Source organism: Rosa chinensis, chromosome 4 (assembly GCF_002994745.2).
Source record: "Rosa chinensis cultivar Old Blush chromosome 4, RchiOBHm-V2, whole genome shotgun sequence".
Classification (NCBI taxonomy): domain Eukaryota; kingdom Viridiplantae; phylum Streptophyta; class Magnoliopsida; order Rosales; family Rosaceae; genus Rosa; species Rosa chinensis.
In genome coordinates this window covers 61,971,147-62,032,094 of record NC_037091.1, presented here as the reverse complement: position 1 = coordinate 62,032,094, position 60,948 = coordinate 61,971,147, and the positions used below count along the sequence as shown (strand labels likewise).

The 60,948-nt window shown below is 38.2% G+C and overlaps 3 protein-coding genes across 3 annotated transcripts; 2 read left to right on the top strand and 1 right to left on the bottom strand.

Annotated features, from left to right (window-relative positions):
• Positions 1–10,512: 10,512 nt before the first annotated feature.
• Positions 10,513–13,979, top strand: LOC112197778 (cyclic dof factor 3). The gene is made up of 2 exons (XM_024338606.2): positions 10,513–11,043; positions 12,316–13,979. Exons 1-2 carry the CDS (start codon positions 10,783–10,785, stop codon positions 13,648–13,650), a joined length of 1,596 nt encoding a protein of 531 aa, XP_024194374.1. The 5' UTR covers positions 10,513–10,782; the 3' UTR covers positions 13,651–13,979.
• An 18,262-nt stretch (positions 13,980–32,241) lies between these two features.
• Positions 32,242–33,798, top strand: LOC112201173 (probable calcium-binding protein CML46). The gene is made up of 2 exons (XM_024342205.2): positions 32,242–33,177; positions 33,780–33,798. The coding sequence occupies exon 1, from the start codon at positions 32,516–32,518 to the stop codon at positions 33,050–33,052; it is 537 nt and encodes a 178-aa protein (XP_024197973.1). The 5' UTR covers positions 32,242–32,515; the 3' UTR covers positions 33,053–33,177; positions 33,780–33,798.
• A 4,004-nt stretch (positions 33,799–37,802) lies between these two features.
• On the bottom strand, positions 37,803–39,854 carry LOC112200879 (transcription factor MYB54). The gene is made up of 3 exons (XM_024341887.2): positions 39,092–39,854; positions 38,585–39,001; positions 37,803–38,299 (listed from the first exon to the last, which is right to left on the bottom strand). Exons 1-3 carry the CDS (start codon positions 39,639–39,641, stop codon positions 38,049–38,051), a joined length of 1,218 nt encoding a protein of 405 aa, XP_024197655.1. The 5' UTR covers positions 39,642–39,854; the 3' UTR covers positions 37,803–38,048.
• Between the last annotated feature and the right edge of the window lie 21,094 nt (positions 39,855–60,948).

The following is a 60,948-nucleotide window of genomic DNA, read 5'->3' as shown; positions in this document are numbered from 1 at the left end:
GATCATTTACCACTAAGAACGAGAATTAGACCCCTAGAAGAGCTAATCTCTATATGTTAGTGATTTAACTTGATTGCTATAAAGGATGGTGATAGACTCATAATTTCATACATTTTTATATCCTTAAATGTAGGATTCTAGGCTTAGTTCTTGTCATTTTTGAGTCATTTACTTTGTGTTTGTGTTTTGTAGGTGAAATTGGAGAAAAAAAAGATTTGGAGCTTAAATCAAACGCGGGATTGAAAGGATGATTGCCATCCTGATCGTCCAGAATTGTCTCTGTTGTACTTCAACTTCACGGATTAAACTGTACCTTCTCAGAAGGAATTAGCATGTGAGCCTTATACCACTGGAAAGATACGGATGTTAGCTTTCTGAGGAATTTTACGGAAGTGGATTCGCATTCTTGTGGAGCGAGTTATGATGATTTTAGCGAACCTAGTTCGGGAAGGCAGATTCTAACGGATTTTCAGAATCTGACTTGTGAGGCCCAAGTCCGTTATTCTTAGCACTTGAATGGAACAAGGCTGAACGAGTTTGACATATTTGGAGTAATTTCTTGCATTGACTTTAATAACTGCGTTTCTTTGGAGAGAAGAAAGCAATTCCGAGTTGGACTAGAAGACCTAAGAAGCCCAAGTCAAGTAAGAATTGAGAGGAACATAGAAGGCAGAAAACCTAGAACGTCTAGAGACAACAAGAGGGAGCATATTCTGCAGAGAACAAGGAGAAGAGAAGCTCTCACCATCGCTGGACCCGAGTTCCTCAATTCTTCCATTGTTTGTTTCATGTTTTTTTTTTTATTCTAGTCATGTTTTCATAGTCATGGATTGCTAAACTTCTAAGCTAGGGCTGAGATGAAGCCCCTAGTATGACTATTCTAATTGTTTAGTTGGTTTGCTATTGAATTTCTGGATTTCTATGTTAAACTCTTGATCACCGTTTCAATAGAACTTTTATTCAAAATCTTTGCTCAGGATCAATAAGACCTAGGTTTTGTTTATGAGTTATTTGGTTGGAGAACATGATGCTTGATCAATGAGTAGATGTTTTCTAGGGTGCCAAAAGATAATTCAATCTTGTGATTAAAGAGTTGTGAATTGAGAATACAAGTGCTTGATCATAGTCGATATTCTTGTTTGCATGATTTCTAGTTCTTTGTGCTTTATGGAGTTTAACATGTTTGCTTGAACCTGATCATTAGGTGGAGTAAATTATAGTTTGGCTACTTGAGTTCTATACAGGATCAATAAATTGGAATTCATAGATTAGAAGAACTGTGGCATATGTCTGGGATCAATAAGGCTTATGTACGGAAATCTTTAGCATGAAATCTAGGTGTTCAATTGTAATCAACTAGAGAATAGGATAGAAGTATTAGGTGGTGGATTCAATGCTTTAGCATCTTCATAATCTGTTCGTAAACTCTAAAGAATCTCATTGCTCATTCCTGTCTTTAATTTTAATTTTCCTTTCTTTAATTTTCTGTTTAAAACTCAATCACATCATAAAAATCAGTTTGTTTCACTTAAGTATAGAACATTTGTCATAACAAAATTGTCTCAATCAGTCCTTGAGGGCATGACCTCGTGCTTGCACTAATTATACTACAATTGATTCGTGCCCTTGCGAGTACTAAATTAAAATTGACAACAGATGGTTAATACCTTAGAAACATTATAGCATTTGACCCCTTGAAAGATTTGGCAAGAGGCATTGAAATTGACAATGTTCATTGGATATGTGTTATTTTGATCAAAGGTGCCAAGAATGAAACCTAGCATCCATACTTTCTTGAATTGTCAAAACTCTTTCACGTACTTTCTAAGTCATTAAAGCTTTTACTTGATTTATTTTGTTAAATTTCAAAACACCAAAATCAAACACAGTACTAATACGCACTATTGTTTCATTGTTGCTATGCTTATTACTAATAATATCAGAGACCATTGGATATTTATGTTCTGTTGCTGGCAAAAGAAAATGATGTATGTAGTATATCTTCAATTTCAAGGACGAATGGTTTCATAGACAGTTCATTAGTTAGGAGAAAGATCTTCCCTTCGAGAAAATAATCCTCTGTTCCGGGTAACTTGTGTTAGACATGTAAGAAGTGAATGAAAGGTGGACAGTTGATGTAGTGATATTGATAGAATCAAAGGGATTCAAAGAAGTACTGTTTAAACATACATTATTCCTGGATGAGATATGCAGCCGGAGAATATAGATGTAGCGCTGGTTTGGTTTTCTTTTGAATCAAAGGGAAATTCGTGTGCTGTTAACTGGTAAAAGGTGGTTCCAAATACTCTGTATCAAGGTTAACTTTTACAACTTGGTTGATTACCAAGTTAACAACTTAAGATATGGCGCTAATAGCTGTCTTGTGCAGAAGACATGTAGAAAGTAGAAACTAGAGACTAATCTTCTTTGGCTGCATGCAAGAGTGTGTATATATACTAATTCCACAAAACTGGAAGCAGAACGATTGTCGAGTGCAGCCGCGTCATCAGTATTTATCTTGTAATAACTAGGCCATAACTCCTAGTTGAAACTGTTAGGATTGTGATCAAATATATATGTTGAATATTGTTGCTTTTCTGCTATTAGCTTAATAAGGTCAGTTAACAATCAGTTTCTTTGTGGCCAGTTCTCTTACACGTGTACCTCATCTGTTCTTTTCAGCTAGTATAAATATGTACTCAGCTTTCATTTTGTAATCAACCTGATACGCAATACAATTTCTCTCTCATTTATTCTGTATTTTCTGGGCTTCTCTATTAGAGCTTTCATGGTATTAGAGCCAGGTTACCCACGTGTGCATGCCAAACGGCCACACGGGCTCCACGTCACCCAAAAAGTTGTCCACGTGTATGGCTTGAAAATTCGCCACACGTGCGGGGGCGTGTTGAGAATATATACATCCCACATGGGAAAAATGGGACCTTGCCTATGGGTTTATAAGGGTTTGGGCCACTCCATCCATTGCCAATTGGTTTTGGATGTGAACACCAGATTACTTTATCACTTTTCAGCTAATATAAATATGTACTCAGCTTTCATTTTGTAATCAACCTGATACGCAATACAATTTCTCTCTCATTTACTCTGTATTTTCTGGGCTTCTCTATTAGAGCTTTCAGAAACATGATGGCTAGCTATCAGCCTATCACTATGGTTCAAACCTGAAACTAAACGAAGCAATCTACCCACTGTTTTTCGCTGGACATGTTAATGAAGATGGTGTACTAGCCTCTCTTTCCATTTCATTTACTTTATTTCAAACCAGATTAAAATTTATGCTAACTTTTCTACCTCTAATAGAAACTGCGAGGAAAACATGGATACTGTTCGTTGCACAAAGGATGATCAAAAGATTAGCTTATAATTTGACAAAAGTACGTATGTTTCACGTTACATCTGAAACTTCTATCAAGGACTGGTTTACCTACACCAACAAATTCAAATTGATCTGAAAGTGTCTCTCAATTAGCCTACGCAACTACGCACAGCTGTTCTAGTGTAAACTAGTGTTACACGACTTAGTAACAGTACCAATCCCACCAACTTTAGTATATAGTATAATATGGCATGTACTTAATCAAGAGAAGTCAGTTTGTCCACTTATCTCTTTTTGTTTACAATCAAAGTGAAAGAAAAGAAATTCCCAGCCACAACTTCCATTATTAACTTAAAATCAACCTTTTGATTGTGCAGGTGAAGTTTGAAGTCTGAACTCAATCGTCCGTTACCACAAGTACTCTTTTGCAGAAAGCTAGCTGGATGCTTCTGTTCCAAGCAAATTAATTAAAGAGTACAGAGCTTTAGGGTTAGGTTTATATGCTATGGTTCAAGGTCGGCCAACCTGACAAGTTAAGAGCATTTGAGTATATAAGGTTAATAATTGGGAGTCTTTCTTTGTTTCTTTGGGAGTCTTTCTTTGTTTCTTTGTCGTGCCAACCTGATCAGTCACTAGCTCTCATGCTAGTTCCACTCGACTGATCTTCTTCCACTACTTGTAAGCCAGTTTTTTCTCCAAGCACTAATATTCCACTTTTTGATAAATTAGTTATACGGATTCTGCATCTGCGTGAAAATAGTGACCACAGATTGTAACTTTACCATGCAATTTTCCATTATTTAAGTTCAACAGCAGGTAACACAGTCTGATTTGACTTCCTCACTCGGTGTGTATTACAGCTGGTTCGAATATTGGAAACCGCAAAATATGGATATATATTTTTGAGATAAAGAGCACATAAATTAAAGGAAAAATATCACAAATGGTGTATGAATTTTAGGCGATTCTACACTTTGGTGTACCAACTTTCATAACTATCAGAATGGTGTATCAAGTTTGCTCAAATCTTTCATTTTGGTGTACGCCGTTAAATTTTCTGTTATCTTTACAAAAAAAAAAAAAAAAACTGACAAAGCTAAAGGAAAGATAACTGAATTTTTTTTTTTTGCCAAAGATAACGGAAAATTAAACGGCTTACACCAAAATGAAAGATTTGAGCAAACTTGATACACCATTCTAATAGTTATGAAAGTTGGTACACCAAAATGTAGAATCGCCTAAAGTTCATACACCATTTGTGAAGATATCCCTAAATTAAAATGACCCTGGTTCGTGGGCAAAGAATAGTACAAGGAAAACTACTCTATTTTAACACTAATGCTCAAGTTAGTCTATGCTAACAAAAACACCTCGCCTCGTAGGAAATCTATTCTACTTAACTCCAAACGCCAAGCACGCTATTGTGATATGTTGAAACCAAGTATTTCTACAAAGGCTCCTAGAGGAGCTTCAACTAGTATAGACAAGACAAACCCGATCAAGCTAAAAATGACTGAGGTTTGTCACCTAACTAACGACTCAAGAAATAAAAAGCCTAGACCAGGCCGAAGCCCACTAAAACAATCCCCTGTAAAACAAGGGGTTTATTGACAAATAAAAACAAGCAAAAAACTAATTAAGAGCAGCAGCCCAAGAGAGGCCCATCCTAGACGCAAACCAAAAGCTGGCCCAGCCCTGCCTCGTTGTACAGCATCATCAGACCCAACGACCGCCGCCTCCGTCTCACAAAACAGAGCACCATCAAATCCAAACCGACCTCGACACCATCTCCAGAGGGCTTGCCGCAACAATCCTCCCAAAAACCGCACCCCGATTCGTCGCCTCCGCGGTACCAAACACAACCGCCACTGCCTGGTGACCACCCTACGCCAACACACAGTCGCTGCCGTCTGGTGAAACCATCCCACGCCGCCTAGTGCCGTCCCATGAAACCAATCATGACCATACCACCTCAAACATTGCACTGAGACCAGACCCGAGCCCAACACCACCATTGATCCGCCTCCAAGCAAAAAACCACCCCAGGCCCGAAAGCAAGCCCAACCACCACCCGTCCGGCAGAAGCTTCCATAGCATCAGCACAACCAAGATAGACAACGACGCCGGGCCGCTGCCGAACGAGCGACACTAGAAGAAGAAAAGGAGACATGAACGGCTATAAGAGAGAGAGCTAGGGTTTTCTCTATTTATTGTGAAACATTAACATTCTTGGGGTAATTATATGGATATATATTATTTTGACTAAAACAAATGAATATCTGGGAAATTCGTTTCCTCAACAATCAATTCTTACATCTTTTTTCTGTCTCTTCTTGTCGTTCAAAAATTGTGTTTGATCTAACATGTAATTTTAATTTTTTTTTTACTTTTATATAGACTGTGTGATTTTACATTTCAATATAGTTTCAAATGCCACTATCACACTATGTTATGTAATATATGAAACAAACATGGATTACCAGGAAAATTATATAATGTGTTAACGTATGACATGCATACAATTGCCTTAAAAGTTGTAAAATGAGTCCTCAAAATAGTAATATTAGTCTTCAAAGTGGTAACATGAGTCATTAAAGTGGTAAATTTTCTTAGTTACCACATGAGTCCTCAAAATAATAATATTAGTCCTCAAAGTGGTAACATGAGTCCTTAGAGTGGTAAATTTTCTTAGTTTACCATATGAGTCCTCAAAATAGTAATATTAGTCCTCAAAGTGGTAACATGAGTCCCTAAAGTGGTAAAAATAATTGATGTATGAGAAATGTTAACATATCATATCTTTACCCGGATTACCATACCACCATAGCTCATCTACGTATACTTTGTGAATTGTGTGAGATGCAAAGTTTCTAAGACAATGAAGTTTGTGAAAAGTATATTATTATAAGGAGCAAAATGAAGCTTCAATCTTTTGTTTAGAATTAAAGAACTTCAACAAACTCGCTGATATATACTATATAGTATAAACAATACTAGTGTTAAATATATTAAGATTATCAAAACTAGTAAAATGGTAAAACAAAAGGAATCAATTAGTTTCGTTTCCATGTGCATAAATTGAGTTGGCTATTCTTACCAACATTAGTCATTCTTACCTTGTTCATTTTCCCAACTTTATGTGTGAAGATTGATCGTCCATTGTAATCAATCTCATCTCATGTAAATTTAATGTTACATTTGAAACTTGTGTCAATATTATGACTGATGTGCATATACCGAAACTGATCTTAAAGTCTCTCTAGATCCATCGATCAATTAGCTGAGCTGACTTTTTGAGCAGTTATGTAATTGCTTGTACTCGATTGATTGAGAGAAGTCAGTTCTATCTAAGTCCTTAATTTGCCCGCAATCAAAGTAAATGAAAAGAATCCGTAGCCATAACTTCTATTACCATTTTGTAAAATCAAAATCAACCTTATATTTTTTTGAAAAGGATCAACCTTATATTATGTAGGTAAAGTTTGAAGTTTTGATTCTGTACCCTACAGTCATCCATTAGACCATTACCACAAGTCTTGCAGATCTGGATGCTTCTGTTTCCAAGCAAATTAAAGCTTGAACTTTTGGGTTAGCTAGATTCAAAACCACATATGCTATGGTTCAAGGTCGGCCAACCTGACAAGTTATAGCATTTGTATATATATAAGGTCTTAAATTTGAAGTCTTTCTTAATTTGTTTCTTTCACAAAAGTAAGACCATTGTACTTCATCAGTCACTTTCATGCATGAACACCGCAGTTCCACTTTGAATCATCTTCTTCCAATTTTTTTTTATTATTGTTTTTTTTTTTTTACGAGAATATCTTCTTCCATTCTAATCATGATCTTGTTCTCCAAGGATTTGTATTCCCCCTTTAGATTTTTGCATTTGTGTGAAAATAGTGACCACAGATTTTTACTTATGCACGGCCCTTCTTAAAATGCCATATATGCAGTCTTCCTTATCCAATTTGAGCACTCCTCAATATGTATTACACCTGGTTCGGATATATGAAAGCAAAAGATATGGATAATTCACTTGTGCTGATATTGTTGACCGAATTAAAGGAATAGCCGAATAGGTATTTCGTTTTCTCAATCAATTTTTCTTTTTCCACCTATTTCTAGCTTTCTTGTCATTCATAAATTGTTTTTAATTCATCAATGTTATTTCACACTTTTGACTTTCATATATATTATAAGATTTGAGATTTCATATATAGCTTTATAAACTTTATCATACTTGTATCTGATTATGTGTTTTTGTTTTAATTGAGGCGCATGTGAACATAAATTAACATATAACAAAAGCGACCTATCTCTTTGGTTAATAAGATCCAAAAAGTTTATAGATCCAAGGGGGTATAGATCCATAATAGGCATATTGAAATCATTGTACGTCAAATAACATCAAAAATGTTGGTTTTAAAAGATGAAATGTTTAATGTCTTTTCACCCGGAGAACTAATTGGATTTCTACAAGCTGAATGAACGGGGGGCGCTTTAGAAGATGTAGTTAAAGAATCGTAACATTCAAAGAAAGAGTAAATTAGTCTCTCAAAGCATACTTCTTATAATGATTTATTTTCCTCTCCTATGTTAAAAGTATTTAATTGTAAGTACAAGTTTATAAGATTAAATATTGACACAAATTCGTATTGTTATATTGGGTTGATACTTGATGAACATTGTTTACTTTTAACCAAGTCTTGTACACAAATTCATTAGAAGGTTGAAGGTAATGTCTTCTTCAAAATATGAAGGAGGAAGGAGTAAATAATGTGTTATATATATGACGTAATAAATGCAAAAGCCATGAAATTATGGAGAGTCACAGCCACTAGATAAGGTTGACGTAGGCTTTTTGACAGAGGAGAGTGAGAGAGACTAGTCTTGGGAATGAACGGCGGGGATGGGATAATCTAAGATGTCCTTTTTACTTGCGCTTTTTGCAGGTGGGTCCCGCACCCCCAGTTAGTCCAGATGTTACTTCCTTGATTGATAATCAAAGTTGTCCCGGTGGCCCACCTACCACGTGTCTCCCCCATAAATAAGCTGCCACAAACGCCCGAAAAAGCCGAGCGTTACTGTTGCTTCAAGAAAGCTACGCAATTTCATTGCCAAAGAAAATGAAGAAGACCAAGTAAACTTTCTCTATTGTCATAAAAAAAAATAAAAAATAAAGTAAAATTTTCCTATAAGAAAATTTGCACACCTATCTTCTCAAATTTTATTTTTTGAATAATCTCAATTAAAAGAAACAGCGAAATGTTTCGGTCTTTTTTAGAGAATAAAAAGAAGGGCTAATGTGCCCTCCACAAATGTTAGAGGAATCTTATTTACAGTGGCGGATCTAGAATTAGAAAATAGGGAGGGCTACATATTCATGTGTTCTTTTAGGCGAAGCCCAAAATTTTTTTTTATTGCAATTATACACAGGTGTGGGAATGCAAGGATGGGGAGATGAGAACCTGAGAGTTCAAGTGTTTAAAGACTGAATTTAATCCGGAATTTAGGCCTTTTTGGGAAGAAGAATGAGAATTTGTGATGGATGGAGAGAATTGGAGAGCCAAAGAGGAATTTGACTTCGATAATTTGAGAGTTCGGGTAGGCTTCGTTAAACAAACATACATATAAACAAAAAATATACATCATATATATAGGTTTTTTTTTTCAACCCAAAAATTTGGGAAGGGCTTGAGTCCTCTCCACCTCATACCTAGATCCACCCCTGCTTATTTAGGAGTGTAAAGCACAAATGTCGTGGGAACCAATTTGCGGATCTACTCGAACAATGATATTATTGAGAGTACATCTGAGACAATTTAAGTAGAAGTGAGACCATAAACTGTTAGGAAATTCATAATACAATGGATTCTAGAGAGATGATCGGCGTAACATTTTTTTTTTTTCTTACTTACTTTTTTACAAAATCAATAATTAAAGTATTTAAAACATCACATGCTTGGGAAATACAATATAAACTTCTCACCAGAAGAAACAACGTTAAATAAAATATGATTTGCCACAATTTTTTTAGTTGATCCAGAATCGTGAATTTGGTGGTTGTTAGACTAGGGCTTGGCTTCCGACCAGTGATTGGCTAATGAAATGTATTTAAACTTCGCTTTATGTGTAACTTTGTAATTACATTAATGAAATTACATAATAAGTCAAGCTTATGGTCTAAAACTGCAAAGCTCTTGGCTCTTTTTCTGAAAGAAAAACTTCATGCACGACTTTTTTTCCTCGTAAAAACTAAAAACTAACATATAGGTTTGCCTACATTAATTTGGAGTCTTCGCATATAAAACTGCCATTTGTTACCTAGACATCTCCAACAATAAAACTTTGATAGATGCATAGATTCCAACACAATTCTACATTAACATTGACATTGCAAAAGCAGATGAGCTAACAATCAAATCTTTGTCGTTTGGATTCTATCTCTTTCTCTTTTAGGTAATAAAGATTCTAACGGTTGCATGTATTTGGCATGTGGATTGAAGCGTAAACTGTGCATAGAGACAATTAGTATCACAAACAACAAAATCAACTTTGGTGCCCGTTTTAGAAACTTTTGAGTCGCAATTTTTTTTTTTATTAATATCACAAATGATTAGTATAAATTTTGAGACTTAAGATAAATCTCTGAAAATAAGTCCCCGCCGTATAATGCTGGACACACAAAACTTTGTGTAACTTAATACAATGTTGGACTCTAAGTCATTCATGGTGAGTAATTTGAGAGTGAAGAATCTGGTGCCCTAGATGGTTTTCTTCCCGGTCGGCCGTGCACAAAAGCATCCAAGTGCAAATGATGGACCATTGCATGGATCATCAAAAATCAATCCATAAAAGGGAGACAAGTTTTGCCCAAAATAAGTTGCTCCAAAATGGGCAAGATAACTAATCAAATAGAACGTGTTAAAAGCAAAGGCAAAAATAGGGTGAAAAGGAGAAGGAAGGGATGGAAGAGAAGGTTGGCTGCTGGCAGGTGAGGAGTAACTGTGGCAAAAGGTCGGGGGAAAAAGGTCGCTTTTGCTGACATGGAAGAGAAAAAGTAGAGGAGGACAAAAGAGGCACTAGTACTACACTTTCTTTATAATCTTTTTAAGAAATTTGGGGGAATCCAACAGAGCCCAAAGATCTCAAAGGCCACATACAATTTGTGGCTCACAATTTTCCTCCTTTGGTGATGTGGCATTCCCACCTCTGGCCCCCCTCGCTTAAACCTCCTACTAGTAGACACACTTGCTCCTCTTACCAATTTCACAATTCAATTCTCTCCTTCTCAACTCTCTCTCTCTCTCTTCATCTCTCTCTAGACCTTCCTCCATCAAAACTCAAATTTAGAGCGGAAAAAGACTCGGGCTTTGGACTTTGTTTTGAAGCAAGAGGAAGGAGAACCAACGCAGAGATTAGATTAGAGATTCACAAGAAGAATGTCTGAGAATGAAATCAGCCCCACCATAAAGCTCTTCGGAAAGACCATACCTTTGGCTTCGGCGCCACACAACGGCCATGAGGTTCCGACCAATGATGACCCGCCATGTGGAGCTTCCGACTCTGCTGTTGACTCTAAGATTTCTGCAGCTGCTGCTGCTGCTGCTGCTTCCGGTGGTGGTGCTGTTGAAGAAGAAGATTGCTCAGTCAAGCTTCCTTGTTGTTCAGAAACTACTTCGCCTGAAGACCAAGAGAACAAGGTATGCTTGAAACTTTTGAGTTTTGTATGGTGCTTTTTCGAATTCTAAGACCAACCCATTTCTCCAAAACCCAGAATTATAAACGTGTCGGTTTTACTTACCTATTGGATTTTCGATTCTGGGATCTGACAGTTGAATTCAGAAGGAATTGAAGTTGATTGATTGATTGTTTGTAGAAATCAAGATTGAAAGTTTGGTCCTTTTTCTTCTCTTCTTATTCTCTCTCATCTTGATTATATCGAGGCTGTTTGGTATATGGTCATTTTCATTTTGAGACTTCGAGGGGTTACGTCATGATATTTGGGTGCTGGTTTCATGAGTCTTATTCTGGGTTCGTTTGATTGAATTCAAGTTTTCCAAAATGGGAATTTGTTTATAAAATGATGTCGGTTCATATATTTTTAAGCATTTTTTTTTGTTACAACTATAAACAAAAATATATCCTAGTTGAGGATTGAGAGCTGTTTAATGTTTTGGGGAACTAGAGAGAATCAAAGATATATCCTAGTTGGTGATTAGAAGAACTTAGCTACTTTTTCCACTTCACCTTCAGATTGCAAATAAGGTTACTCTGTTTTTGAGCAAGAGTACTTACTCGGAAGAATTTATCCATTACTGTCAAGTTTTTAGAAAAAGAGTTTGAAAGATGTATTCTGAAGTTTTCTTTTGTTTTTGGGAGGATTGGATAGCTCTTATCAGATTCAACAGCTTATGATAAATTCCAAGATGTGGTTTTGATTTTTCTGCAGTGTTTAATTATTGTTCCCACAAGCCTCTTCCACCTTTTCTCTTTTCTGGACAAACTTTTCTGTTTTGCTACGTCTGCTTCTGTAACAACTTTTCATTTCTTTCTTCATCGAAAAGAACTTTTCATGGTTTTGCTCCCTTCCTAGCCACTTCACTTCAATCCCCATTACTAACAAAGCGTGTCAGTTAAAAAAGCGCGTCGGAGGTTCATCACATACCCTTTTGCTCTTGCTTTTACTCTGCTTCAACGACATGAAAGCTGATTGCTGTCGAGTTAAGTTGGTGGTTTGTCAAATGGCTTTATGAGTTTTCAGAGTATAATCAAAAGTTTAAGAATGTATGACCACAACATTGTGTTTAACAGTAAAGAATAATGATTATGCATATCCAGATATTCTTGATCTACTTTTCTTGTTATTTCTGTGTTTAAGACTGGTTTGGAGTTCCATTGCCTATGTTTGCTTAATTTACTGGAATCCAGCCGCTGCACTTCTCTAATTGGAACTTATTGTTTACATATATTAGGAAACAATATCAGGCAAAGAATTCACTGCTGACAAAGAGGAAGATAATCCCTTAGATCAATTCACAGAAGACTTGAAACCTCCAACAACATCGTCGGGAATTAGTGAGAATCCCAAAACTCCCTCAGCTGATAGAGAAACTTCAGTATCTCTGAAATCTTCTAAGAATGGAGAACAGAGTGATGAGACCAGTTGCTCACAAGACAAGACTCTGAAGAAGCCAGACAAGATACTTCCATGTCCCCGATGTAATAGCATGGACACCAAGTTCTGTTACTACAATAACTACAACGTCAATCAGCCCCGCCATTTTTGCAAGAACTGTCAAAGATACTGGACTGCCGGAGGAATCATGAGGAATGTTCCTGTGGGAGCTGGTCGTCGCAAGAACAAGAACGCTTCATCAGCTTCACACTATCGTCACATGTTAATGTCGGATGCTCTCCAAACAGCTCATGCGACTGCTGCTGCTGCTTCTAATGGCGCTCACAATCCAACATTGGGAAGAAATGGCACTGTCCTTACCTTTGGTTCAGATTCTCCTCTTTGTGAATCAATGGCTTCTGTATTGAACCTTGCTGAGAAAACACAAAACTCTCTTCAGAATGGTTTTCATGTACCTGATCAACAAAGAATTCTGGTTCCTTCCATAACTGGAGATAATGGGGATGACCAATCAAGTGGATCGTCTAATGTTACAGCTTCGAATTCATCAGAGGGGGGATGCAAAGCTGGTATACAAGAACCAGCGGTTCACAACTGTCAAAGCTTCTCTCCTCATCAAGTACCATGCTTTCCAGGCTCCCCTTGGCCTTATCCATGGAACTCACCTCAGTGGACCTCTGCAATGCCTCCGCCTGCATTCTTCCATTCAGGGTTTCCCATATCATTCTACCCTGCACCACCATACTGGGGCTGCACTGGACCCGGCTCTTGGAATGTACCATGTAATTCTCCACCATCCTCCAATCTTAGCCACTGTGGTACAAGCTCTGGTCCAAATTCCCCGACCTTAGGGAAACATCCAAGAGACGGGGACATTCTTAGTCAAGCCAGCTCTCAAAAAGAAGAGTCCAGCAGAGATAACAGGTCAGATAGATGTGTTTTGATTCCGAAAACGTTAAGGATTGATGATCCTAGTGAAGCTGCAAAGAGCTCTATATGGGAAACACTTGGCATCAAGAATGAAAAGGGAAATTCTATCAACGAGGGAGGTATCTTCAAGTCATTTGAATCCAAGGGACACGAGAAAAGGCAAGTTGTTGAACAATCTTCGGTATTGCAAGCTAATCCTGCAGCCTTTTCCCGGTCACTCAACTTCCGTGAGATCTCATGATCACAGATAGAAGGAGCCTACCTAATGCAACAATTTGCTGCTGACCGTTTTTTAACACCTTTTTCAGTGTCAATCCCAGAACTTCAAACCAGAGCAAAGCTGTTTCTGACTAGATCACACAGATGTTTTTTTTTTTTTCTTTTGTTTAATCTTGTGTGACTGTATGGGCAGGTACTTTAGTTTTCAGCTTAAATGCTTCAAATTGTTTGTATACATACTTAAGTGAGAGGTAGTATAAGTTGACATAGGTAATATGGAGAGAGAGATACTTGGATGTAAACAAAACCTCATGTGCAGAATAATTTTGCCAGGTTCTTTCCAACTGTTTCCATTTCTTGCAGAAGATTCTTGATCTTAATGTATACCAACTCTATGCTGCTAAAAACGAAAACATGGCTGCATCTTAATATCAGTTGAATCAGTAATAGTTCTAGTTTTAAAACGTGATAGAATGTTAAAAGTGCCTAGACATCTAACAGTAGTGGTAATTCGTTTTGGAACCGTAAAGTTCATCGAAAATTCAGTGTTCCGGAGTAACCGGGAGCGTTAGATTTGTCACAACTGCAGAAATTAAGAAAAGGTCGAATAGTCCTCGCAGGGTAGGTCCTGAATTCAGGCGTGCAGATAATCTTGTGACTAGTGTCAATGAGCGAGGCATCTCTGTCTTTTAACCAAGCACAACGAATCCGAACTTGAAAAATACCAAAAAGTTTAAAGCAGTGTAAGCCAAGTATATCCACAAACCCAAAGTGACTGCTTTTCCTTTCTCTGTTTGGATCACCTTGCAGCTTGTAGCTGGATAATATATCAAAATCAGACTCCATTCATGTGTGTCTCTGAACCCTCAGCCAAGTGAAATGTTTCAGATATTTCATTTTCTTCCTTGTCGACTAGGAAGAGGCCACAAACTCTGCATAATATATTAGTTGCTATGGGACCCTATGCATGTGATTCCATGAGAAACATTCAGATATGTAAATATGTAATGGTATGTTGTAAATTTTGTTTCTGAAGAATAGATCACTCTTGTGGTTCTCATTTGGGGCTTGTTAACATCAAACCTTTTGAAAGGAGGGGAAATATCAAATCTAATTTTTGCTTTTATTTCTAAAGAATGGATTTGGTTCTCATTTTGGGGCTTGTTAACATCAAACTTTTTTTTTATATTATTATTTAAAAAAAAAATCAAATCTTTTTGTGCAAGCAAAAGGAAGGGAATGTTGTATTATTAGAGCGAACCCTAGAGTTCGAGAATAGCAACGGCGGCAGAACTAGGACCGACAGTCTCTCTACACGTCGAGTCGAGTAGGCCTCTGGCCTTTGGTACATTGCTGTTTTAGAGGGAGAAGGAGTTGGCTTTTGTGGTTGGGTCTGTACAACGATCGTTATGTTTGATTAAATCTCAGGTTGGTGGGATTGCCAGATCGGGAAGTGGTACAGGTCCAGGTGTCTGGGTATCGACGCTGCACAGATTTTGTACCGGTGAGGTGCGAGAGGACCTGTCGAGGTCAGGGCGGCGGGGATTCTCCTTTCCGACCAGTCCTTTGTGGGATTGAGGACTGTTGACCGCTAGGTAATAGGCCGGCGAGGTTGATGCACAGCTAGAAAAGCCGACCACCAGAGCTGTGGTCGAACAGTATGCCGTCGGAGGATATGACGGCGGTGGAGGCAAATGAGCAGCGTGATTCACCTCCTCTGTTGGCTCGGGTTTGGGCTTGGGTCTCTGAGCCTGGGTTCAAATTTAGGCTAATGGGGAAGGGGAGTCTTCCTGCTAGGCAAGATTTGATTTCAGCTTGGGGCTACGGGCTTGAGCTCATGTTAAAGCAATTTGAGCCCTAATGTATTAGGGTATTGAGGCTGTATGAGGTTGGATTAACTTCTATGAGTCTTTTATAATGTTTCTAAGGTTTTGCTTATATTACAATTGCGTGATTGGCAAGTGAAGGTTAGTTGAATGATTTATTTTCTGTAAGAGGTGAGTTTTTTCATTCTTGTATAGGCTCTCTTAAATGTGAGCGTCCCAAAGATTTTAATGATCTGCTCTAGTTTAGATAGTTCAGTTCGGATTTTCTTGCCGAGTTTTGCTTATGCAAGTTATGGTAGACTCTAGCCTTTTGGCTGTTAATCTAATGAATTCATCTTCTATTTCAAAAAAGGAAGGGAATGTCGGAAACTACAGAGTATAGATCTTTTCTTAGGGTTTAGGAACGCGCCACACGCGCTTATCTCAAATCTCACTTTCAGTCAAAACTTCTTTCTCGTCCGACGGCCCTCCGAGTCAGCGCGGGCCTCTAGCCTCGTCGACGAGCGGCGAGTGCGACCAGATGGGTCTGTGCGATGGGTCGGTCATGGATAACGTGGGGTTCTCCCTAAATAAACCAAGTCTGAGGGGAAGAGGTGAGGATGACGATGTCGGTTTCTCGTCTGAGATCACAGGTTTCCAAGGGGAGTTACGGCGGCAGTTTACAGGATGGTGGACGGTGTTGTGCGGCCATCATCGAAGGGATCCTAGATTCCTTTTCAGGCTAACGGAGCGGACTTGGTGGAGTGGGTTGGCAACGACGCTCAGATCCAATCGGAAAGCATCGATCTTGTTTGGGTTGCTAGGACCCGATGTGGGGTTCAGGGTGGCTGGGAGGGCTGGAGATCCTTGCTGGCATTTGGAGAATGTTGGCAAGAAGGAGAGATGGCCTGTGTTCGCTCGACGCATGGCAAGTGACTGTGGAGAGGCTGCTGGTGGTGGGACGGCGATGGATTTGCAGACTGGATGCTGGTATCACGGCCTCTGCCGTTTTCCACTTGGACTTGGGCTTGTTGGTATTTGGGCCTGGATTTTGGCCCAGGTCCAATGTTACATTTCTGCTTTGATTTATTGCTTTTTAAGTTTAGTTCGACGTGGCGTTATGCCGGTAATAAGTCCTTACCATGTTTTGGTAGGGCGACGTGGGCTCTATTCCTGATTGCACACTCAGTGTGCCTTGTCTGGCCTAGCGAGGCGGTGAGTTATTTGCTTGATCAAATAGACGCAACCTCCTAATGGCAGGATGAAATTGAGTATCGCCGGAATAATTTCCGCGCGGCAACATAGTGGGAAAGCTGTGCTATTTGTAATTATGCTTCTTCGTGATAGAGTTATCTTTCCGATATGTCACCGCTATGTCAAAGGAAATGGAGTAGTCATTGATGCACTCTTTGCTAATTGGTGCTTGTTAGAATACATAGATTTTGTGGAGAGTCTTGATATTATTTCAGGATGTTCTCTTTATGCTTATTGTAATCTGGGGTTTAGGCTCTACGTCCCCCCATGTATTCTACAATTTCATTAATCAAGGCTTGAGGGCAGCTGCACCAGCCTCATTTAAAAAAAAAAGGAAGGGAATGTCAAATTTATTTTTTCCTTTTAGTTTTGGTCCCAAAAATAAAAGCAAAAAATAGGTTTGACATTCCCTTTATTGACGTGAAATTAGGCGGTTACACAATATCCCGTACAACAAAAATAAAAAGCAAAAAATAGGTTTGACATTCCCTTCACTAACGTAAAATTGGGTGACAAAAAATAAAAGCAAAAAGTAGGTCTAACATTCCCTCATTGACGTGAAATTGGGCGGTTACACGGCCACCCCTGTAATAAAAGAGGTTTGCTTTTATTGGTTTGTCGAACATTTTCAATACTTTTTTTTTTTTTGTATCACATCACTAGGTCAAATTCACGACTTACCACTTACGAATGAGAGACTTATGCCACTAGACTAAATGGTAGTAAGTTTTTTCAATATTTCTTTTATTTGATTTAAAAAGAAAACACTTATTCAGAACAACGGTATGTATTAGAAATTCTAAATATATGTTCAAAAAGCAATTTTTTTAGCCATATATTTAATAGGGGCCGTAACCACTTACCCGATTTTATGCTAAAAATTGCCCACTTACTCCACTAAGAGTTTTTTAACCCCATTTATCCAATTTAACAACTATGGACAGTTTTAGCCTTATTTTAATTATTAAATTACAGTTTTTTAACCCGATCTGCAAGTACAGCCATTTTCAGAGGCAAGAACCTAGCGAGCACAGGCAGCAGATCAAGGAAGCCAACGCTGTTGTGATAACCCGAAACAAAGCGACCCGCAAACCGCCGGGGGGAAGCACTGGCGAAAAAACCAACCTGCCTACACGCTGATGGGTGCCCAGAGCAATTTCTGGGTGTTTTTTTTTTTTTTTGGGTATACTTTGAGTTCCGAGAATGAGGAAGGAGAAAAAAAAAAAAAAAGTAAACGTGTACAATTGAACATATAAATTGATCAATTGTGTCTGTAGTGTATTCATTTTGGTTTTAGGAGTTTATGTCATTCACTTGAGGGCAAACATATGATTATTGGAGGGCAAAAATATGATTATTGGAGGGCAATAATAAGATTACTGAGGGGCAATAAAATGTTTATTGGGGCAATAATAAAATTATTTATTTGGATAAACCCCCGAAAGCTTTCAAAATTCAAAACAACTTCATTTTTCACTAATTATTGATCCCCAATACAAGTTTATTGGGAAGCAATAATATGTTTATTGGGAGGCAGTAATATGATTATTGGGGGGCAATAATATGATTACTGGGTATTATTAGGGGGTAATAAAATCAGACGTCTGAATCCGGTCACCGGTCGCCGGATTCCAGTGTTGGCCACTAGTCGCCAGATTCCGGCAAGGTCTCCTATCACTTCTCTCTCTAAGTGACAAAGAATGAGAGGACAAAAGTGTCCCAAAAATAAATAAAAAGAATAAAAAAAGAATTAATTGGGTATTAGGGAAATAATCTCTTAGAGTGTTTTGGGTAAATGGGGTTAAAAAACTGTTAGTAGAGCAAGTGGGCAATTTTTAAGCTGAAATTGGGTAAATGATCATTTTCCCTATTTAATATAGATGAGAGCTCTCGCTCTCTCCCCTTTGCGGCAGCTAACCCTAGGGTTTTGTCGTCTGATTTCTTTGGCCTGCGACGATGGCGCTCAAGGTCCTTGGCTGTCGAGTCCTTTGGATTCGAGAATCTCCTATTTTCAATCTTGGGGTTGCTGCATCCTAATCTCATCGTTTTGGCGATGGGATTCATTCCCTCCAGGATTGGGTCGTACCGCTACTGCTCCTTGTTTCAGTGATGATGGTAGGCGGCGCCTTGGTCTGGTAGATCCAAACCAGATATGGGATCCCGGTTCTGTCATGGGTAGAGGCACTGATTTCAGATCCTCTATGATGGTGGCGTTTAGATATGTGGGTGTCGATAGGTCGCTGCGGACGTGGAAGGAGATCCTGAGATCAGATCCTTTCCGGCGGTGGCCTTGGTTACAACTGTGGTCGAGTTCTTTGGGGCATACGGATTGGAGGATTGGCGTTTGGGCCTTTAGGTTGTTCCCGGAATATCGTTATGGTGTCGGCTTGGCTTCTTCATAGTTACGGCAACGGGGTGGCTCGCTGGAGTGGCGACGCAGAGCTGGATGGATGCCCAGACGCTTGGGTGTCTAGAGAAGGGCTGAAGCTAGCGTTCCCAAGGTTTTGGGTGCCCAGATCAGGATAAGTTGGGCTTGGGTCTTGGTCAAGTTTGCCTTGGTAGACTTGATTTTGGCTACGGGCCGGATTTGGATCTAAATTTGGGACCCGGGTCGCTTTCAAATCCGGATCTTGAATCCGAGACAGCTAGTCATATTGATCTGGTTCTTGGGAGTTCGTTTGCTAATTTTCCAGTTTTTGACACACTCGATTACTTTCGAACTCTCGGTGAGTGAATTATCTCTCCTAGGTGATCATATCATTGGTTACAGTTACAGTTACTACTATATTTTCAATGCTCTCGTGACATATGCAGTGCAGCGATGACGTTCGTCATCAAGTCACATCCTGGCTACCTTTCATTCTAGATGCGTATGTGCATCTTGTTATCCTTTATTGTTTTTCTATATTATAGATGCGTTTGTGCATCTTGCTATGCTTTATTATTCTTCTTTCGATGCTTTTGCATCGCTCCATGTACTATTTAATTTTATTTAATATAGTTTGTCGTCCTTCCTTAAAAAAAAGTATGATATAATTTGTATATTTTAACCGTTAAATTTGAAAAAAAAAAATAGTATATATGATGGTTGAAAATCCAGCATAAACCATTTCATAGTGTGTTATAAATATCTATTTTTAATTTTAGAGTTTCGATCAAATAACATTTGTAATGGAAATTTTGCATCCATATGTCAACTTTAATATATTGGTGCATAAAAATTAGGGTCATCACTCGGTCGGTTCGAATCGGTTATAAGCCTTACCAACTTCAAAACCAAACTTTTGGTTTCAAAATGGAGTTACTAATTACCAACCAAAATTTTTGGTCTTTAATCATATCTACCAAATTCGGTATTTCGGTTTTCGGTATTACCAACTTTACAACAAATATTTCTTTTAATATAATTAGAATGAACAATACTAGATTATTTAATTTGATAAGTTGTTAAAAACTTTGTATTCATCTGCTTATCTTATTATACCTCTCTTTATTTACATTTGACATCAAGTTGTTTATTTCAATAAAGAGTTTTTCTATTGGGACCTCTATATTTGCTCATTTGACCTCTCATCTCTTTACACCTTCTATTTTCTTTTTAAAAAGTAAAATTTGCTAAGTAAACCTCTTTCAAATACCTAACTTAACCTTACTCATAAAAGAAAATTTTTGGGAGCATTAAAGATGAGTTAGTGCTCCCATAATTATTTATTTACCACAAAATAAACTTGACATTGTTCAAAAAAAAAAACTAAGATAATTATTGAAAAAAATAGTGTTGTTAGAGGAAAAGCACATTATGTGCCTTCGTCAAAGAAACTGACGAAGAGCGAATCAAGCAATTACAAATCACAGCTCAATCAACATTTAGTATCATCAATGTAATTGATGTTTCCGTTGTAATCCTATCCCTATATAAAGGGGTTATGAATGAAATGAGTAGATCAATTCCAATCCATTTTTACTTTTACACGTTATCAGCACGCTCAGAGCAAATAGCCAACAGAAAAAAAATTCTTAATTTTCTAGTTTTCTTTCTAACGAAAAGAAACAAACCCTAGAAGAAAAAATATTTTCTTCTTCTACCGCCACCAAACAAAAAAAAAAAATTTGCAGATCGATCAGCCGACCTACAGCGCCTTCTTCCGACGGCCAATCCCCACACCACCTGTAGAGCCCACCCGGTTCCACCATCGCTGCTACAACAGCACAGATCGCAATCCTCCAGCCTCTAGCAGCCTGCTGCAGATCCCAGACCGGCCTCCAACCCACACCTCTGTGCAGACCCCGCCTCCCTCACACATCACCTGCAGCCCAGTAGGATCGATCACCTGCAGCACCTAGCGCATCCAACCCGACTTGCAGCAGCCTGTGCAGATCCTGGCATCACCCCGCCCTGCAAACCCGACTTGCAGAGCCCAGCGCCTCCAGTCCGCATCACAACCTGCAGCACCCAGTTGGACCCGATCGCTGCGCCCAGATCATTAGCCCAGATCGGTCCTTCTCTCCAGGGCCTAGCACCTGCAAGTGTTGGGCGCCCCAGCACCATCTCTGCCAAGGAAGAACAGAGAACCAGAAGAGGAAGAAAAAGCGAAGAAGAAGAAAGAACATTGAAAAAAAAAAAAAAACCAACTAAAGAGCCAGGCCCTACGGCCCAACAAAAGAAAAAGCAGGCCTTGTGGGCCAGAGAAAAAAAACAACAAGGAGGAACTGAAAAAAGAAACAGGCCACCAGAAAAAAATCAAAGCCCACTGCTGAAAAGGGAGAGGAAGCGGCCTAGTTTCATAAGCCCAAAAACATCGCTACGCACGCCTGCATCAACACGCGCGTGCGTTAGGATTGTTTTATTTTTTTTTCGAAACCGAGTATGTTCTCTTTAATTTATTTAATTTCATACTATGGTAGATTCTCATTATTTATTTTCTTGAGCATGTTATATATTTTATTGTTTATGCTTTTATTATAAATTTTTCGAGCATGTTTAGTTAGATTATATTAATCACTTTCAGCATGCTTTGTCATTTATGCTTTATATAATTATCTTTAAGCATGATTATATATTTTATTTTTGAGCATGCCATATATATCTATATATATTGTTATATAATGTTTATGAAATTTTGAGCATGTTTTTATTTTATTTACGCTTATATAAATTATGTCTACGCATGCTTTGTATTATACTATTATTTACATCTTATTTTATGCATGATATATTCTTGCTATTATTATATAATTTGCTATGATTATGTGTAGTATATAATTTGTCGTATATTTATGAAATTTGAGCATGCCATGTACTGTATTTCTTATATATGCAATGTTTAAATGTGCTATGCTTATTTTTAGAATGCAATATACAAAAATTGCGCTTTGCCATGATAATGAAATTTCATGTGCACACAACATTACCGTGATAAAGTATTTTCACATAGCATCGAAAAAATGTGTGACCATTACGAATCTTGGTCTTGAAATCTAATTCATATTTTTGGAAAATAATTCACGTGGATGTCTTTATGACTGCGTAATTTATTTCTTCTCTCTTGTTTATGTAGATGGCTGATCCAACTCGACCTGAGTTTGACATTTTGGACTCAAACGGACTTGAGTATCACCGTTGGATTTCCAATGTAGAAACTGCCTTTGTGGCAAGAGACTACACTGCCACCATCAAAACTCCCACTGACCCCAAAGACGATGGACCGTCTGATAAGGTGAAAGCAAATGCCTCAATGTTTCTGAGGCGACATATTGATCCTAGCCTCCGTTGGGAATACTTTCAATTGAAGACACCCAAAGAACTGTGGGATGCCCTTAAGGGACGTTTTGGGAACATTCATGACACATTGCTCCCAGAACTGACCGTTCAGTGGAATGAAATCCGCTTGCTTGACTATAAAAGGGTAAATGACTTCAACAAGGATATGTTGCGCCTAAAAGCACGTCTAAATTTCTGTGGAAAGGAACTCACAGAAGATGATATGATCTACAAGACTCATACCACCTTTCCTAATTCAGCTTTTATATTAGCGAACCAGTATCAGTTGGATTATGACAACAAAAGAATCACAACCTTCAATAAGTTGATAAGCCTACTGCAAGTGGCTGAGAGACAAAATAAGATTCTCTTGAATAACAATGCCAGGCCCACTGGGACAAAGAAAATTTCCGAGGCTAATTATGGAAAAATGAAAGATGGAAATAACTCCAATGCAAGGGGGTTTAGACGTGTTGATCCCTACCCACGTGGCAACAATGCACCACGTGGAAAGGGACATGGGGATCATGGAAACAAGATGCCAAAGGAAAGAGTTGACAATGAACCATGCTATAGGTGTGGATTCATTGGGCATTGGTACAAGAACTGCCAAGCAAACAACAGAGTAGCAGCCAATTACAAGAGGTATAGAGAGTCTAAAGAACAAGTGGCTCACTATATGGAAGAAGGAAGTCATGACCTAGACGTCAACCTTACAGTTGCAGACTCCAATGGCAAAGAGGAACTTGCTAAGTCAATGGATGCTCTCAATCTTGACTGATCTGCTTTATTCATTTTATTTTCCAAAGACAGTTGTGTAGGCATAATGCCTCATTTTTAATTAGACTATTGTTTGGTCTTAAAGTTTATTTTCAATCATGGATTGATGAATAAGATTTCTGAACAAGACCTTGATTTGATTATCGTTGGCTTATTAATAAATTTTGAATTTTATTCTGAAGCACTGAATTTATTCAAATTTATTTACTACACATATTTACATGGTTCGACATAGCACTATAAAGATGTAAAGCATACATCTAGAGAAAAATTATTAGAATGAAAAGAATATCATTCTACGCAAATAGAAATACTCTAAAGAATATGAGTTATATTTTCTAAATACCTCCCATTTATTTGTAGGAATAAATGGAGGAGAACTTGAGTGCTTAGATGATAGTGGGACTACCCACACAATATTAAGAAATAGGCAATTATTCATTGAACTAGTAGCCTATAATTCCTCTGTGACTACGATGATTGGATTATCAAAACTAATAAAATGGCGAGGAACTGCCAAATTTTTGCTGCCTAATGGCGCAACATTTCAAGTCACAGACGCTCTATATGCACCAAGAGCTAATCGAACCTTGTTAATGTTTCAAAGCTATTTGTGCCAACGATTATCCAATAAAAACACACTGTGAGAATGGAACTGAATACCTTGATATTACATCTAATGACTGTGGAAGGAAACACATCTTAGAGAAACTTATGAGTCAATCTAGTGGACTGTACCTCCCTACGATTTGGATCATTGAAATCCTATATTGTCACCAACAATGAAATGTGGGACACTGACTCATACAGGCTTTTGCATGACCGCCTATGGCACCGAGGTCGTGACATGATGATCCGTATTTTTAAAGAACTCACACGGACATCCCTTCTTTCGAGTGAAAAATGGGAGAAAAATCCGCCACACTGCAAGGTGCCGGTTCTAGTATTGCTCAAATGCAGTCATTGCCTTCTGAAGTACCAGAAGCACTACCTCCCTCCCATTATGCCTCATTGAATATTTCAAAGGCATATCACTCGTTTTGCAAAACCTGCTCTTTAGTAAAAACAGGATTGAGACCTTCCTATGCTAAAGATATAAAACAAAACATTCCATTCTTACAAAGGATACAAAGAAATGTCTGTGGACCTATCCATCCAGAATGCGGACCATTCAAATACTTTATGGTTTTGGTGGATGCTTCGACAATCTGGTCACATGTCGTTTTATAGTCCACAAGAAATGCTGCAATACTCCTTGCACAGATTATACGTTTAAGGGCTCACCACCCTGATCACCCTATCAAGTATATAAGGCTTGATAATGCTGGAGAGTTTACATCAAAAGCATTTGATGATTATTGCATATCTATTTGGATCGATGTAGAACATGCTGTACCCCATGTGCATACACAAAATGGTTTCGTAGAAGCCACCATCAAAAGGCTACAGATGGTGGCTAGGGCATTGGTTATGCGCACCAACCTGCCTATATCTGCATGGGGTTATGCAATATTGCACGCAGCTTTACTTATTCGTTTCAGACCCACCGCTAGCCAACCATTTTCTGCGTACCAGTTGGTAACTGGATATGAACCTGACATTTCACACTTACGCATATTTGGTTGCGTAGTATATGTGCCTATTGCGCCCCCACAGCGCACTACACTGGGTCCTCAGAGACAATTAAGTATTTATGTTGGATACGAATCCCCAACAATTATCCGCTATTTGGAACCCTTGACAGGCGATCTCTCTACCGCTAGATTTGCGGATTGTCACTTTGATAAAACAGTCTTCCCGTCGTTAGGGGGAGATAGGAAAAAGGATTTTCCAAGGGAACGACAGGAATTGTCGTGGTTTGTCCCCACTCAGTCTCATTTTGATCCCCGCACTTCACAATGTGAAAGTGAAGTGAAAAGAATAATTGATCTTCAGAACGTAGCGGATTCGATGCCTGATACGTTTACTGATATCGTAAAAGTGACGAGATCACATATACCAGCTGCAAATGTGCCTGCAAGGTTAGAAGTCCCCAACAAGGGGCACGGTGCCGCAGATAGAGGCACTGCAACCGCACTTAGTGGAGGTGTGGTTGAGGCCGTGGCTCCCCAAGGAAGAGGGGGAGGTCACTTGGTTCGATTGACACTCACCCAAGGAAGAAGAGGGTGAGTAAGGCACAAACCAATCATCAATGTATAGAATCCCTCTCATGAGATTATCTCTGATTATAGTTATGTCCATGAATCAATACTGGAGGACGCTCCGATGTTAAAAATGATTCCAGAGAACAAAGAAATCTCAAAGGATTACGAGAGTGCGTATGAGTTGATAGAAAGATCTTCCATACACATTGATGATATGTACTGTTGCTCAAGGAATCATAGAGCACGATGATATCGAACCACGCTCTGTTGAAAAATGTCAACAAAGAGCATATTGGCCTAAATGAAAAGAATCAATCCAGGTAGAATTAGATTCTCTGACAAAGAGACAGGTATTTGGTTAGGTAGTGCTAACCCCACCAAGTGTAAAGCCTGTAGGACATAAATGAGTCTTTATCAGAAAGCGTAATGAGAAGAATGAAGTCCTGAGGTACAAGGCTCGCCTTGTGGTGCAAGGTTTCTCACAACGCCCTGGAATTGACTACGAGGAGACATACTCTCCCGTAATGGACGTTATAACGTTCCGCTACTTAGTTAGCTTAGTAATTTCTGAAGGACTGGAAATGCAGCTCATGGATGTGATTACTGCATATCTCTATGGGGATCTAGATTCAGAGATATATAAGAAAGTACCTGATGGCCTTACATTACCCAAGCCAAGTGACTCTAAACCACGGAGTGCGTTTGCAACTAGGTTGAAACGCTCACTTTACGGATTGAAACAATCCAGACAGATGTGGTATACCCGTCTAAGTGACTACTTGATTGGGAAGGGATATAAGAACGATGAATTATGCCCCTGCGTATTCATAAAGAAAACAAGTTCCGGATTTGCAATTGTAGCAGTATATGTCGATGATATGAACATAATAGGTACTCTTGATGAAATAAGAGAAACCGCGAGCTACTTGAAATCTGAATTTGAGATGAAAGATCTTGGGAAAACTCGATTCTGTCTAGGCCTTGAACTAGAACACCGAGTTTGTGGAATACTAATCCACTAGTCTGCATATGTCCAAAGGTCAGGCAAAATAACATGGACAAAGCACATCCTGCTAGCACTCCCATGATCGGTCGAAGTTTGGATGCAAGGAAAGATCCATTTCGTCCAAAGGAAGATGACGAAAAGGTGTTGGGAGCTAAAATTCCCTATCTAAGTGCAATAGGCGCATTATTGTACTTAGCCCAATTTACTCGACCAGACATTGCATTCTCAGTGAACTTGTTAGCTAGATTTAGCTCAGCGCCAACGCAGCGTCATTGGAATGGTATCAAGAACATTTTCGATACCTAAAAGGAACCATTGACTTGGGACTGTTCTTTCCCTACAGAGAGACAAGAGGGACCGTAGATGGAACTACAATCCCTAAAGGAAGTGTTGATGGCGAAAGCGCCACTCCCTACACTAAAACGCCAAATGACGTTTTGGTCGGTTTTGCTGATACTGGGTAAGTCTCTGACCCACATCAAGATCGTTTCCAAACTGGTTATGTATTTACGAATGGGAACACGGCAATATCTTGGAGATCAACCAAGCAAACCCTTGTGGCTACCTCCTCAAACCACTCAGAGATTATTGTTGTACATGAGGCGGTTCGTGAGTGTGTATGGTTAAGAACTATCATTGCACATATTCGAGGGATTAGTGGTTTGAGTTCTACCACTGAAGAGCCTACTTGCATTTATGAACACAATGAAGCTTGCATCGAACAGATGAAGCTAGGTTATATTAAGGGTGATAACACAAAACACATATCGCCAAAGTTGTTCTACAATCAGCAACAACAGACCCTCCTCAAGATTCAAGTGAATCAAGTAAGGTCTGAGGAGAATGTGGCAGATTTGTTCACCAAATCACTGCCTAAGGCCACATTTGAGAAACATGTGAAAAGCATATGAATGCGAAGACTTTCCAAGCTCACTTGATTAATGTAACGATCAGGGGGAGGTGTAGACGTCAGGGGGAGTCTAACACACACATGTCATTCTCAAATGTAGAAGGTGCGTTGTGCTCTTTTCCTTCGACCAAGTTTTATTTTTGTCCCACAGGGTTTTTATTGTTACTTGGCAAGGTTTTTTGTGAGTCAACAACTCATGCACCATTTCGTCTTTGACTTGGCACAAGGGGGAGTGTTAGAGGAAAAGCACATTATGTGCCTTCGTCAAAGAAACTGACGAAGAGGGGATCAAGCAATTACAAATCACAGCTCAATCAGCATTTAGTATCATCAATGTAATTGATGTTTCCGTTGTAATCTTATCCCTATATAAAGGGGTTATGAATGAAATGAGTAGACCAATTCCAATCCATTTTTACTTTTACAAGTGTAACTAATTAACATAAATTTATCAGGGGTTTTTCAAGCCTACTATTTCATGCTTAATTATGGATTTTCAAAGCTTAATTTTTATGGTTTATGGTTGCATGCTGAAATTTAGATAGGTTGCAATATTAATTTGTTCAAGCTCTGTTCTTTTATTATTTATTTTTGTCTTTTATGCCGCTTCACAAACTTATTTGGTTAGTTTACATGAGGTCTCTCTATCCTCCATTTTATGATCCTCAAAAGAAAAACCTTTATATCATAGTTTTATTCCGTATTTATATTTAGGACTAAATACTGTTTAGTCCTTGAACTTTTGCCCTAAAAACACTTCAGTCCTTGCCCTTCTAATTTCACAAGTTTAGTCCTTGTACTTCAAAATTTCAGACCTATAGGTCATTTCCGTTACTTTCCGTCTAAAAACGCTGTTAAATTGCTGACATGGCAGTCATTTTGAGGCAAAATGTCTATCTTACCCTCACTTACTTTTTTTTATTATTTTTTTTCAAAATTTATTCTTTTCACTTTTTTTTTTTAATTTTCCCTTTCTTTCTTTTTATCTCATCTCCTCTCTCTCTCCTCCAGAAACCTCCACACAACCCCCTCCGTCTCCAACCCGAAGGAGCGTCCGAGCTAAAACCTTTCAAGATTTTCAGAAAATCTGGCGACCCAGAGCCACCTACCTAGCGACCTAGAGCCACCAAACCAACCTGACTCGCTGGTGGTGCACCCATCACAACTTCAACCCCTTTGCCTATCCCATCGATTCCAGCAGCTCCGACGGTGACTTCTTCTCTGATGCCGCCTCCGATTCTGACTATGACGTCATCTGCTTCGTCAACGATCTCTTCGACCGACGCGCCTCTTCTGATCATCCCCTAGCGACTGCGTCCTCGTGTCGGGTTCCGATCCGTTCATGACTGAACTGGAGATCGAAGGTGACGACGGCGATGATCTCGGGTCAAATTCCAATTTGGGGCTAGGGTTTGGTGCAACGTCAAATTCTCAGGGCTCCGGCTCTAAATTCGGTGACTTTCTAGCTCCACAAGGGCTTCAGATTGTGTTGGGTAGGAGTTCAATTCGGATTTGGATAATGATGAGTTAATTCGAAAGCAATCGGGTCAGCAGGTGTATCCAGTCGATTTGGGATAGTATTTTCATGGAGGAGCAGAGAAATGCGTATGAGAATTGGAATGGATGGATTTGTAGAAGGGTTGATTCAAATGAAGGAAATGAGATTTGAGAGATGGCTATTGGAGAAGTGGGGAATTAAGGTTTTGGGCGGCAGAGCTATGGCGTTGGTGATGACAGTGGGGATTGGGGCATGGAGCTGTTTGGCCTGGGATTGGGATTTGTTGGTACTGGGATTTTTGAAGAAGGTTTTGAGCAGGGTTTGGATGGAGCTCATGGGTTGTTGATGGAATCGTTTTGGTTTTCTTTTCTTTTTGCCTAATCGATCTGGGTTTGGGAGAAGAATTGTTGCAGTTTTTTTTTTTCCCTTTCTTATTTGGATATGGTTCAAGAACATGTAAAATTTCTGGGTTTTGATGGTTGGGAGGTGGTTGTTCGGAGAGAGAAGAGGTTGGGAGTTTTGGAGAGTGGGTAAGAAGAAACCTAAAAATAGAGAAAAATTAAAAATTAAACAAAAAACAGAGAAAAAATTAAATTGAGGGGGAAAAAAAAAGGTGAGGGTATAATTGACTTTTTGCAGCAGAAGGAGTGCCATGTCAGCAATTTAACAGCGTTTTTGGACCGAGAGTAACGGAAATGACCTATTGGTCTGAAATTTTGAAGTACAAGGACTAAACGTGTGAAATTAGAAGGCCAGGGACTGAAGTGTTTTTAGGGCAAAAGTTCAAGGACTAAACAGTATTTAGTCCTTATATTTACTATCATCTTTTTTGGTCTTTTACAATAATAACCCTCTTCATATCTTTTATTTTGCTGAACTTTGTATTTGTAGTAGGCAATTTAGGGACTTCAAAAAATTGGTGAAGCTTTTGACACCAAAGACCACGCCTGGCTTTATAGTAGTAGAGATATAATTTGCCAAGTAATTTTGAATGCATTTTCTCTTGATTTTTTCTTTTTTAAAAGCTTTTATAAACAAAGAAAAGGAGAAATATGAAATGAGAACTAAAATGAAAAAGAATAATTAAAGTATTGTAAATGTATTTCCATTATTATAAATCTTTGCAGAGAAAAAAAATATTTTCCTTATTAGTTTGTTGTCTTTAACAGTCTTTTTGTATAAGGATATATATGTCATTGAATAATTAAAAATTGAGAGAGGTCTAGCGAGCAGATTAAGAGGTCCCAATATAAATTCTCTTCAATAAAACTAGTCATTTAACGATCTTTTATCAAGTTACTTAAAATACATATACTATTGATCTAGTATTAATAATAATGTTAGGGAAAAAAATACAAACAGTACCCAACCTATGGCCGACTCCGAATTTTTGTACCCAAGTTTTCAAAACTATCACAATGGTACCCAGATTATCTAACACGACCTAACATTCATACATGCCGTCCACTTCGCCGTTAACGGTGTTAACTTTGTAAGGGTAATTCTGTCATTCCACTGTTCATTTCTCTTCTCCTTCACACCATGGGTACTGTTCATCCTTTTTTTTTTTTTTTTTTTTTTTTTTTTTTTTCTCTCCTCCTGCAAGTGGAATGACAGATTTACCCTTGCAAAGTTAACACCGTTAACGGTGAAGTGAACGACATGTATGAATGTTAGGTCGTGTTAGATAATCTGGGTACCATTATGATAGTTTTTGAAGTTGAGGTACGAAAGTTATTAGTGACCCGTAGTTCAGGTACTGTTTATAAGTTTTTCCCATAATGTTAATACTATTATGAAAATAATTATGTTTACATTTCTTAATATACATGTATGTGTACTGAAAATTAGAATATATATAGCTAATATTTAGATAACGTGTAGATTCGGTATTTATCAAAACTAAACAAACTTTTTAGGTAATATTCGATTTCACTTTTATCTGTTTCAATTACCAAAAAGTCGGTTTACCAAATTTAAAATATCGATTGATATTTGGTCGGGTCGATAATTACTAAACCAAATGGCAAGCCTAATAAAAACCCATGCCCCATTTTCACTTTTTGTTGTTTTTTCCTTTTCTCTTTCTCATGAGTAGGAGGACTATTCTAAAGGTCCTTGAATTAGATATCGAAGAACCAACCACCACAGGTGGTCGAGTTTGTAAGAGCCTCCAGGTGTGGAACCCCCACATCCGGGTTGGAATCCTGCTGACGCTTATTGGAGTTAAATCCCAATATATTCTTGGTGGCCAGGGGGGAGGAAGCGTTCTGACAAGATCCCCAGAGCACGGATTAGTCTCTGGGCCTAGAAAATTTTTGAGTACACCATGTGATTGAAAAATAAATAAAAAAGATATCGAAGACCCAAAGTACTAAGATACACCTTTAACTTGGCTCCTAATTAGTGGAAAAGAAATTCATGTTGGATTCATCATTATCCATTTATTCTCCCTGTAGTGCCACTAGCAAGTGCTTTTTTTTTTTTGGTCTGAGCCACCAGTAAGTGCTTGGAAAATGTTTGAGAAGAAAAGGTTCTTTTCCCGGGAAAAAGTGGAAAGTGTACCTTAAGAAAACTTTTCTTTTCTTTTCCAGCCAAGGAAATGGCAATATGGAATATAACTTTTCTTGGTCTGGGGAGTGGGAAAAAATTAAGAAAACGTTTGGAAACAAAGTTACAAATACAATAAAAGAAGGAAAAGATAACAGATATGCTAGGAAAATTATAGTTAACTGATATGAAGTTTACAGGGTCAATATATAGAGGATATATAAAAAAAAGAATTCAAATAACAAAGAAAAACTCCTTCTAAACTTGATTCTGTTCAAAATTATCATTGGTTGTATTTATAGGAAGAGATTGAAGTTACTACTGTGTAGAGATCCCTCTTGTTTCTCCTTTAACTCAGTTTATTACATCCATGCATATCTTTCGGGTCGGAGCTATTGAATAAAAAAAAAATTGAGACCTGATTTCACCAATAGTACCGTCCGGAAGACTCAAAATTAAAAGGGATTTGAAATTGTATCTTGAGACTTGTCCATTTAAAATAAAGCTTAGTCCACAAGAAAACTTAACATTTGCAGGCTCTCCCAATCCTTGCTTGGCCCATATTATAGAAAGCAGAAGAAGTCTTGGTCATGCTGTTTTGAGCTAAAGTCATTGTGTAGCCGAAGGGTGGTTGTCTCCATTATTTTCCTGGAAACTCCAGACTGCTTTTGGAATTGTCCAGGAAGAATAGTCACGCTCTTATATGTTAGACTAGGAAACTTCTAAAAGCTAGGAAACACAGGAGAACAGAATATAGAGTCCCAAAAGATATAATAGATGATGGAGTTAGTACACTTTTTCTTCTATTAATTATATAGATGTGAACCTTAACCATATCCACTTCATAATACTTGGAAGGGAAGGAAATTAGTAATTCCTACATCACGAAGGAATTTTATATTTACAGTCCTCATTCTACAAGGGATATTTGAGACCTCTTTAAATACCCCAATTTCATGTACTTTGCTCCAGGTCCGACAAGCTAGCTTTTAGTAAATTTCTTGTGCAATCATCTTGTGCATGATTTCCCCCTCAAGAAAGTTAAAGACCTTGCGCTTCAAGCATAGACCGATCTCCTTTCTTTGATATATATAATTACAGTTTCCAATCTGTGCTTACTTAGATCACCAACATAACCTTTACACACTTCCGCTTCTTCGATCTCTTAGTTATCAATCAATGGAGGACATACTAGCAGCCACAGCTCAACCGGGCTCCCTCTATTTTCTAGGACTGTTCCAACCCTTGTTGAAGCTCTGGACCAAAACCAAAAATCACCTAAACTATTCTGAGGCTCAAGTACTACTACTACCAACCCCTGATCAGCCCCTGCAATGCAACAAAGGTCGACAAGACGAAAAGTTGCTAGGCAAAGAAGAAGTGAAGATGGTGATGGGAAGGCTCGGACTATGCTACGAAGATGAGGGAGATGATGTTATTACTAATGAAGACATGGTTGGGGCAGAGTTGGTTTCAAGAGTATTTAGTGAGGCGGAGCCAAGCTTGGAGGAGGTAAAGGAAGCCTTTGATGTGTTTGATGAGAACAGAGATGGACTTATAGGCGCAGCTGATTTGCAGAGAGTTTTGTGCAATTTGGGTTTGAAGGGGAAGTTTGGATTGGAGGAATGCCAGAGGATGATCAAGGCAGTGGACACGAACCAAGATGGACTAGTTGATTTTGAAGAGTTCGTCAAACACATGGACAACTGCTTTTAATGACTTTGATGAGCACTTATACTGAAGTTGTTGACTAATTTGAATTATAATGTCGAACTAGAGTTCTAGTGGGTTTGTAGCTCACTTTTCCTGAATAAAGAGTATATTATCTTTCCCATCATGAGGTGCTAATTCTACCTTGGTATACAATTTTATATTTGTCTTTATTTCCCATAGAATTCTAGATCTACAAATATATAAAGAGGTAGCTTAGCCACAAGGTTATATGAACTATTTGACCAAGACAGAGAGAGAGAAAGAGTGTTGAATGGACTATAAAATATTTAGTGGGTTTCATGGGCCCTAAGGTTGTAGAAAATATGTAACACCTACATTGGGTCATTTATGAGCAAGCATCAGTCTTGACTTTCTGCTACATTCATCCATAAATTTTAGTACTCATAGAATATAATTTTGAAAATTTGTTTCAATTGATAGAACACTGAAACGTCAAACCAAATTCGTTTATGAGCTTTCTTGTTTTTTGACTTTGAAAAATCGTTAAAAAATGGCGTTGTGATTTTTTAGTTCTATTAGTTCAAGAAGTGTTTAAAAATTATTATTTGAGACATTAAGAGAGTTAGGTCATTAACAATAATTAATTTATAGTATTTAATATATTATTGATGGGAGCATAATTATGCGATGTTAATAACGTTAATCTCCATACTTTCTTTGTTAGTTTAGTGTATTTTCTAGTTATTTACGTTGTTTATTTGTTTTATAGGTATCTTGGAGCAAAGAAGGAGAAAAGAAGTAAAAGAGGGATTAAAAAGCAAAATCGGCAAATCTGCCTGTGCAGATCAGTCAACTTCGATAGAGCACTGAGACCAGCTCAGAACGATCCAGAGAATGATCTTTATATTGATGGATAGCCTCGGATGTCTAGTTTCCGAATTTTTTTACGGCTTGTCAATATCATTTTTCTAAAGGAAGTTATGGCCGATCTCAGGCTGCGCGTGAATTTGAGGTTGGACGGGAATTTATGTTTCGAGGCCCAAATCACACCAAGAAGCCCCAGGACGAGTTTGTGCTTCATATTCTGACTTATGATGGACAAATGGCATGATGTGAATGGTTGGAACGAGTCATCAAGTTCAAACGCCAATAGGAAAACTCCACCTAAGCACGTGAACCCTAATTCTTTTAGGTTTTGGATTTCCTAACCTCTAAGCATATAAAAGGAGATCAATCTGCAGCAGCTCTCTTTCTCTTCTTCTTCCTCCCTTTTTCATTATTTTGTGTTTTTGATTCCATTATGTGTAACTAAATTTCCAGTAGTTAGGGGGCAGTTGAAGCCCCTAGACATGATCCATAACATGCTTTGATATTCAATTTGTTTTCCAATTAATAAAGTTGAGGTTTTGTTTACCGATTTCTCATTGATGAATTCTATGTTTGTGTGCTTTGGAGGCCTACTTAGTATGCATGCTAGGGTTCTAATACTTTGATTGTTTGATGCCTGGATCAATAGTTGGATTCCTCAAATTGTCTAGAGAAGTAATTGGTAGTTTTCACTAGCAAGTAAACAAAACCCTAAGTTTAGCAAGGCTCTAAGTTAATTGCGATGCCTAGTGATTGCTCAAACTCTTTTCAAACTTAATGATCTCTGCATGTTTAATCTAATAAACGTACCTTTAGGTTGCATTGCTTGGGAATAGTCTAGGTGTAGAGCACTTCCTGCCTAGCGTACAAAGTAAGAAAGAGTAATAGGTTGTGTTCAAGCGTACTGAGCCAATCTGAGTGTCTTCAACTAAGTTAATTGGTAGTAAATTGGAAAAAGTGTATTGTGTGTGATTGTTGGGGGTGGATACTTCCTTCCTAGCTAGTTTCATTATCTTGATCTCAACCATTCTCAAATCAGCTTTTCTTTATTTTACGTTCTGTTCTCTGTTTTCCCATATTTATTTAATATAGCAATTCAATTCCAAATTTCACCAAATTTTGTGTACTGGACGCCTTGTGTGTCTAGTACGTCTCTGTAAATTTTCATATTTTTCTGGGTTGTTTTGGTTAGGATTTTAGTTTTTTTTTCGACTGCTGTTCAGTAGGAACTGCAGTCACGTTTTGTGACTTTTGTTGAAGCTTTTAGTTTAACTAAATCCTCTGTGGGAGACCCTTATTTCCCTATATTACAATTGACATATTTGCAGGAGAATAAGGAAAATCAATAGCTTATAAATTAAGCTATCAATTATTTTTCTTTTTCACCTAGAGAATAAATAAACTTCTTTGCACTAGATATTATAAATTAATGATTTGAGTGTAAGTAACATGAGCATCAATACATGATGTACACTATATTTCGCCGTTCCTTTAATTTTTGACCCCTTCAATTTTACCACTAATTTTGCTTTTCATTTGATTTTCTTTTAGAACAGTTTTGTAGTGTTTTTTTTTTATCGGAAATAACTTCATTCAACGAAACTGCAATTACATCGCAATCACAGTACCCAATTAGGGATTACAACAAAGAACAACTAACCAAAATGACTAACACCACATATCCTCACTCTAGCAAAGAGAGACTGACGCGTCAATAGATCCAATGGCAAAGACTGAATTGAGTAGCTGATCGCGCTAAATTGACCAAAATAGGTGGCAATTACTGGAACAAGATCTTACCACAATAGAAAACTATTGGGTGAGCCATCCCAGGATCTCTCGAAATCCTCAACACAGGCCAATAATGAAACACGCGGCATTATGCCAGTGTAAGACTGGGTTCTATTAACAATGAACCAGCTACTCAAATCCAAACGCCCGCCGAAATCCAGGATGACAACCGTAACTCGACAGCGTATGAACTTATTAACTAAGAACAAAAACAACCAACTAAACAACAACCGCAACAAAACTGGCGAGAAGAGTCTAGGCCCAGCCTTCTGGAACACAAGTTCACACCCCCATGCTTCACCATAATTTATTAATATCATAATTTTTATTCAAACACTTTGATAGGGATCGCAACACAACACAGAGTCATAAAAAATCTACTTCTAACTCAACAACATTAGATCAATGGACCTCAACATTGAACTAAGGAGAAAATAAAAAATGGAGCTTCAACTTCTCTTGCACACCTTGAGACAACAAAGATAGCCAACAATCTGGCAAAGGAGTAAATAATGGTATAAACAATGCCGGCATACCAATTGATTTACGGCTCTACCCATGAAGGAAACAAACATGCTCAAGCCATTTCCACCTCTCAACTAGTGAAAACACGTGATAAGGACTAGTTCAACTCATCATTACTGTATTACGGATGTAATATCGTGAAAAAACAACACGACCACTCCACGAAAAACAAATGGTTTTGCAGTTAAACTAAGAGCAAGTTCACTTGTTAGGTCAATAGGTCAAGGTCACTGTCCACTATAACTGAATATGTGTTTCCAACTGTTCTATTTTTTGACTGGTCAGTTACTGTTCATTGAATATTTTTAATTTATTTATTTATTGTGAAATTGAAATATATGTGATATAAATAGATGGTACTAATGAACATTATGGATAACCTACCAAGTAATATTTATGTAGGGTAAAAAGAAAAAGGAAAAATCACAGCATTTTTTTAATAAACTATTTTGTGTTGTTAAGTTATTTTATTCATTGTTTTATTTTATTTTTTCCTTAAATTGTTATGCATGGTAAATGATAAAATTAGAAGGAAAAAACAAAACTAGTTTGACTTAATAATTAATTTAAGTATAAAAAAAGGTAAAGCCAACAGCATTATTGTTCAGGTTGGTGCAGTTGGCCATGAAACATGGTGATTGGGTTTCGAACCCCGGCAACAGCATTTTTGCAAAAATATTGCTGGCATCTCAGTTGCAATACGACGGCTGGCATTTGCGTCTTCACTCCATCAGTATATGATGAGACCCACGTTAGGGCTTGGGCCAGACTGGCAACCAGTCTTCTTGGGCCAGCTTCTTGGGCTGGGTTGGGTCAATTTCATGCCATTCATCCATTTGCCTGTGGAAGTGCTTTTTTCACCCATGCCGGTCACCACCTCAGCCAGCCTTGCTCATGCTCTAAAGAGACTGGGGAGACTGTTGGTAAATCATGGGAATCAAAACAGACTCATTAACTGCACGTGGATGGGCTTTTCAAGTCAAAATCCAACCAATATTTGGACCACTCAGTTTCCCCTTCTGGGGAACAAAGATTGGAAAAGAGCTTCTATATATGCATATATATAGATGAACCAAATCCCACTGTAATCATGTCTTACAGACAAACCAGTTAATGATACCTCGCTGGCTTCTGAGTAAGGGATTGAGTGTGGATTGATTAATGCATCTTTCTTGTTTCAGCAAGCAGAGATAAACATCAATGGCAAATTCTGAACCACTACACATCCCACAGAAGTATCACCCAGATCTCCAAACGGCAACAAAACCCATGTGCACTGTTACAACATTTCTCAGTAAGATTCTGGGAAAACGATGTTCAACATGTACTCCGGCCTCCGAGTAGGAAAACAATGTTCCAAACAGTTCCAGGATCTTCTTTTTTTATTTTTTATTTTTTTAACATGATCATTAACTTAAACACTAGGATTTAGGTATTATGTTCTATGTCATTTCCTGTAGTAGTCGCTCTTTTCAGTTTGATGGGATTGGTCCTAAGCTTTTAACAATAGGCGGTACAACAAAATTTGTGACAATAATCTAATAATAATGTACGTACTGTACGTAATTAATTGATTCATTCACCTTTTGGTAAGGGTCTCATATGAGTGTTGGCATGGGGGATTGGGGGGTAAGTGGTAACATATATTGAAAAAGATGGTTGGACATGACTTAAAGGGGCTGATGCAGATTTTTCACTGTCAGTAGTAGTAGCTAGCTGAACTAAGAACAACAATCCTCTCTCTTTTACCTCTAAGGGCTTCTTACAATTCTTGGACCACAACCACATTGAGACCCTTTCTCATGATTATATGAAAAATTTAAAACCCTTTTCAGCTTTTGGTAGGCGTCTAACTTCATGTAGCTCCAACCCCAAGAAAATCAATGAAGGACGGTGCAATGTCTCTTCTTTCCTGATCTCCAGCTGATGATGTAGATGAGAGTTTGCCGCCGGCCGAAACTAGACTTGGCGATGCTGATGTTGAATCTGAGTAACTCTGAAGGGTATGGTAGTAATTTGACTGTCGCATTGCCATCACGTTCATCATATATGGTGGATGATCATAGAAATTACCAGATGATATCTGACCTGCTTCATCATTTGTACCTTAACAAATCATAGCACGAAACAGTAAATCAAAAAAGAATAGTGTATGAGAGAGAGAGAGGACAAAGGAAAGGTGACAAACTCAAAAGAGTTAAGTGAGAACACATCGAGATCAAACTTCTTCTGATTCAGTGTATGTGTATCAGTGGCAAATTAATCGAGCAAAGGAATTACTATGCGACCTCGGATCAACCAGAAACAAGACAACGAGGCAGACTAACTAGACAAAAGGGAACCAAAACAATTAACGAGAAATAGAGAGAGAATCTCGAGGGACAGACATACCAGGAAGGAATTGAAAAGGAGGAGGGACCTTTTCGTTTGTGATTATTGCTGCTTCTTCCCAACTGGCCATGTTGTGTGAATTACCACTTGACCCATAATTATTGAGATATGAGTATGGTACTGCTGGAGGAGCTGAATTCATGTTTTCCTCCATTGATGAAGCTCTGTATACAGATTGACTAAGCTTCCTTCTCCTATAAGCACTGGACTGTTCTCTGTACTTCCTGGCCATTATAACATGCCAATGATTCTTCACAGCATTATCGGTTCTTCCAGGGAAGAGCCTAGCTATCATGGCCCATTTGTTGCCGTATATTCTATGAGCCTGCATTAGTCTCTCTTCCTCTTCTTCACTGAAAGCTCTTCTGTTGATCCTTGGGTCCAGCTGGTTAAACCATCTCAGTCTACAGCTCTTCCCTGATTCCAAGTAAAAGAGAGACCATTAGTGTGAGAAAACAATATGGCTAAATTAAGGACTTTTCTTTTTTGTTCTCACATCTTGTTTACCTGATCTTCCTTCCAGCTTCTCCGCTATAAGGTTCCAATTCTGAGGACCATAAAGAGCAACAAGTTCCTTGAGCTTGGAATCCTCTGCAGGCCTCCAATGCCCCCTGGCACACAGTTTTGACTGCCCATTTTTGTGATTCATAGACTCATTATGTTCCTCAGTCCCATCATCACTCATGCTATCTGAACAGGCCTTACCGCCTCCGCGAAAGTCACTATTGTTGTGGTGGCCGTGGTGTTCCTCGGCGCTTCTGGTTCCCAAAGACGGCGGAAACCCCCAGAAATATGGTGTATTACCATTTTCCACTTCATGATTATGAGAGAGGTTTGAGTTTGAGGTATTGTAATAACTGCTCTCGTGAGAAGAAACTAGATCATAGTTGGAGGCACTAAGGGAGAGGGAGCCCATATCTGCATAAACCATCCCCATTGAAAAACCAGGTGAAGAAGAAGAAGAAGAGGAAGATGAGGATGGGAAACAACTCAAGGCATTTGGATTTTCTGTTGCATTTATAGCACTAGCATTGTGATTGGCCATCATGCCCTTCATTTGATGATTTAATCAAAGTAATGTTCAAAAAATAATGGCCTGGAAAACCATCTGATGTGGGACTTTGTTTGTTGCAGTGTAGCAACAGAAAGCTACAAGGAAAGAGCAAAAAATAGTAAGTGTGTTTAAGAAACCTGCTGTAAGGCCAACTCTGATTTCACTGACTCGTTCGGGAGTTAGATGATGATGAGAGAGACAGAAAGAAAGAAAAGAAAAGAAAAGAAAATATGGTTTTAAGTAGTTAACAACCCTCCTGACTCACCCTGACCCCTTTAATTTCCTCCTACTACTCTTAAAATTTAACAAATCGCACACGTGTGAAAGTGAAACACACAATGACACAACACACCCTAGCCCTGAATTCATGAAAGTTCTTAGTACGTCTGTGGATTGACAAGAAAGAGCGTTTAATATGATGTGTTGCTACTTACTAATTACTATAGTGCATAGCTAGCTAAGAGCCTAAATCATTCCAAAGAAAAAAAAGAAGATAAAAGCCTAATAACACAATCTTTAACTTCTTCTCAAACCAAGGGGAGAGAGAGAGAGAGAGAGAGAGAGAGAGAGAGAGTACGCACTTAACTAGAGTCGAGGGGTTTTAACTTGGGTTAGAAGTTAACCATCTGAAGTACTGTTTGACCCGAGGACCATGGTCACCAAACCCCTCCGTTTAATGTCTCAACTGTATACACTCTTTCTTGATAGGTCTTACTCTAAGAGATGATAACAAAATGAACACAAATGAATGCTACTAAAGTGTAAAAGAAAACGGATACTTTGGTCTTATTTCCAGTTTTCACTCTCTCGAAAACCCCAATGGAGACGTTTCATATTTACTGTGAGCCAGGAATGTACATCAAGAAAAGACTGAGCATTTGGGTCAAAATCTTTGAAAACCACCACCATCACCACTCACCCTAGCGAACCATTCAAATACAGATCAAAGAAAAACAAAGAACCCTCACAAAGATAACTTAAAGAAAGAGAAGAATCCGTACTAGACTAGACTCCTATGTGGTTTTATTGAATGCTTCATAGTCATATCTGGAGTTGCTTCCAATCAATATCTCCGCGACTCTGTCATCGTCATAGTGTCATGCACTCCCATTAGGGGTCCCCAAGTAGCCAAAGCAGTAGTGCACGTTTTGGTGTCACTACTCTCACTGTACTTGCTTTGTCTTCATACTCGTTGCATGCATTAAGCAATCAAGTTTCATAGTTTAGTTGAATGCATGGGGACTCCAAAGATCTATAGAATTGAGAAATACCGAAACTCTAGAGTTACGGACTTTTAAATTAGTCATTGTTTATAATATCTCTCGCATAATGTCTCAATCAAATAATTTCATATTTCAAAACTTAGCATCATAAAAAGACTATGAGAATCAAGCTATATATTTAGCAAAAGCACTTCCCTTTCTTGATGTCGTCTGATCTATTGGGTTAGAGACCCACATAGAAAACCTGCAAAACAAATAAACTACTTTCACAGTTTCACCCACAAGTATATTACTTTGACTAGTATTAAGTAGTAACCATGTACCGGCGATGAAATCCGCCTTGTAATTAATTGGAATTTGGGAGCTCTGGCCTACAGAACAGAGGAGAATTGGTCTCTTTCCAAACATGACGCGATGGATTAGTTATGAGTTAGGGTTTAGGACAGTGTTGTTTGGGATTAGGGTACATGGAGATGAGGTGGGGGGATAAAATCCCAGAGACCCAATAATGTTATATCTTCAAAAGACACAGGGTAACTTGGTCCCAACCTTTCAGACCAAATGGGGAAGGAGGAGAGAGAAAAGTGAAGCATGTGGTGTTGGCATTCCAGTGTTCAATAATCAAATATTGTAGACAGGTAAAAATGAGCACTGGTTACTGGCTAGTACTTGAAACTAGTGTAGAGAATATATCATCATCTGGCTTTGGTTCCATGATCTGCCTTCTTCACTTTTGCCCAAACCAAACCAAACTCAATCCCCCTCTGATTTTCTTTGTTTCCTACTTCCATCCTCTGCCAGTCTTGCCCCCTCTCATTCCCACGTGTGCCCGTGTTTACACGTGTACGGAACCCTAAACTGAGACGACTCTCAGTCTCTAGTGAGGGCGTTTGCATAATTATTGTGACTGGTGCCTGAATCAAAATGAATGTACTAGTAAGTCAGGTTGGTGCTTATCTTTCTCTGTTTACGTGTCTGTGTCTTTATTAAATTTCACCCTAAACCCTAAATTCCACCTCTCCAAAAATTGGGATTAGATATCAAAGAGAAAAATTATAGATTTATATTAGTGACCAAAATTTTCAAAAAAGTCGTCGTAGTATAATGATAAGTATTCCCATCTATCACCCGGGTTCAATTCCGACAACGACGATTTTTTTTTGTTTAACTATTCTCTGATTTTTTCTACAAAGTCAACCAGAATAACCCAGCTTCATTCTTTCTACAAAATCAATTACAATAATCCAACTGATAATCATGTGATTGAGGTGGTAATATCGAGAGCACAAGTGAATCAACATGCTTTTGTAATGACCCAAAAGAAACATGGAACTTTGGACACTCGTGTAACAAGCTAGGCAACCCGATATTTTTTTTGTTTAACTATTCTCTGATTCTTTCTACAAAGTCAACCAGAATAACCCAACTTCATTCTTTCTACAAAATCAATCACAATAATCCAACTGATGATCATGTTATTGAGGTGGTTATACTGAGAGCACAAGTGAAGCAACATGCTTTTGGAATGACCCAAAAGAAACATGGAACTTTGGAGACTCGTGTAACAAGCTAGGCAAGCCGAAATGCATGAAAGAGAATGGGTCTATAAGTTGATGATAAAGAGATGATCAATGATGGACTAGTATATATGATTTTACTCAGTGTCTCCCTTAAAAATGAAAGTACTAAATGATGCTCAATCATTAAGAATCGATCACTAATAGATCATTACATACACTAGTCACGAAATACCAAATACTGGTTTACATGTTACAAAACTTTTACGTCTAGGCAACCCAAAATGCATGAAAGAGAATGGGTCTGTAGGTTGATGATAAAGAGATGATCGATGATAGACTAGTATATATGATTTTACTCAGTTTCTCAACTTTCTCCCGTAAAAATGAAAGTACTAAATAACGGTCAAACATGACTCAATCATTAAGAATTGATCACTAATTCATCCTAAAACACACTCGTCATGAAATACCAAACACTCGTTTACATATTACAAAACTTTTACGTCATTTTTCTAATGTGTGACTTACACTTTTTAACGGAAAGCACTAGGATCCTATATTCTACAGATAAGTCTCAACTCTCCGACCCCAACAGCAAGACAAAGCTAACCAGCATGGTATATTGGTGTTCAAGCAAACGTATAATTAAACTTCATCTTAGCAAGGAACAAAGGGAAAATAATGTAAACCATACCCGACCTTCTTTCCATCAGTAACTTTGATACCTCAATTTAAAAAACTATCAGATTGGTACCTGACATTGATGTAGAACAGATAGCGGTCCAATTTCAAGAACAATTGGATCGTGCTAAGGGTGGAAACCGAAAAGGGACTAGTAGACGTGAAATGGGCCTCCGGAGTCCGATCGGGACGCACTTTAGCTTTCCGGAAAGGGAATCGCGCCAGAAAGCAAACTCGTCGCTATGCCACGACGTGTGACCTTTTTCGGGCTTTCGGGATCGTTTAGGGCCTCAAAACGGCATTTTTCTATTTTACCCGTTTTTGGTTTTCTTAGTTATTTTTGGATTGTTTTCGTTTTTATCCATGGGCCTTAGGGTTTCGTTGTTAGTCGCCCTAGGGTACTTTTCTCTTATTTATGCAGCCGCAAGCGGCTGCAGAACGTATCTTATCATCTTTTATCAATATATTGAGATTATTCTCTTTTATCTCTGGTGGACTCCAGAATCGTTTGCTTAGGTTTATTGCTGGTAAACCTAGTTTATCATTCCGACTGCGTCAGACATTCACTCTCTGACCCAACATAAGTGCCTAGAGTCGTTAACGACTTTACAACGTTAGTCAACTGATATATTATAAAGGATAAATGGGTAATTTGGGTCTATAATGGTTTTTTTTTCCTCCGCTCTTTGGTCCAAATCTAATCTGGGCACCCATCTCCCAATTCTTCGCCAAAACACTTCTTCTCCGGCTACTTCCTCACTGTATTTCCTCTCCCACCACCGGTCAACCAACAGTTCATGCATCTACTTTCATCGATTGGGATCAAAGTCTTCCCATTTAAATCTAGTGCTCAATGGCATCATGCTCTCCATCCACACCCTCCACTTTCAGCTTCGGCTTCATCTGCTGATTCTAAGAAGAAGATGATTGACCACAGGCTACAAGAATTGGAGAAGCAGCTCCTCGATGATAATGATGAGGAGGAGGAAGGAGGCGACGCTATTTCGGTTATTACTAAAACCAACAGCGACTGGTCCAAACGATACAAAATCTGATTTGTCCGAATCAGACGACCCAAAAGCCAATTTCGTCATCGCCTACTTCGTCGTTGTCTCCATCCTCCCCGATGGCTTTTCCGGCGACCCTAACGTGATCAAAGCAGTCGTTGATGGAGGCCGCATCGGCCATTTCAGAAGGGAAATCCGAGGCCGGAGTTAGTAACCACAGCAAGGCCCTCGTTGACTACAGCGACATACTCTATGAACTTTGAGCAAGGACTGTCGAATCCTCCTCTTCAAATAAGAAGTCTAGCAAGGACCCGAGTTCCTTCTGTAAAACCATAACTTCATGCTCACAACATATGCAAATCAACTCGACAACAATCACAAAAGGATCAAGACTTACCTTCAGCAATTACTGGCATGGATTCCATCTCTGCAGCTGCACAATAATGATCACTTGAAGATGGCCCTCTGTTACTTACCAACTTGTTTCTCAATGGACAGAACAATATGTAAAACGTGGTGATAACAGGGACCAAGTTCATCTATATATATAGGATACTTAAACCTCAAGAAGCTTCCCACTAAAGCATTCCTTATTGGAGTAGGAATTTCCTAGTTAGATTTTTAATGTAACACTTCATTGTAGTCTTTCTTGCAGACCAAGAACTAGATTACTTACCTTAATGAATTGATACACTCTTTCATTAAGTTACAAGTATTGATTTGAGTTTGTGTCCATGTTAAACTAGATCTGACATTGAGCTAATTATCAATATACTTAATGTTAATGTGTGACAAGTCCATATTTGATTCTAACAATCTCCCCCTTGGACTAACACATATTAACCTTGATAACTTGCACCAGAAAATGCCATAATCTATTTAACTTACTGAAGTGCGCTCCAGCCAACAAACCAGAACTCCATTCCAACATGGTCAGATCACAGTTACTTATGCAGAGCAAGAAACAATATACATTTTAACAAAAATGCAGAGTTTCAAAACCACAAACATAAGCTCCTGCAATCCACATATGTCAAAACAGAAGTGATACAATATATGTTAATGTGTATCAACAAGTAAACATATATTAGGTCCTACTTTATGTTTCTAAAACCAGAAATTCAAGCAAATTTACTGAACACTGATGGCTTAAAATTATTGCTTGAACCTTAACATCATGCTATACATGATTTAAGCCATCTGATAGCAAGTATGATATTTTAAACAAAATTGATAATTTTCAGAACATTTTATAAAAGCTGCAGCAATAATCAAAATCTAAAAATACCTCAAGAAATTTTATTGATAATAATAAGTTGTCATTACAAATAAGTTGTGATAAATAAAACCAAGAGATCACAACTGAAAATACAAGAACTAAAAAAACCTTAGAATTTTAAATGCTCAAACTGAACTAACTCTCACTGAATTTAAACATCTAAGCTAGCTAAAACTCCAATGCTTGCTGTATGCATCTGGAATGCTGCCACTGACAATGCCTTGGTGAAAGGATCTGCTAGCTGTGAATTGGTGTCAATACTCAAAATAGCTATCTCACCATGCTTTACTCTTTCTCTAACACTGTAATACTTTAAATCAATATGCTTAGAATTATTTGATCTTTTACTGTTTTTGCCAAAGAAAATAGCTGCTTCATTATTACAATAAATCACAAGTGTTCCAGCCACAATGTGACTTAACACTTTGGTTTGCATCAAAAAATTCTTGATCCAAAGTCCCTCACACACAGTCTCATATACTGCAATAAATTCAGCTTGCATAGTGGAAGTTGAAAGAAGTGTTTGTTTCATGGTCTTCCAAGCAATGACACCTCCTGCAAGCATGAACACATATCCACAAGTTGACTTCTTGGAGTCTGGATAATTCCCTGCAAAATCAGAATCTGAAAATCCAACAAGTTTCAGATCCTCCACTTGTCTATAAACTAGCATGTGACTTTTAGCTCTCTGCAGGTATCTCAACACTTTCTTCCCAGCTACCCAATGCTCATGGCCTGGATTAGATTGAAACCTTGATAAAATCCCTACTGCAAAAGACAAGTCTGGCCTAGTGCAAACTTGTGCATACATGAGATTTCCTACAAGTCTGGCATAAGGCTTTGACTCCATATTCTCTTTCTCAATATCACTTTTGGGACTTTGCTTCTTAGTTAGTTTATCTCCTTTGGACATGGAAACTTCTCCAGCTGCACACTTCTCCATACTAAATCTCTTTAAAATTTTGGTAACATAATTCTGTTGAGACAAACCAAGTAGTCTCTGTGCCCTATCTCTTTTAATCTCAATACCTAGTACATAGGATACTTCTCCTAAGTCTTTCATGTCAAAATTCTTTGATAGAAAACTCTTGGTATCTTTAAGCAATTTTAAGTTACAGGTAGCCAAAAGTATATCATCCACATAGAGAACTAGGAAAATAAAATTGTTCCCAACTGTCTTCAAATAAACACATTCATCCACAAGATTTTCTATAAATCCAAAAGTAGAAATCACTGAATCAATTTCTTGTACCACTGTCTAGAAGCTTGTTTAAGGCCATAAATTGATTTTCTTAACTTACACACTAAATTTTCACTTCCAGCTTGTACAAAACCTTTTGGATGCCTCATATAAATCACTTCATCTAGTTCACCATTCAAGAAGGCTATTTTAACATCCATCTGATGCAGCTCCATATCAAAATGAGCCACTAAAGCCATGATTATTCTAAACGAGTCTTTTGTAGAAACTGGAGAAAAAGTCTCAGTAAAGTCAATGCCTTCCTTTTGTGTAAAACCTTTAGCAACTAGCCTTGCTTTATGTCTCTCTACATTGCCATTTGCATCTCTTTTGGTTTTGAAAACCCATTCACAACCTATAGGCTTCTGGTTGGGGTCAGGTTCAACTAATTCCCAAACTGTATTTTGACTCATGGAATTAATTTCTACTTCCATTGCTAGCTGCCATTGATGAGATTCACTACTTTCAATGGCCTGATTAAATGTAGTTGGATCATTGTCCTCTGCACAGTCCATTTCAATTTCTGCTTCTTGCAGATAAACAATGTAGTCACTCTCTTCCCCCCATAAGTTGGTTTTCTTGCTCTCTGTGATCTTCTAGGCTGAGGATTATCAGGATTAAGTTGAGCTACAAATACTTGATTAGTTACTTGGTCAATTACTTGACCAGTTACAGGTACTTGATCAGTTACTTCGTCAGTTACTTGACCAGGTACAGCTACTTGATCAGTTACTTCTTGTTCTAAAGGCAATGCTACACTTATATTCTCATATGACATAATTTCCTCAAAATTTGTATTGTGAACTTTTTCACTTAGAAACTCTACTTGATGTGTTTCAAAAATTCTAGGTGAATGATGAGCAGAATATAATTTATTGCCTTTAGATTTATCTGGATAACCTATAAAATAGCAACTAACAGTTTTGGGGTCAAGTTTATTCAAGCTTGGATTAAAAATCCTAGCTTCTGCATGGCATCCCCAAACACGGCAGTGATGAAGACTAGGTTTCCTACCACACCAAAGCTCAAAAGCAGTCTTTTCTATAGACTTACTAGGTGTCCTGTTGCAAATGTAATTTACAGTTTTTAAAGCCTCACCCCACAGAAATTTTGGTAAGCCAGTTGTACACATCATACATCTAACCATGTTCAAAAGAGTCATATTCTTTCTCTCTGTAACACCATTCTGTTGTGGATTATAGAGTGTTGTGTATTGAGCTTTAATTCCATTGTCTTGCAAAAACAAGGAAAATGGACCCTTTTGTTGGCCGGATTCAGTGTACTTTCCATAGAACTTACCACCTCTATCTGATCTTACTGTTTTGATTTTCTTTTCTAGTTGATTCTCTACCTCAGACTTAAAGATTTGAAAGGCTTTCAATGCTTGTGCCTTTTTTGAAAGTATATAAACATAACTGTATCTAGAAAAGTCATCAATGAATGTGATAAAATACACATTCCCACAGATAATTTGATGCCTAAATGGACCACATATATCAGTGTGTATGAGTTCTAGTAAATTTTGGCTTCTATATGCTGTCTTCTTTCTAGTATTGGTTATTTTTCCCTTAAAGCTTAAAGCATTCCACACAGTCTGTTAGATCAGAAAAATCAAGTTCATTTACGATTTTGTTTTTCACCAAAATTTTCAGTCTCTCTTTTGAAACATGGCCAAGTCTTCTATGCCATAAAAATGCAGACTTTTCATTTAGTTTGGTTCTTTTAACACCTATTAAAGTGCTAGCACTGTTTGTGTTATCTTCAACAAATAAAATTTCTTATTGAGCCATTGAACAACTTAATTGTAAATAATCATTCGAGATAACAATAGAACCAATTTGAATAGAATTTTTAGAAATAGGAATTCCATTACTATCAATAACAAGTCTACAACCATATTTTACTAAAAGAGAAACTGAAACCAAATTCCTTCTCATGGAAGGTACATAAAAAACATTGTCCAGAACTAACAATTTTCCTAATCCTAAATCGAGCTTTAAGGTGCCAATAGCCTTGACTGCCACTCTCATGCCATTGCCCACACACAGGTTCACTTCATCACTTTTTGAGATTCTCCTCCTTATGAATCCCTGCAAAGAATTAGTAATATGAATAGGTGAGCCTGAATCTATTCACCAAGACTGTGGTTCAACATTTATAAGATTAATTTCTAAGGAAAAAACTGTATTAGAAAAAATCTTACCCTTTTTGGCTAACCAGTTCTTATAGCCAGTGCACTCCTTTTTCATGTGTCCTACTCTTTTACAAAAGTAGCACTTGAACTTAAATGGCCTGTTTTCCTTGGCCACTGCAGCTGTTGAACTCTTAGTTATGGCTTTAGTAGGCTTAAGCTTGTTCTGGGGCTTTTTCTTCTTAGGCTTCTCTATGAGGTTTATGGCTGTAGCAGGTTCTTTTTCTTCCTTGATCCTAGCTTCCTCATCCACACAGATGGATATAAGTTCATCTAGAGTCCAGTTTCCCTTTTGAGAATTGTAACTGGTTCTAAGATGACTAAAACTATTAGGTAGGGAATGCAGTGCATAATGCACCACCTTCTCATCCCTAACCCCCATCAAGAGCTCCCTGAGTCTGCCATTTATATTGATCATCTTCATAATATGCTCTCTAACTCCCCCTAAACCCGTGTACTTTAAGTCATGAAACTCCTTAGTCATCTTAGCTGCTTCTGCTTTTTCACTCTCTTTAAACTTAGCACCTATGAGTTCCAAAAAATCTGATGCTAGCTCAGGCTCCTCTATACTTCCCCTGACAGTTTTAGACATGGAGGTACGAATGAGATTCTTAGCCATTCTATTGGATCTATGCATGCCACTTCTTGTAAAGATCAGTTTCTTTCTTGGTGCTTTTATCATTCAACTATGCAGGCTTATCCTCAGTAAAGCAATAGTCTATATTCTCATGCATTCCCATATAGTTCTCTACAGAATCTAGCCAAGCTCTATAGTTGGTTCCAGTTAGCATCAAGACACTATTCAAGTTCATGTAAGAGTTACTTAAGGAGCAAAACAAAATTCGTGTGAGTTCTCAATTTGTAAATAAAATAACTTTAAGTATTCTGTGTTTTATTATGCTTTTAGCAACCAAAACAAGAACAGTTCAAGAAAAGTTCATACAGAAAACCTAATCATCCATACTTGCATTCATATCAGTCCATAACCAAAAACAATGTTAAGCAACACTTTTGAGCAGAAGCATAACATCCTTGAGTACTTTATTAATATGCCATGTTTAATGAAAATAAGTTATCTAAAGAAATATCTCCACATCTTTAGACAGAAGAAAAATCTCTAAGTATCTGGATTTATTTTCATCAAGCATGCATATTACTGTTTTGTATTCTAAAACCATACTTGACCACTTCTTTGGAAGATAAAACTGAAGCATAGGTTTAAAACACAAAACACAATTTCAGTTTTGTTATACCATATGTTTTCTGTCAACATCAATGAAGGATGCTTTGTGCATCATAATCACTTATGCCAACAGAAAACCACAAAACATATGAGCTCTTTAACTTTATATTCTATCCAGATTTATCCTTGTAAGAAAATAAGCTCTTGTATCTGTCAACTTTAACAATGTGTAAACAATTTATGGGAGATTTTTGTTCTTCATACAATTTTACACAATCACAGATACAATGCAATATCATCAATCAATTCAACATGCATATCAAAACACACATTGAAGCACAAGCAATTGTTTCGATTCCAAGAAACCACATAATAATCAAGAAATTGTAAATTTCATCCGGTCACCATCTACTCTAACCTAACGCACGCCGGGAATGCAACTAGGGTTCTTGAGTACAATCAAAAACTCAATAATCATGCTATGAATCAAAATCAATTTACAGAAAAACATGTTTTTGCTTTTTCCCCAATTTGCTGCTAAAAATCACAGTGGAAGAGTGAATTCATTGTCTAGATGCAGCAATCAACTCTATTGGCTTCTTGATTCACAGCAATAGGGGTTTTGAATCCCCTCCCGAGATGAAAACATCTCGCTCGTTTCCGAATCCAGTCTCAAACCTTCGTCTTGATCAAAACTGACCGTTGTGATACAACGGTCACCTGTTCTTCATTTTTTGGTCGGGTTTAGTCTTGAATAGTCCGCGTGCTGTGACTGGACCTAGATTAAGTAACTTACCTTGATCAAGTACCTGATCAGTTACTTGACCCGTAAAGCAAAAATTTTTTTTTTTTTTTTTGTGTATTTGTTTTGCAAAACCCTAAAAGGATTTTCATGCCTAGCAAAAACTTAATTCATATTTGTGAGCCTATGCTCTGATACCAATTGTAAAACCATAACTTCATGCTCACAACATGTGCAAATCAACTCGACAACAATCACAAAAGGATCAAGACTTACCTTCAGCAATTACTGGCATGGATTCCACTCTGCAGCTGCACAATAATGACCACTTGAAGATGGCCTTCTGTTACTTACCAACTTGCTTCTCAATGGACAGAACAATATGCAAAACGTGGTGGTAATAGGGACCAAGTTCATCTATATATATAGGATACTTAAACCTCAAGAAGCTTCCCATTAAATTAAGCATTCCTTATCAGATTAGGTTTCCTAGTTAGATTCTTAATGTAACACTTCATTGTAGTCTTTCTTGCAGACCAAGAACTGAATTACTTACCTTAATGAATTGATACACTCTTTCATTAAGTTACAAGTATTGATTTGAGTTTGTGTCCATGTTAAACTAGATTTGACATTTAGCTAATTATCAATATACTTAATGTTAATGTGTGACAAGTCCATATTTGATTCTAACACCTTCCTCTTTCGAACCATAGGATACTAGCAAGGCAACAACAATTCACAAAGTTCACGCTTCCAGAATAGTGGCCGGAGTTAGTAACCACGGTTGTGTCCAACGTCACCCAAAGACACAAAACATCAAAACTTGATCAAATTCGAAAACTACACTTAGCAGGACGTAGAGCACGATGAGAGGACCAATTTCCATCCCTCAAACAGCCCCGAAGATTGCCCGAAAAAGCCGAGACTTCACTAGAAAAATCAAAGATTTCGGGCTTCGATTCTCCTTCCTCGTTTGACATATGGATGATCCAAGACGACCAGGAGGACGAGGACGAGAAGAGAGTTCGATCTGGGCTGGTCCACCACCATGAACTGCCCGGAAGGTGGAGTTCTGGTCGGACCCAGTCGCCAGGTCGTCGATCCAGATTGAAGAAGCTCAAATCTTCTGATCTGTTGTAATTTGGTGCAAAATAAAATCATTGAGACCTGTTGTGAAACCCATTAATTTTGAACTTTCCTTCTTCTTGAATCATGTGAGTTTGGAGTTGCAAATTGTGAGAGTGATCCCAGGAATTTGGGATGTTCGGAAAGTATGGAGAGGGAGTTGCAGAGAGAGAGAGGAAAAATGCTTGAGGAAAAAAAATTAATTAAAACACAAATGGACACAAATACCCCTAAAAAATTATCATGTGGCAAACGGCGTAACGACCAAATGGGTTCCAAGTACTTATATTCGGTCAGGCAGTGAACGTCAGGTATTGATCTAACATTTTTTTAAATTGAGGTACCAAAATTACTAATGAAAAGAAGATTGGGTATGGTTCGCATCTCTTTCCTAGAAACAAATGATATATACTAGCTTAACCAACTTTGTTCTTTGATTTCAACCAGTTGCCCGTGAATATGTAAATATAGTAAGTAGGTAGGCAGGGAATACATGAATAATTAACTGCTGTGACATTATATAGGCAAGCAATATATATGAAGCATGGAGATCAATAATCAACTTTATATCATTCTCAAAACAAAAAATAATAATAATAAACTTTATATGAGGACACAAGAACATGCATATATGGAATTCCCTTACGGAGATCGAGGGCTCTGTTTCTAAAACAAGAAGAAGGAAAAAAAAAAAAAAGAGATCGAGGGCTCTGTCCAAATAATTATCTAGCTTCTCCCATAACAACCTAGCCAGGACATGGCATACAGCATTTCTGTCCTCAAGTCTTTAAGTGGCGATAAGTACATCAGACAATGTCGACCCCTCGATCTCCCTTCCTCCCCCAGTACGTATTGTTCCCAAACAATTACCCAAATTAATACAAGTACAAATTATTCAAGCTGATGAAATCGAGTGGTAACAGCTTGTAGAGTTGACTACTTAAGGCTGAGTTTAATTTTACACTGCATCTGTTCGGTTCAACAGTATTTTAGTTCTGAATCATTGTCATAAGCGTGGAACATTATTTGGAAACCCTGGTGATCGACAGACATATACCCGCACAAACTGCAAGGAATAACGCAATTCACTCAGAGCGACAAAAGAAATACACTTTAATTAAAGAAGCAACTAGCTAGTATATGTGTGTGTGTGTATTTCGGTCATGTATATATTGAAAATCAACTATTATGCATTTATGCATTTGTAAAATGTTTGATTAAGTAGGGTTGGTCTTTTAATATGGAATATAAATTCCAATCTTAGACCTCATCTAATATTCAATATCATTCTCTCCTCCATGCAGGTTTGATTCTCACATATTTATCGAGACGAAAGTCAAGTGGGTAATTGTAATTGCTTAGCTAATTTTGGAGTGGATCATGAGGGGCATTATTGGCGGGACTCTTCCCTTCCTTGTGTTTTGGCTGCTTTTGTTCATAACCTGCAGGGCTTACCAAATTTCCGCATTGGCTAATTTTGGTATGCTTGATGCATAAATGGTTTCTACTGCATGGTTGCTCTTTTTGAGTATCTTACTTCATTTTTTTCTTAGAGAGGTTTTAGTTCTTACCCCCTCTCTCTTCTTGTACTTTTATTTTTATTAATAAAATAAAATAAAGAGACCGGTGATGAGTTTCTAGCTGTGATGACTCATTTATTTTAAGATTGTGGGTGGGTGTTAATCACCATACCCCAAATCCGCTATCGCAGATGAACTAATATTGCATAATCATGTATTTAATTTATAAAAAAATGACCAAAATTGTCCAACTAATCATTATCATCGTATGTTACTAACAATGAGAAGCATAATTAATATTCTAAGTTTATTGAAAATCTAGATGCGTATGATTAATTCTTTATAATATCAAGGTATGGCCAATTAACAAGGTTGGGGGTCATGAGAAATACGTAACAATCAATCACGATCATGATCAAGAGCTAATTACCGAAGTTTCCTAATCAAAGTCGTTAAGATCAATGAAGCATGCAATGCATCCACGGTGATGATGATGTCACCATGTCAAACAGTAAAATCATTGCCTACATACGTGCATTTTAAATTGGGATATCTTCACAAATGATGTATGAACTTTAGACATTTCTACACTTTAATATACCAACTTTCATAACTATCAGAATAGTGTATCAAGTTTGCTCCAATCTTTCATTTTCGTGTACGCCGTTAAATTTTCAGTTATTTTTACAAAAAAAAAAAAAAAAATCCGTTATCTTTCCTTTAGCTTTGTCAGTTTTTTTTTTTTTTTTGGTTAAAGATAACGGAAAATTTAACTGCTTACACCAAAATGAAATATTGGAACAAACGTGATACACCATTCTGATAGTTATGAAAGTTGGTACACTAAAGTGTATAAATGACTAAAGTTCATACATCATTTGTGATGTTTTCCTTTTTAAATTTTACCTAAAACCAAAACCCTAAGAATGAATGATCGAAGTGTAGCTGAAACCTCGCTGGCCAGTTAGTTCAGGATTGAACTTGGTTCCTGTGGCTACGTCACTACTACAACCACCGTAAAGCTCCCTAGCTCCACCTCCATCAATGATCAATATCTATGTCATCGATCAGTATAAAAGTATAAAACTAGTACACCAGCTGATGAAGTCAGCATATGATAGATATACGTTTCCAGTTTCCGGAGTCCAGAGAATAGAAAGGCAGACGATTCATATGATAGATCGATATAATAATGGGGGTCACTAACACGCGCTGATCGAGTCGCCCAGTGGGTCTGTGTAACCAGTAACTACAAGCATCCAATTCCTCAGGATTGATGATCTTTTGCCAGATATAGATAAAAACGACTGCTGTCATAGCTCAAATTAAGCGTTAACAGTCAGTAACCTCGCTTACCCAAACAGGAAAATTAAATGATGCAGATATGACGTACCAGTGCAAACAACAAACCCAGCTAGCCACCAATCTACTTCCTATTCCAAATTCCAAAATTCAATGCTACCCCCTTCCTAACCCCATATATAGCTATACACTGCTTGGTTTTTCCCATTCTCCTTTCCTCGATGTTATTTCCATCATGTAAAAGAAGCAATAATTGAAAACTCATGGAAAGAAAAAAAGGAGGAGTACGGTTTCAAATTTTGAATTCAACTTAACCACTCTGTCCTGTTCGTCTCGTTTTTCGTTTGTTTAAATTATACATCTCTCTGGATATGAATCTGAAACAGTGAAACTGAATCTGATTCTTGAAATAATTGAACAGTACGTACTGTACAGTAAAAAAAAAATCAGATGTTCAGGCCTATGGGTACGAACAGAGAGGAAAAAGCCAAGGGGGGTATAGTTGGGAATTTGAGAATGTATATTGTGGTTCACAGTTTTAATGGTGTACATGCGTGTAAGAAGTTAAGTAACTGTGAGAGAGATGCAAGAAGGAAAAGGACAATGGGGCTTGATTTCGTTGGAGATTTTCTTTCATTGATTAGCTATGGAGAGGAGAGGAGAGAGAGAGACACACACACACACAGTGACAGACACACAGACACAACACTGCTTCGTTAAACGATGACACAGATTGATCGAAATCGAGAGAGGGAGAAGAATTGTCTGTCTCTCCATCCATCTACAGTACTCTACCTTTTTATTTCTGGGGTTCTTCCATCTTTGCTTTACGCCTGAAACTGAATTTACATTTATTATCATAACCAAAAGGGAAGAAAATGCATGTCTCTACTCTACAGTGTGTTGAATTCAAACTGATCATGAGTCATGACGTAGCAAAGCTAGGTAGCTCAGAGCTCCCTCTTTAAACAATTGAATTATTTTATTTTCTGGGTGTACCTAAATGTTTCTGGCTGGTTCTGAATTTCTGATCAATGAGCAAGTAGAACAGAGCAGGTGATGGTTCACACAGAGAGTCCCACGTGCGCTGGAGACCCCCTCTGCTGGTTTGCAAAGAAAACAAAACAGGTCCAACGGTTCATGGTCCTTTTGGACTCACCACCGTACCATCAAAACCCTGTCGTTTACTCGACAAAGCTCCTATACATGCATGTGCTGAGTACTACTGCTTAATTGCTTATCATACATGGTAATAATATATTCATGGCGTTCTACTTTTAATAAGTTCAGCTTAATCGGTACAGAGATCGGTCCAACCAAGCCGGACTTTTTGACCTACAGAAAATTGTTGCACCGTTAAAACAGCCCTGCATTTCTGCCGAAGTTTACATGTCCGATCCGAGCCTTTATACAGTTATACTAATCAATTAGTGGCCGCTTTTTAACTGCAGTTAATTGTCACTCCAAATGAAATTACTTAAACGAGAAAAGATTCAAAGATATCATGTCGATCATTAATCTTCAGAACTGCTACGAGCATTGATGTGACCCTTTAATCAGTAGGCTAGTGTTTGACAAATGGGAAGACTAGCCAAGGACCTTACTATACACTATACATCCAATTAATGGGTTTTTCGATTGCAGACCCGTGCAGTCATGTAACATTTCATATCAACATATGGCTAGCTAGGGGTTGATGGATAAAGTAATTATATAGTACACACTCAGTCTGGGGTGTTACATATCGGATTGGTTGGACCGGCTCATTATGTCTCACACATATATAGCATCGTAAACATTAACTAATTTAACTATTCTCAACTGCGGAATTTCAATAATTGGATGCACTATAAAATTTTGGTCACATTCCTGTCATATTATCTCTCTCCTCCACCGCTCTACGGCTGTACCTAATCTCATACATCATTAAATTAACAGATCATCTGCGATAAATAGTAAACACCAGAAACCACACATATTGTTGAGACCCACCAGCAAAGCAAACAATGTGAGTGATTAGTTACTATCACATATATGCCTTGCTTTATAATGATTGCATCAAAACCATATACATAACTGCTTTCTTTCTCTCTCTCTCTGTTTCTAAACAGCTAGCTAGCAAGTATGCAGATTTGTTCTGCATAATGCAGAATGGCCAGTCCAATCCTATCTAAATCTAATCCCAAGCTAACTTAACGATATTTGTCCATAATAATAGTTAATGCATGCTATTGCGTATGTAGAGAGCGACCTGGGGTGGATAGCAGAATTTTCCGCGCATGTATCCTCTTACAATTTCCAGTAGCAACACTGTTCTGGTTCACAGGCTTAAAGTTTCTTAAAACCAGCAAACGAGCTAGCCAGTGCTAGGCTAGGCTAGGGTAGCATCAGCGATTGGTCATTTCAGAGAATAAATAAAGGCCCAAAACTTTGCGCAGTAGAGTCGGATAATGCATCATAAATTCATGATGTGCATGCATGGAGTGGTTGGTCAGTGATTCAGAAAGCTGAATTAACCTCATTCCCAAAGAGGTTCTTGAGCTGCTTGCTTTTTAGAGCAAGTGCACCCGTAGTCAAGAAAAGGCAAAGTCGAGAAGTCAAAAATTCGACCAGTCAAGTTACTATTCACTGCCACTGGACGTAGGTTTGCACCCGTTTTTTTCTTGCCCGGTCAACACTGTTCACTTTTACTGTTCACACTTTTTACTGTTCACTTTTGTTTTTTCCTCGTTTTTTTACTGTTTACTTTTCTGCTTTTTTACTGTTTACTTTCTGCTATTTTACTGTTTCATTTCACTCGTCTGACCCGACCCGCCGGTTTCTCCCTCCTCCGACGTCCTCCGTCCACGGACCCGGCTCCCCCGAGGTCGCCTCACCTATTCCGGCCACTCCGTGGCGTCAGCCGGCCCGGACGCTGCTCCTCGGCCGAGATCGAAGCAACCCCAGGCCGAGATCGAAGCAACCCGAGGTCGCCTCACCTCATCCGGCGACTCCGTGGCGTCAGCCGGCCCAGACGCTGCCCCCAGGTCGAGATGGAAGCAACCCCAGGCCGAGATCGAAGCAATTCCGTGGCGTCTGTTTCTCTTCTCTCTCCGCAGCCCCTGTGAGGTCAGCCACGTTCTGTGGTTGGCCGAGCTGGCAGCCGGATGACTTCGGGCAAGAGTTTAGTCATGGGCTTGCCCCTTTTTTTGACCTCAGTCATGGAAAGCCAAAGTTTGGCTGGTCAAGAGTTTGCCGGTGGAAGCTGGTTTCTCTCCATGCCCGGTCACCACATCATCATTCTCTCACTTTGCCCGGGCAAAGTCATACCAGTGGACTTGCTCTTATAGACAAAGAAGAACCGCCCCAAATTTAACAAATGCGAATGGGCCACGGAGCTCCATGGGCCACTCGTGTGAGAATGCAAGCTTAAATCCGATGGACAAATAGGTGCTTTTCTCCTAGCTAGCCTAGCTTGTCCTCGGTAGCAGCTGGTTCCTTCTTCCATCTTTTTGGTCAATGTGTTAAATTGAGTCTTCTGCAATCAAACCCTAATTAATTACTGCAGTTTGTGCTTTCCATATTTGTTTTTGACGGATGGATTGTCCAAGTCTATTGCTTAATACCGCCAAATCAGTGGGTTAGATCATAAGATTCATAACTTCAGATGCCTCGGATGTGAAAATCAGATGAAATTACAACAATGGAGTTTGCCCTTTTTGTTTTTTTGGTGAATAGACTTGAATTAAAAAAACACCCAAGGAAAAGCCCAAGGAGAAGGCCCAAAAAGACCAAACACACAGCAACAAAAGAGAGGAAAAATCATCCCTCTAACCAGTTCGACATGAACAAGCCATGAGACTCTCAAACCAACCAAAAACCATAAGAAAGGGACAGAGAACTCATGGAGGACCAGGCAACCTGTCACTTCAGAGGACTCGTAAGAGTGAAGGTGGTGGTCGATCGACCCATCTTTGCAGACCCACCACCTTGGCAATTAAGAGAAGCCGTCAAGAGTGATGGAGTTTGCCCTTTGGTCGAGGACATTAAAGCTTGTTTCTTTACTCTGATTTTATAGTCGTGACATCATCCGTAACAGTTAAAGTGACATAGTTATGAAATTGTTATGACTTTGAAACAGTAAATTAAGATAAAATCTGCCCCTTTCTAATATTCAACAAACCTTGGCTGTCGCCGCTGTCATTGAGCCTGCCTCCCCATATAGGCAATCACATATACTCTAAATATCTAATATAGCCTTCAAGAAAAAAATGCATAATTTCGCTAATTTGCTATCTTACATTTTATTTAGCCAATTTGCTACTTTCCATTCAAATTTACTATTTTAAATTTTCAACATTAATTAATTTGCTTCCCCAAATTTTCAAACCTAGCCATTTGCTACAATAGATATTCAAAATTAATTTTAATTAATGTTTGGACGAAGAAATAGATGAATTAATACGATTAAAAAGTAGTAAATTGACTAATTTTAAAAACATACGGTAGTAAATTGTCAAAAATAATACTTAGGCAGGCAAATTGACTAATTGTCAAAACCTAGGTTAGCAAACTGACTAATTGTCAAAATCTAAGTTAGCAAATTACCACTAAAGTAACAATTTAAAAAAAAAAAAAAAAATCTGAAAAGAACTTCATTAATAATTAGGGCTGGGCTCGGGTCTGGCCGAGTAGGTGTGGGGCCCAAATTGAGTTCGACCCGTTTCTATCAGTTGGGACATAATCTGGGCCGAAAACTGTTTCCAAATAACGTAGGCCGAAAATTCAGTTCAACCCGGTTCAGGTTCGGTCTTAATTGGGTTTTTCTTCTTTTTTCTTTACAGCCCAATTTTTCTAGATCAATCAATCCATTAAAACAAAACCATGAACAGAAACAAGCAAATATCCATGGCCCAATTGGCCCAAGCTACCTGGAAACGACTACAAACAGTTAAAACATTGCTGAAACATTCAACACGAGTTTACAAATGCAGAAACCTAGTACAACAGTTCATTACAGAGCTTCACAAATTAAACAAAGTCTGGAAACACTTAAAATAGTTAGTCATTACAGACCAAAATTCAACAACCTTAGTTCATTACATACCAAAATTCAACAAATAAAAGAGTTTCAAACTTTAAAGTAAGTTCTTGATCTCCAAAACTGAAAAAAGTTCAAGAAAGCATAGAAATGCAGATCTGCAAGTCCGCAACCAACTTCAAAACAACATGCCCTGCAGCCAACACCAAAGGTCCAAAAACAACATGCCCCTCATAGCCTTAAGCCCTTAACCCATCAATCACTCTTCATCGTCAACTGTGGTTACAACAGATCCTGCCAATAAAGAGAACAACATATTCACATCAAATTAACACTTAAAGGACCAAATGAAACCCTCAAATTGAAACCTAAAATAAAAACCCATTCTTCATTTTCAGAAATCCTAAAATTGAAACCCTAATTTCACTTCCAGAAACCCAAAAATAAAACCCACAATCGATGGAACAGATGAGATTTTGAAACCCCTAAATCTAGACCAAGTGAAACTGAAATCAAAACCCATTTTCTGCAACCCAAAGCCTAAAATCGAAGTATGTCTCTACAAAAGTATATCTCATCACCCTAATTTCATATCAGAAAGACTGAAAAGAGGAAGAGTAAGCAAAACGAAGAGGAAGGTTAGGATCGAGAGAGAGAGTATCTATACCAAGTCCATGTCCAACGAGATCAGATGGTGAAGGAGGAAACTGCAAATAGAGTTAACCAAATAGCATTTATTTGAAAATGATGATCGGCAATTTCTGCTCACATGCTATTGATTTGAATAATGATGATCAACGATGAATGGGTCAAGAAAGAGAGACTGGATCGAGAGACAAAGAGAGTGGGTCGAGAAAGAGAGCTCGAGAAGTCGAGAGAGAGTGTCAAGAAACTGAAAACGGCATCGATGAATGAAATGAGGAATTGAGATTGCATTAGGTTAGGGCTTTTTTTTGTGATCCGGTAAGGTCAATCTCACGTGAAACCTGTTACAAACCAATCAGAAATTAACATCTATTTAAATTTAATTAAAATTAATATATTATATATAATTCGGTCGGTTCGGTTTTTTTCGGTCGGTTCAAAGAAATAACCCTGTTCCAACCAGGTTCTATCCGGTCCGATGCAGTCCTCTATTTTTGTCTTAACTGGTTCTTCCAGTTCGGTGACGGCAACCTGTTTTACGGTCCGATTAGGCCGGTTTTCACCTTCCGGTTCGGTTTCTGCCCCCCTATTAATAATGAAACGATTACAACAAGTTATGGAGCTCAAAT

Bases quoted from the DNA above. Each gene is read 5' to 3' on its own strand.
- LOC112200879 (XM_024341887.2), bottom strand. From the start codon at position 39,641: ATGAAGGGCATGATGGCCAATCACAATGCTAGTGCTATAAATGCAACA. The intron at 39,002-39,091 runs GTAAACAAGATG...ACTTGGAATCAG, and splicing joins GAAGCTGGAAGGAAGATCAG to GGAAGAGCTGTAGACTGAGA. The intron at 38,300-38,584 runs GTATGTCTGTCC...TGATTTGTTAAG, and splicing joins TCCTTTTCAATTCCTTCCTG to GTACAAATGATGAAGCAGGT.
- LOC112197778 (XM_024338606.2), top strand. From the start codon at position 10,783: ATGTCTGAGAATGAAATCAGCCCCACCATAAAGCTCTTCGGAAAGACC. The intron at 11,044-12,315 runs GTATGCTTGAAA...TACATATATTAG, and splicing joins CTGAAGACCAAGAGAACAAG to GAAACAATATCAGGCAAAGA.
- LOC112201173 (XM_024342205.2), top strand. From the start codon at position 32,516: ATGGAGGACATACTAGCAGCCACAGCTCAACCGGGCTCCCTCTATTTT.